The 60,948-nt window shown below is 46.5% G+C and overlaps 1 protein-coding gene across 1 annotated transcript; it reads left to right on the top strand.

Annotated features, from left to right (window-relative positions):
- Positions 1-210: 210 nt before the first annotated feature.
- GPBAR1 (G protein-coupled bile acid receptor 1) lies at positions 211-24,193 on the top strand. The gene is made up of 2 exons (XM_030209587.1): positions 211-455; positions 22,503-24,193. Exon 2 carries the CDS (start codon positions 22,676-22,678, stop codon positions 23,663-23,665), a length of 990 nt encoding a protein of 329 aa, XP_030065447.1. The 5' UTR covers positions 211-455; positions 22,503-22,675; the 3' UTR covers positions 23,666-24,193.
- The last annotated feature ends 36,755 nt before the right edge of the window (positions 24,194-60,948 follow it).

Here is a 60,948-nt window from a genome sequence, read left to right as displayed (position 1 = left end):
ACTGAACCACTGATCTGCTGTGGGTGGGAGCTGCCAGGATGTGGTGACAGCAGCCTGGGAACTTGGATAAGAGAATCAGCCTGTGCTGGGGAGGGAGAGACAAGAAGAGCCCGACCGCCCCTCCTGCCCGCCGAAGCCAGGACACATCAGAGCTGCACTGATAGAAAATTGGAAACGAAAGTGCTTAATTAGATCAGCAGGAAATGGAGCAATAGCAAAGCAGGTTCCGGATTAAGAGGCAGCGAGGGTGGGGCTCGAGGTTCCACCCCCCCCCCCCCCCAGCCGGAGCAGACGCATCTGCCCAGATCCAGCTGTTGCACCGCTGCCCGGATCCCCAATGCCAGTAAAAGTGCAGGAACGGGGCGGCCCCACCGTGCAAAAGGGGATTTAAAAGCATCTGCAGAAGTCTGACAAGGGAGCAGGGATGCTGCTGCCATGGACTCAGCAACTCCACAGTAAGCCTTTCCTCCTTCCTTTCACTACTACTGGGCTCCTCTTTTACAATAGTGGGGGGTGGGGGTAAAATGATGCACCTTCACATTTCTCGTTCCCTGCTGCTCTTACACATACAAACTGAATTTCATTTGACACTGGCAATATCAGTTAGGGAAGGTCTTGCTTTTTAAACTCAACTGTTTGCTTAGTTCTAATCTGAAGAAGGGTTACTTTTGAAAGCTAATCAATAAAAAAGGTATCAAGTTATTTTCTTTTCTATGTTCTGTTTTATTGCTATGTATTACCTTTAAAGTACCACATTACTTAAACTCAACTAACTATTAAATGTCAGAAATGTATTTTTTTAAATATATTTGAAGCAGAAGGTGTTCTAATCCAGTAGTGAGAACATAAGGACAGAGCCTGGTGGTCTTCTATGGTCTATGTTCCAGAAACACCAAAGAAAGACCATGATCGTCTATAATATCACTTTCATTCTTCTTTTAATCATGAATTTGATAATGAGTGTGGTAGAGACTATAATAAAAAAACAAAATTACAGAGCATATTCAAAAGCATGGATTAATGAGACAAAGCCAACATGGATTTAGTGAAGGGAAATCTTGCCTCACCAATCTACTACATTTCTTTGAAGGGGTGAACAAACGTGGATAAAGGGGAGACAGACGGTTGATATTGTGTATCTGGATTTTCAGAAGGCATTTGACAAAGTACCTCATGAAAGACTCCAGAAGCAATTGGAGAGTCATGGGATAGGAGGTAGAGTTATATTGTGGATTAAAAACTGGTTAAAAGATAGAAAACAGAGAGTAGGGTTAAATAGTCAGTATTTTCAATGGAGAAGGGTAGATAGTGGGGTTCCGCAGGGGTCTGTGCTGGGACTGCTGCTTTTTAACATATTTATAAATGACCTAGAGATGGGAGTAACTAGTGAGGTAATAAAATTTGCTGATGACACAAACTTAGTCAAAGTCGTTAATTCGCAGGAGGATTGTGAAAAATTACAAGAGGACCTTACGAGACCAGGAGACTGGGCGTCTAAATGGCTGATGACGTTTAATGTGAGCAAGTGCAAAGTAATGCATGTGGGAAAGAGGAACCCAAACTATAGCTACGTGATGCAAAGTTTCACATTAGGAGTCACTGACAAGGAAAGGAATCAAGGTGTCATCATTGATACGTTGAAACCCTCTGCTCAGTGTGCAGTGGCAGCTAAGAAAGCAAATAGAATGTTGGGTATTATTAGGAAAGGAATGGAAAACAAAAATGAGGATGTTATAATGCTTTTGTATCGCTCCATGGTGTGACCGCACCTCGAATATTGTGTTCAATTCTGGTCACTGCATCTTGAAACAGGTAGAGTGGAATTAGAAAAGGTACAGAGAAGGGTGACGGAAATGGTGAGGGGAATGGGATAAGTTCCCTATGGGGAAGGGCTGAAGCGGCTGGGGCTCTTCAGCATGGAGAGGGGGCGGCTGGGGGGGAGATATGATAGAGGTCTATTGTTTGCTCTTTCCGAAGGTGCTGGGGGGCCGTGATGAGGCTGCAACGTGGTAGGTTTAAAATGGGCTGGAGAGAATATTTCTTCACTTAATGTGTGATCGGGCTCTGGAGTTCGTTGCCGGGGAGTGTGGTGAGGGCGGTTGGCTTGGTAGGGTTTACAGGGGGTTTGGATGGCTTCCTGGGGGAAGAGTCCTTGGGCCAATATTGAGATGGACTTGGGGAAAGTTCACTGCTTATTTCTGGGATAAACAGCGTAAAATGTACAGTTTTGGGATCTTGCCAGGTACTTGTGGCCGGGATTGGCCACTCTTTGAGGCGGGATGCTGGGCTTGTGGACCTTCGATCTGTCCCAGTATGGCAACACTTATGTACACACATAAACGCCACAATCTGGATAATAATAATTGTGCATTAGCCTGATTTTGGTGTTTGAGTGCATACACAGAATCAAATTGTGTGTCTTTTGCACTTCATGTGGTGACCTTTTTCATGCTGCTTTTAACTCCTAACCCTTACTCACTTGTTCAGTACCCTTATTTTATCATCCCTACCTTAGTAATTCCCTTATCTCTTATTTGTCCTGTTTGTCTGTCCTAATTAGATTGTAAACTCTGTCGAGCAGGGACTGTCTCTTCATGTTCAAGTGTACAGCGCTGCGTACGTCTAGTAGTGCTATAGATGTGCTAAGTAGTAGTAGTAGTAGAGTGTGACTATTGGGCAGACTGGATGGTCCGTTCAGGTCTTTATCTGCCGTCACTTACTATGTTACTATGTAATTGGACAGTAAGATCTTGGAAATTTATTTTGTTTTGTATTTTCACAAATTAATCAAGAATGCTCTTGATAAAGAAAAGATACAAAGAAAAAAGAGTAAGAATATTAACACCATATTACTCAATTATATAGGAAATAAGTAATCTTTCCGATCTCTAGTCCACAACTGAGAGAGAGAACAAGGTACAGTTTCAGGAAATAAGTTTCACTTAAATAAGTAAAGGAAATAGAAGAGAAACTTAGACCATTCATATAATACTCCGGAGTAGATGAAGATATTATTACTGGTTGTGCGGCTGGAGACACCACAGCCCTTGAATCTAAAAAAAGAGGCTAAATGTGTTGGATCATAGAATACTTTCGGTACACATTTACAGGGAAAATTCAACCAAAACAGACCACCCATTTGTAAAACCCTAGGGCGAAGCTTAAGAAAAAGTTGACACCGCTTTTTTTTTTTTTATATTATTATTACATTTGTACTCCACGCTTTCCCACTCATGGCAGGCTCAATGCGGCTTACATGGGGCAATGGAGGGTTAAGTGACTTGCCCAGAGTCACAAGGAGCTGCCTGTGCCTGAAGTGGGAATCGAACTCAGTTCCTCAGGACCAAAGTCCACCACCCTAACCACTAGGCCACTCCTCCACTGTTGCTACTATTTGAGATTCTACATGGAATGTTAATGTTGCTATTCTACTAGCAACATTCCATGTAGAAGTTGGCCCTTGCAGATCACCAATGTGGCTGCGCAGGCTTCTGCTTCTGTGAGTATGTGCAGGACGTCAGACTCACAGAAACAGAAGCCTGCGCAGCCTTCTACATGGAATGTTGCTAGTGGAATAGCAACATTCCATGTATAATCTCCAATAGTAGCAACATTCCATGTAGAATCTCAATAGTAGCAACATTCCATGTAGAATCTCCAATAGTATCTAATTTATTTTTGTTACATTTGTATCCCACGCTTTCCCACTCATGGCAGGCTCAATGCGGCTTACATGGGGCAATGGAGGGTTAAGTGATTTGCCCAGAGTCACAAGGAGCTGCCTGTGCCTGAAGTGGGAATCAAACTCAGTTCCTCAGTTCCCCAGGACCAAAGTCCACCACCCTAACCACTAGGCCACTCCTCCACTATCAACATCTGGGAACATTCTGATCTTCTAGTTCATAAAAAGTTCTTCCCTATGTCGGAAAAATTGCTTTAATACCCAGTCTCTGTCCGGTTGTAACACAAATGCTACTATTAAAGTTGCTGGTTTAATACCCAGCTCATCTTCTTCAATCGTGTGAGATTTAAAACGTCAAAGGAAGCTTCAGCTCCTTCCACAATGGGCTGATTTGTATCTTTCTTTTTATATGGTGACAAATAATATATCTTGGAAACTGGCGGATGTGTTTGTTCAGGAATCTTCAGTATCTCCAGTAAAGGTAGTAAGAGGAGCTATTGATGGTATTTTAGGAAAGTTTATCAAGCGCAAAGTGTTAGCTCTCTGTTTATTTTCCGAGTTTTCAATTTTTTATTGCAACAATTTATTTTCCTTTATTAGACTCACATGAACTTGTTGAAGATGATCTATTTTACCCATAAAATAAGCAATGCACGACCCATCAAACTTCCGGAAATCATTGAAAACCAACTTGTTCAAACAGGCATACCCCAATGATCCAACTGAAACGCCTGAACCCTGCAACGCAACGAAATTAATACTCGAACTGGGCATAACTCAACTCTTCCACCTTGATTCCCTAATGTGTTTGTCACTTATGAACTTTTACCATAATATTACTCTGTTTTTGTTATACCGGAATTGGCGATCGCCATCACGGTACTATGTAAGCCGCATTGAGCCTGCAAATAGGTGGGAAAATGTGGGATACAAATGCAACAAATAAATAAAATATTAGATTCAATATTTTTTCAACAGTTATAACTTTTGTTTCCAACATAGCTATTTTTTTCTAGAGGAGCCTCAGAGCATTGACTCACAGAAATCAGTTTTTGTGAAAAAGAGGTTTTCAGACCCCAAAGAGTTTCCCATATGGTGTCAAGGGTGATCGTTTGAGGTTTCTCAGGAAATAGGACTTACTGAGAGATGCAAATTCCGTCTCCATTCCTTCCAAGGGCTGGACCTCTCCTGCCGCTTTGGAGTCCAACAAAACACTGACTCCTGCCCGCACCTCCGCCTCCTGGGTGAAAAAAGCCGGCGCTCCTGTACCGCGACCTGCCCCCGCAACAGGAAGCATTCCCTGAGCGTCATCACACGGGGCCTTCGATGCACGTCATGGGTCTAACGCCGGCATAGGTGGTGGATTCCGAAGGTCATGGCTAAGCGAGGTGACAATCTCAGGCTGGAGGAGTGGGTCACCTCCCACCGCTCCCTCCAGCAGCGAGGAATCTTGCCCCAAGGTACGTCCAGTGGCAGTGAAGCGGTCCATCAGTCCAACCTTCAGTAGTGCAGGTTTTGCGGGGCCAACACGCTGCTTACCCCTCCCCTTAGGCATAAAAATCGGAAAGACGGTTTCAAAGACAATGGAGGTAGGAAAGAGAGGGTCGCTTCCTGCGTTCTCTTCAAGATGCCATCTTGTCTCAAGATCTTGGAAATTAAATTTGTCTGGTTTCTGTGAGGAACAGAGTGGGAGAGCCAAGGCATCAGGGGAAGAGAAAGCAGGGCTGCACTGTGGGGAGGGGAAGGAGAGGGGAGAGTGGGAAAAAAGATGGGGATGCATGGGTGAGCTTTCTGGGAACTGGGGTAGAAGAGGGAGTGAAGACAGAGAATGAAGGGAAGGGAGCGAGGATCCCAGGATGTGAGGAGGAGGAAGGGGTGAGGGAGAAACGGACCCTTATAGGATAGAGAGGATTTAGGGGAAATGACCTTGATGAGGTAGATGGAAGGAGAGGCTCATGGATACAGGGAGAAGAGGAGGTGAGAACTGGGGATTGGTGGTGGGGGGGGGGGGGAGAACATTGGGAATGTATGAGGGCAGGAAGAGGGAAGGGACCAATCTTCAAATATTCATAAAGAAACAGTGGAATCCAATATAATATTAAGGCAACTATAATATTCCATTTCGTACTCAGTGTAAGGTAAATGCTCACTTTTCAGCTGTTTATAATCTCTCCAACATTAATCAATTCAATATTTTAGTTTACTCAAAGCAATAAAGAAATGGGAGGAAACGCCTCAGAGCTCAGTTCGGGGTGGGAACCCCCCCCCCCCCACACACACACACACATATCCTCACAGACCTAAATAGAGAGCGGTAATTTTGAAGAGCTGAACAGCCGAAGTCAAAATTTAGGTGGTCCTGAACACCCTGAAGCAGCATTGTTCATGCAAAAACTGTGGCCAACATCGGTGGGACCTTTCCACGATGCAATAAGGCTCTTGGTCTGGAAAATTCTTTATTGAATTTCAGATAAGTTTTTTTGATAAAAATTTGTTTATACAGTGCTAATTTATAGTCTGTTGACTAATATTTATATATGCGCGATTAAAAGATTTAATCATTTTAGTAGGTTGGAGGTTTTTATGCCTATGAGGAGGCCCATTTGAGGACGTGAGGGTCCCAGATTGGGTTCTGAGGCTTTTCCTCCCGTCTCTTTATTGTTTTGAGTAAACTAAAATAGTGAGTTGATTGTTGGAGAGATTACAAGCAGCTGACGATTAAGCATTTATCTTACTCTGGGTGGGAAGTGGAATATTAGTTGCCTTGAAGAGGGAAGGGACCCCAGGATGGGAGAAGGAGGAAGAAAGGGGAGGGGAAGAGGACCTGATTGGGGTGAAGCGTGAAAAGACCCATATAGATTGGAGGGTGATGGAAAGGGTATAGGGATAAATGACCTCTATAGGGTAGAGGGAAGGAGAGAGTGGACCAGGGATAAAAACTGTGATTGACAGAAGGGGAAGAGAAAATTGGGGATTGGGGGGGGGGGGGGGGAAGAAAGAGGGAGGATAGGAGATAGGATGGAAGGAGATGCAGAGAGATGACTGGGTATTATGTGGAGGGAGAGGAAGAGGGTTATTGATAGGAAAGAGAGAGAATCTCAGATGGAGGCAGGGGTAAGGGAGAGAAATCCAGCCAGATGATGGAGGGATAAGAATAGGAGAGGGGGGGAGGGGGAGGAATGGAGAATAAAAAGCATGGAAGAACAGGAAAATGCAGAAAAAGAGAAGAAAGAGAAAGCGTTATAATATTCACTCTGAGGGAAAGAGAAAATGAAGGAAAGGAGAGACCTGAAGCATAAAAGGGAAAGAGATACCAGAAAGAATGAGGACACAGAGAAGTTACGCTGAAATCTTCTGCTCAGTGTGTGGCGGAGACGGCCAAAAAAGCAAACAGGATGCTAGGAATTATTAGGAAAGGGATGGTGAATAAGATCGAATATACTATAATGCTTTTGTATCGCTGCATGGTGTGTCTGCACCCTGAGTACTGTGTTCAGTTCTGCTCACCGAATCTCAAAAAAGATATAGCGGAATTAGAAAAGATTCAAAGAAGAATGACCAAAATGATGGATAGAACTCCTCTCGTATGAGGAAAGGCTAAAGAGGGTAGGGCTTTTCAGCTTGGAAAAGAAACGGATGAGGAGAGATATGAATGAGGTCTACAAAATCCTGACTGGTGTAGAACGAGTAAAAGTAAATCGATTTTTTACTCGTTCCAAAAGTACAAAGACTAGGGGACACTCGAGGAAGTTACATGGAAATACTTTAAAAAAATAGAAGGAACTATGTTTTCACTCAAAGAATACTTAAGCTCTGGAACTCTTTGCCGGAGGATGTGGTAACAGCGATTAGCGTATCTGGGTTTAAAAAAGATTTGGACAAGTTCCTGGAGGAAAAATCCATAGTCTGTATTGAGATGGACATGGGGAAGCCACTGCTTGTCCCGGGATTGGTAGCATGGAATGTTGCTACTCTTAGGTACTTGTGACCTGGCTTGGCCACTGTTGGAAACAGGACACTAGGCTAGATGGACCATTGGTCTGACCCAGTATGGCTACTTTTTTGTTCTTATGCTGAATTTGCACAAGAACTTTAAACCATAACACGATACATAACACACAACCATTGCAAATGTTTTAGAACAGGGGAGATATTGCTGATATGTGCTCTTTAATGAACTCTGTGAAAGGCTTCACTTAACGCAAGACTGTCTCTACTTCAGGAAGCCAGTGAAAGCTTGGCTCTTCCACCAGGCCTTTAACGGAAGAAGTGAATGACACTGGCTACACATACTATAGCAGGACATGTTTATCCACTCCTACCACTAGCTAAGATAATTCTTCTTCACTCAACGTGAGATTAAACTCTGGAATTCGTTGCCAGAGAATGTGGTAAAGGCGGTTAGCTTAGCGGAGTTTAAAAAAGGAAAAGAAAACGTCCATAGACCGTTATTAAATGGACTTGGGGGAAATCCACTATTTCTGGGATAAGCAGTATAAAATGTTTTGTACTTTTTGGGGATCTTGCCAGGTATTTGTGTCCTGGATTGGCCACTGTTGGAAACAGGATGCTGGGCTCTATGGACCTTTGGTCTTTCCCAGTATGACAATACTTATGTACTTATGTAATGTCCAAGCACCTTTCTGACCTCATTTGCAACTCTCTTTATCTAGTCCCTTATTTTCTTACTCCCATTACTCTATCTTATCTATCTATATGTTCCATCTTTGCTCACACCCTATGTTGTCTATTAAAATGTTTTATTGTGCATTGTGTTGGCATTGCAATGTAGCATACTATGCCATACTTTGTATTTTTGTTTGAATATTTTTACAGCTGTAATGGTCTATTGCTTATGTTTGACTTATTCTTGCTGTACACCGCCTTGAGTGAATTCCTTCAAAAAGGCGATAAATACACCCCTAATAAAATAAATAAGGCATGGAATGAACACGGAGGAACATTATTTAGAAAACAGATGGTAGAAAACAAAAATAAATTAAAAAAAACCCTTCAATGACTGCAGGGAGCGGATGTGGGAGTGACACTTGGACGGCTGCTCTGGCTGTAAATAACTCAGGCCGCTGCCAGGCAGACTTTGTGGGCCTGTGGCTGTGTATGGCAATCCGGTTTAGGATAGGCTGGAAAGGGCTTCAGTGGCAACTTCAGTAGCTGGAACCGAGGAGAGTGCTGGGCAGACTTTTATGGTCTGAGTCCTGCAAATGACAAGACAGATTTGGATAGGCTGGAACGAGCTTTGACGGCTTCTCCAGTAGGTGGAACATAAGGACAGAGCCAGACAGACTTCTACGGTCTATGTCCCGGAAACGCCAAAGAAAGACTCATGATAAAGTATATAATATCACATTCATTGTTGATGTAATCATGACTTGAGAATGAGTGAGACTTTTGGGCAGACTGGATGGACCTTTCAGGTCCTTATCTGCCGTCACCTACTATATAATCCAATCCAAATCCAATCCCCAGACTTTGATGGACGAAGCAAGCAACTAATTAGATAGTTACACACATGAGGACTAAATCAGCTGCACTTACGGAAGAAGGACTTTGCGTAGACACGTCTTTTATGAATCCAGGGACAATTTTCAGCATGAAGGGAGTAGCCTCATAGCTAGTGTAGTGGCCTGAGATTCAGGGAAATGGGCGTCAATTCCCAGTGCAGCTTCCCAGGGCTGTGCCTAGGGTCTCTGATGCCCCCCTGCAGACTATCAGTTGGCGTCCCCCCCCCCATGAAAATGATCGCTCACCACTTGCCACACTGCCAGGAATTGTCAGCAATATTCTTAGAAACAAATTGCTATACATTGCAAAATAAGATAGCAGATGTAAATTCTCAAAGTGGACATATTCCAAACACTAAAATGAAAATAAAATGATTTTTTCTACCTTTGTTGTCTGGTGACTGTTTTTCTGATTGTACTGGCCCAGTATCCGATTCTGCTGCTATCTGTCCTCTTAACTCCGTTTCCAGGGCTTCCTTTCCATTTATTTCTTTCCTTTCCTCCTTTCTTCTTCATTTCTGGTCCTCAGCTTCTGCCTATTTTCTTCATCCGTGTGCAGTTTTTCTCCTTTCTTCCTTTTCCCTCATTTCATCTCTTTCATCTCTATTCCCTCCCCTCTATGTCCAGCAATTTCTCCTCTTTCCCTGAGCCCTGTCCTCCCATCCATGCCCATCCATGCTCCTCTGTCCCCTGCCCCCTCCATCCATTCCTATCTAGCAATTCCTCTCTCTCCCTGAGCCCTGCCCTCCCATCCATGCTCCTCTGTCCCCTCCATTCATCCCTATCCAGCAATTCCCCTCTCTCCCTTCCATGAACCCTGCCCTCGCATTCATGCTCCTTTCTCCCCTGCCCTCCTGCTCCCATGTCCCAACTACCCACCCTCTTCTCCCCCCCAACATCCCTTTCCTTTTTTTTTCTTTTAAATTTATCTCCGTCCAACAGCGCAGGCACAGCGTCAGTGAAGGAGGCGGCACTCCCGACGTGTCTAGCCTTCCCTTTGCTCAGTGTCCCGCCTTCTTCTGATGTCATTTCCTTGATGTCAGAAGAAGGCGGAACACTGAGCGAAGGGAAGGCTAGACACGTCGGGAGCACCGCCTCCTTCACTGATGCTGTGCTGCCGGATGGAGGTAAATTTAAAAGGAGAAAAAAAAGGAAAGGGATCTTGCGGGAGAGAAGAGGGCAGGCAGTTGGGCAATGGGAGTGGGAGGGTGAGGTAAGCATGCTGCGACGGTGTCCCCCAGAGGATGGTGCCCCCCTGCCGTGCATACCCCGCTTACCATGTTGGCACGGCCCTGCAGCTTCCTGTGACTCTGGGCAAGTCACTTAACCTTCCATTGTCCCAGGTACAAAACAGGAAGCACCTCTATATAATATGTAAACTGCTTTGATTGGAACCACAGAATGGCAGTATATCAAACTCCAAAATGTTTCTATGTAAACTGCTGCTTATCTTATCTCACCTCTGATTACTATGTCATAATACACACTGTTATATGAATATTTTTACAGCTGTCATTTTCTATTGTCTACGACTAGGTTATTCTTGCCCCCTTGGGTGAATTTCTTCAAAAAGGTGGCAAAAATTCCAAAGAAACGTTTTTTAAACCTTTCGCTCACGGACCCCCCTCTGTATTATGTCGCATCTGAGCATCTGTCATCCCTCTAATCTACCTTCTTTAACTTGAAGAATTCATTTGGTTCTCACTAAGGCTCCCTTTTGATAAGCTGCAGTGAGCAGTAATGCGTGCTTACGACAGCAAAACATGGCTTACCGTGGGGTGCGCTGAGGCATCGCACGTTCTACCTTGCGCTAAAAAAATAACATAGATTTTTTTTTAGCGCTGGGAGTGGGTCTGGGGGTGGAGAGTGGGCGTGTTCTGCGCTAATCAGGTACCGCAGCTACATTGCCGTGCACTAACCAATTAGCAACAGGTGGCAGTAGGGGACTCCCACGCTAATGAGCACATGGTAATGGAAAAATTAGCGCATGGCCATTAATACAGAAAATATAAAAATTGGCCATTTAATCCCAGTGTGAGTTGGGAATGATCTGCGTAAGGATGCTTTAACACCATTTTTTTTACTGCAGTTTGGTAAAAGGGCACCTAAATATCACATGGGGTGAGTAGTCAGGAAAGAACCCCCCCCCCCCCCACACACACACATGAGTATAACTTATATGGTCTGTGCCCTGAAAAGGACAGGTACAAATCAAAGTAGGGTATACACAAAAAGTAGCACATATGAGTTTATCTTGTTGGGCAGACTAGATGGACCATGCAGGTCTTTTTCTGCCGTCATTTACTATGTTACTTATGTTACTATTACACAGACAGAGTAAAGTAACAGGAAAAAGGCAGCAAGGAGGCTGTGCTGATATATAAATGAGGGAAACGTCCTCTGGACAGCTGTTACATCCCTCCCTCACTCCTCTGTTACATCTTTCACATCTCTTGGCTGCCTGGATGGCTGTTGCACCCTTCCTTCTTCTGTAATGGGCCCATGATCAGAATCAAACGCAGGCGCTAGAGGCTGTTAGCGCCATACTAGCGCCTGCGTTTGCTACCGCCCCATGATCAAAGCCCCCCCCCCCCCGAGCATGTGAAACAATGCGCTCGCAGGCTCTGAACGCAACTAGCATACAAATGCATGCTAAACCTATTCGTCCCCAATGATCAGCAATCAGCGCGCCAAAGATTGGGTTTGCAGACCATTGGGGAGGAATGGTGAGCCCTGTCCAGCATGCATTTGTATGGTAGCAGGCCCCCATTCCCCCCAATGCAGCAGCAGCCCCCTGCAGGAACCCCGACCTGACCTCTCCCCCCCCCTCGCAGTGACAGGGGGGCTGGATGTCTGGCAGACCTTCGGTCCCCCGACCCCCCCCCCGACACAGGTTCAGGGGGGCTGGAGATCTGGTGGGTTTCCAGCCTCCCTAACTTCCCCCCCCCCCCAGCATTCCTCAGGTGTCCCTGGTGGCCCAGTGGGATGCGGGTCAATTCCCCCCCACCCCCACACCTGGTGATCTAGCAGCCCTTCCCCACCCCCCTACCTTCAGTTGGAGGAGGGAAGTGGCCTCCCTCCTCTTCCATTGGCGCCACCTCAAAAATGGCGATGCCCAGCCCTGCCAAGTGCGGGGCTTTACACCATATAAGGGAGAAACCCCCACACTTTTACCCTATGATCAGAGAGAATTGCGTGCTTAAATTTGCATGCAATTATCTCTGATCATAGGGGCAGTAAAGCCCCGTGCTGTTCGAGTGCTATTTTTAGAGCACTGGGGGCTTTTGATCATCTGCCCATAACTGCTCTTTTCTCTATCCTCATACATCTTTCACATTTCTTGGCAGCCTGGATGGTTGTTGCACCTCTCACTACTCTGAGCAGTGTTTTCTTCTCTATTCTCATACTTATTTCACAACTGTTGGCGACCTGGACAGTTGTTGCATCCCTCAGTCCTCTCGTCTCATACCTCTAGACAGCCTGTATGGTTGTTACACCCCCTGTCTCTGCTAAAACCTGTCGTTTCTTTCTCTATAATATCACCCAAATTCACCCTTTCCTTTCTGAGCACACTACCAGAACCCTCATCCACGCTCTCATCACCTCTCGCTTAGACTATTGCAACTTGCTTCTCACAGCCTGGTCTCCCACTTAGCCATCTCTCCCCTCTTCAATCTGTTCAAAATTCTGCTATACGACTAATATTCCACCAGTGTCGTTATGCTCATATTAGCCCTCTCCTCAAGTCACTTCACTGGTTTCCTATCCGTTTCCGCATTCAGTTCAAACTCCTCTTACTGACCTATAAGTGCATTCACTCTGCAGCTCCTCAGTACCTCTCCACTCTCATCTCTCCCTACATTCTTCCCCGGGAACTCCGTTCACTGGGTAAATCTCTCTTATCTGCACCCTTCTCCTCCACCGCTAACTCCAGACTCCGTTCCTTTTATCTTGCTGCACCATATGCCTGGAATAGACTTCCTGAGCCAGTACGTCAAGCTCCATTTCCGGCCGTCTTCAAATCTAAGCTAAAAGCCCACCTTTTTGATGCTGCTTTTAACTCCTAACCCTTATTCACTTGTTCAGAACCCTTATTTTATCATCCTCACTTTAATATTCCCTTATCTCTTGTTTGTCCTGTTTGTCTGTCCTAATTAGATTGTAAGCTCTGTTGAGCAGGGACTGTCTCTTCATGTTCAAGTGTACAGTGCTGCGTACGTCTAGTAGCGCTATAGAAATGATAAGTAGTAGTAGTATAACTCTTGTCCTCTGGTATTTTGTGGAAGAGCCCTGCTACCTTCACTAATCCTTCTGCTGGTTTCTCTCTACGTAGTGATACACGGTCCTCCGCTTTTGCGGTGCTCCGTCAGAAATTTAGCTTTGCCATGCTCCTCAGAAGGCCGAGACTTATGCCCCAGGCAATAGGAAATAGGTAGAGGCTGAGATCCGCATTGTTCTCAGAAGAGAGAAAGAGGGCAGGTTCTTTCTGTCTGTAATCATCTGGTTATAATGATATAATTTTTAATCCTCCTTTATAGCCATGTGCTGTAAACGATCAGGACGCTTTCTCCTGCACGATGTTTATAGCTCTCACTGCTAGCATGACCACACTGATATTTTTACTGTCAGTCCCGCAGCTTCCATTTGGATCTCCGTTGCCATAATTCTGTGGAGGTGGTTACATCTGTGTAACTAAAGCACCATTAACCCCTGTCTTTATTGATTCCCAGCTATAGCAATTCCTATTTTTACCTTCAATAAAGAGCATGATTTTCTTCAGCTTTGCTTTTATGGAGCTAAATGCCTTTAACAAATGCCAGAGGTTAAAAAAGGAAAACTTGGCTTCTCATACATAACTACTTATAAGTCTACCAGTTTCGGACACCCTGAAAATCCTCAGAGTCACCATTGATCGACATCTAACACTTGAGAACCATGCAAATAACATAACCAAAAAGATGTTTCATTCAATGTGGAAACTAAAAAGAGTTAGACCATTTTTTCCAAGGATTGTCTTCCGCAATCTGGTACAATCAGTCATCTGGACTACTGTAACTCACTCTACGCTGGTTGTAAAGAGCAAATACTCAAAAAAAACTCCAGACAGCTCAGAATACGGCAGCCAGGCTAATACTCGGCACACCAAAATACGAAAGCGTGAAACCCTTACGAGAAAATCTACACTGGCTCCCACTAAAAGAACGCATGACGTTCAAACTTTGCACTTTAGTCCATAAAATCATCCATGGTAACGCCCCAGCCTACATGTCAGATCTAATAGAACTACCACCCAGAAATGCAAAACAATCTTCCTGTACACCCCTTATTCTTCATCCTCCCAGGTGTAAGGGTTTGAAATACAAATCAATGCATGCATCTACCTTTTCCTTTACGAGCACGCAGCTCTGGAATGCGCTGCCACGTAACTTGAAAACGGTCTATGAACTGACCAATTTTCGCAAACTATTGTTTGATTTCTATTGATAACCTTAAGAGTGGACTAACACGGCTACCACACTCCTCTACGCAAACTATTAAAAACCTATCTCTTCGAAAAGATATATCACAAAGATCAACATGTATAACTGTATAACCTTTTGAACTTCTAGTACTGTCTTATAATGTCTTTTGCTTTAACACCATCATGTAATTCACCACCATGTAACACAACCCCTCTGTAAACCTAATGTATATTCACTTCTATTTCCAGTACCCATGATGTATTGTAAGCCACATTGAGCCTGCAAAGAGGTGGGATAATGTGGGATACAAATGCAATAAATAAATAAATAAATACTGGGACAGACCGAAGGTCCATCAAACCCAGCATCCTGTTTCCAACAGTGGCCAATCCAGGTCACACATACCTGGCAAGATCCCAGAAAAAGCTCAATACATTTTATGCTGCTTATCCCAGAAATAAGCAGTGGATTTTCCCCAAGTCCATTTTAATAATGCTCTACGGACTTTTCCTTTAGGAAGCCATCCAAACCTTTTTTAAAACCCCGCCAAGCTAACTGCTTTTACTACATTCTCTGGCAACGAATTCCAGAGTTTAATTACACACTGAGTGAAGAAATATTTTCTCCGATTCGTTTTACGTTTACTACTTTGTAGCTTCATTGCGTGCCCCCTAGTCCTAGTATTTTTGGAAAGAGTAAACAAGCGATTCACGTCTACCCGTTCCACTCCACTCAGTATTTTATAGACCTCTATCATATCTCCCCTCAGCCGTCTTTCTCCAAGCTGAAGAGCCCAAGCCGTTTCAGCCTTTCCACATAGGGAAGCCGTCCCATCCCCTTTATCATTTTTGTCGCTGCTCTCTGTACCTTTCCTAATTCCACTATATCTTTCTTGAGATGTGGTTAATCAGTTTATCAGTTTTTAAGGCAGTTCTAGCAGCTCTGTGATTCTTGGAGAAAGCTGGAGTCTTGGTAGGTTGTGATACCTGCAGTGGAACCCTCAAAAGGTGGTATACCACAGGACTCGGCAGTTCGTGGCATGAAGACCTCCATCTTGGCAGCGACACACAGATTCCTGTTGAATGTCAGCAAAGTGACTATTGTCAAATGTCAAGGGCTGGTAATCTCATCCATTGTGAGATTGGTGCTACTAGCTTGCAAGTTATGACGGTGTGTTTGATGCCAGCGTTGGAGAGGCAGCTGTGGGTCATGAAAGCATCATGCCAGGTGGGTGATAGGGACTGCATGTTATCAGAGATCAGCCCCCAAATATGTTACCATTTGAAGTGCTTGATTGATCTGCAATTGGCTCTTAAGATGAATGCTTTTACCCTTCCTTGTCATACCGCGCCAGTGTCTTTTCGATCCATCCATACAAATCAACTTATGCATCCAGCTTCTCCTACATAAGCACACAACTGTGGAATGCACTACCGAAAGCTGTGAAAACAACGTACGACCATCTCAACTTCCGGAAATTACTAAAGGCCAACCTGTTCAAAAAGGCATACCCTACTGACCCAACTTAAGTGTCTGAACCCTGCAACACAATGTAACTGAAGCTCGTAATGAACACTAGAACTCTTCTTCTCTACGATTCCCAATGTGTCTTACTTATGAACTTTATTCGACTATAATATCACTTTGTATTTGCTTCTCTACCAGAGTTGGCAAACGCCTTTACGCTACTAGTTGGGCAGACTTATACGGTCTGTGCCAGAGCTGGTGGTGGGAGGTGGGGCTGGTGGTTGGGAGGCGGGGATAGTGCTGGGCTGACTTATACGGTCTGTGCCAGAGCCGGTGGTGGGAGGCGGGACTGGTGGTTGGGAGGCAGGAAATACTGCTGGGCAGACTTATACGGTCTGTGCCAGAGCCGGTGGTGGGAGGCGGGGCTGGTGGTTGGGAGGCGGAGATAGTGCGGGGCAGACTTATACGGTCTGTGCCAGAGCTGGTGGTGGGAGGTGGGGCTGGTGGTTGGGAGGCGGGGATAGTGCTGGGCAGACTTGTACGGTCTGTGCCAGAGCCGGTGGTGGGAGGCGGGGCTGGTGGTTGGGAGGCGGGGATAGTGCTGGGCAGACTTATACGGTCTGTGCCCTGAACAGCATAGGTACAAATCAAAGTAGGGTATACACAAAAAGTAGCACACATGAGTTGTCTTGTTGGGCAGACTGGATGGACCGTGCAGGTCTTTTTCTGCTGTCATCTACTATGTTAGTGTTTTGTTGGGATCCCCCTGGGGAAGAGGGGAATGAGGAGAGATTGCAGGTTTTTTAGCACTCAGAGGGGGTGTGTGATCTCAAATGTTCACGGCTCTCTTGGCAATTGAAATCTGGCAGAAAATTAAATAAGGAAAGGGAAATGGGACTTGATATACTGCCTTTCAGTGGTATTTTGCAACTACATTCAAAGCAGTTTATATATATTCAGGTACTTATTTTGTACCAGGGGCAATGGAGGGTTAAGTGATTTGCCCAGAGTCACAAGGAGCTGCAGTAGGAATTGAACTCAGTTCCCCAGGATCAAAGTCCACTGTACTAACCACTAGGCTGCTCCTCCACTCATTCCACCAATAAGAGCCAACCTCATCAGTGATGTCACAATGGCTTGATTGCCCAATACAGTTCCCCAGGATCAAAGTCCACTGCACTAACCACTAGGCTACTCCTCCACTCATTCCACCAATAAGAGCCAACCTCATCAGTGATGTCACAATGGCTTGATTGCCCGATACTTGGCTCACTTCTGATATTGTGATGTCATAAGAGAAAGGGGGAAAGGGAAATGGGACTTGATATACTGCCTTTCTGAGGTTTTTGCAAGGTTTACATATATTCAGGTACTTATTTTGTACCAGGGGCAATGGAGGGTTAAGTGACTTGCCCAGAGTCACAAGGAGCTGCAGTGGGAATTGAACTCAGCTCCCCAGGATCAAAGTCTACTGCACTAACCACTAGGCTACTCCTCCACTAGCAACATTTCATGTGGAAGCCTGCCCTTGTGGCCGCGCAGGCTTCTGTTTCTGTGAATCTGACGTCCTGCACGTACGTGCAGGACGTCAGACTCACAGAAAGAGAAGCCTGCGCGGCCGCGTTGCTGATCTGCAGGGGCAGGCTTCTACATGGAATGTTGCTAGTGGAATGGCAACATTCCATGTAGAATCTCAAATAGTAGCAACAGAATCTCCAATAGTTTCAACATTCCATCTAGCATCTCAAATAGGGAAAGGGAAATGGGACTTGATATACTGCCTTTCTGAGGTTTTTGCAACTACATTCAAAGCAGGTTACAAATATTCAGGTGCTTATTTTGTACCAGGGGCAATGGAGGGTTAAGTGACTTGCCCAGAGTCAGAAGGAGCTTCAGTGGGAATTGAACTCAGCTCCCCAGGATCAAAGTCCACTGCACTAACCACTAGGCTACTCCTCCACTAGCAACATGCCATGTAGAAGCCTGCCCTTGCAGATCACCAGTGCGGCCGGCCGCACAGGCTTCTGTTTCTGTGAGTCTGAAGTCCTGCAGTTTGCTGATCTGCAAGGGCAAGCTTCTATATGGAATGTTGCTAGTGGAATAGCAACACTCCATGTAGAATCTCAAATAGGGAAAGGGAAATGGGACTTGATATACTGCCTTTCTGAGGTTTTTGCAACTACATTCAAAGCAGTTTATATATATTCAGGTACTTATTTTGTACCAGGGGCAATGGAGGGTTAAGTGACTTGCCCAGAGTCACAAGGAGCTGCAGTGGGAATCAAACTCAGTTCCCCAGGATCAAAGTCCACTGCACTAACCACTAGGCTACTCTTCCACTCCACTACGTCAGTAATCCAAAAACTAGGGTTTTCTCAAACATCCAACCAGAAGTTCCTGCTGCTGCTGCTGGGAGCTTGTATTTTGTGCAGTACGCCAAGGAGTTCATTTTCAAAAGAGAAAAACGTCCAAAAAGTGGCATAAGTCTGCATTTGGAGGTTTTTCTTACAAAAACGTCCAAACTGGTATTTTTGAAACCAATTTTTAGACGTTGTCCAATGAAGTCCATCAGAAGTGTGTTCTAATCACAAGGGTGTGTGTTAAGAACGGGATCTGGGCATTCCTAACACTTGAGCATTTTTCAGCCAAAATGGAACAAAACAAAACCATCCAGGACTAAAACTAAGATGTTTTGAGCTAGACCTGTTTTTATATATATTTATTATTACATTTGTACCCCGCGCTTTCCCACTCAAAGCAGGTTCAATGCGGCTTACATAATAATAAGGATTACAGAGTATTGATAGAGACAATGTAAGATATTTGTAGCAGAATAATAAAAAGAGGTAGGTGGGTAGAAATGGGTAAGGGTGAAGGGAATAAGAGAGACATGAATAAGGGCTAAGTGAGCATTGGGGGGGGTGGATGGGTAGAGGAGATGGGACAGGGAATAAGCGTAGGGAGATTTGGTGGGAGATGTAGTCTGGGTCATTGTCGTTGTCACCTGGATATGTGTTGGGTAGATGGGTCATAGGATTAAATTGGCAGATTTGGTGGGAGATGTAGTTTGGGTCATTGTCATTGTCACCTGGATATGTGTTGGGTAGATGGGTCATAGGATTAAATTGGCAGATTTGGTGGGAGATGTAGTCTGGGTCATTGTCATTGTCACCTGGATATGTGTTGGGTAGATGGGTCATAGGATTAAATTGGCAGATTTGGTGGGAGATGTAGTCTGGGTCATTGTCATTGTCACCTGGATATGTGTTGGGTAGATGGGTCATAGGATTAAATTGGGTTATATGTGTAGGCTTGCTTGAACAGATGGGTTTTTAGTGATTTCCGGATGGGGTAGATAGTCGCTGATTGATCGGATGGGTCTGGGGAGTGCATTCCAGAGTTGGCTGCCTATGAAAGAGAAGTTGTATCCATAGTAGGTTTTGTACTTGAGTCCTTTGCAATTGGGGTAATGTAGGTTGAGGTAAGTTTGCAAAGTTTTAGACATGTTTCTGGAGGGAAGGTTTATCAGATTGAGCATATAGCCCGGAGATTCACCGTGGATAATCCTGTGGATTAATGTGTGGACCTTGAAGTTGATTCGTTCTCTGATAGGGAGCCAGTGAAGTTTTTCACGAAGAGGTGTTGCGCATTCAAATCGTTATTTGCCAAAATGAGTCTTGCTGCTGTATTTATTTTGTTTAACAAATAAGGCACAAAAAGGTGCTCTAAATGACCACTGGAGGGAATCAGGGATGACCTCATAAGTACATAAGTACATAAGTAATGCCACACTGGGAAAGACCAAGGGTCCATCGAGCCCAGCATCCTGTCCACGACAGCGACCAATCCAGGCCAAGGGCACCTGGCGAGCTTCCCAAACGTACAAACATTCTATACATGTTATTCCTGGAATTGTGGATTTTTCCCAAGTCCATTTAGTAGTGGTTTATGGACTTGTCTTTTAGGAAACTGTCTAACCGCTTTTTAAACTCTGCTAAGCTAACCGCCTTCACCACGTTCTCCGACAACGAATTCCAGAGTTTAATTATGCGTTTTTCTCCGATTTGTTTTAAATTTTTTCATCGCATGCCCCCTGGACTGCCCCAAATTGACTGCCCCCATCGTATCGTCTACTCATTTGTCCTTTAGATTGTAAGCTCTTTGAGCAGGGCCTGTCCTTTTATGTTAAATTGTACAGCGCTGCGTAACCCTAGCAGCGCTATAGAAATGTTAAGTAGTAGTAGTAGTAGTAGTAGTGGAAAGTGTGAACAGATGCTTCACATCCACCTGTTCCACTCCACTCATTATTTTATATACCTCTATCATGTCTCCCCTCAGCCGTCTCTTCTCCAAGCTGAAAAGCCCTAGCCTCCTTAGTCTTTCTTCATAGGGAAGTCGTCCCATCCCCGCTATCATTTTAGTCGCCCTTTGCTGCACCTTTTCCAATTCTACTATATCTTTCTTGAGATACGGCGACCAGAATTGAACACAATACTCAAGGTGCGGTCGTACCATGGAGCGATACAACGCCATTATAACATCCTCACACCTGTTTTCCATACCTTTCCTGATAATACCCAACATTCTATTCGCTTTCCTAGCCACAGCAGCACACTGAGCAGAAGGTTTCAGTGTATTATCGACGACAACACCCAGATCCCTTTCTTGGTCCATAACTCCCCTTACTCCCCCAGTGGTCTGCCCCCCCCCCCAATAAATGTGAGTAAAAATAGTACTCACCAGCTTCTATGACAGCCTCGGATGTTATAGCCAGGTCCATTAGAGTAGCATGCAGGTCCCTGAAGTAGTCTAGTGGTGGGTGCAGTGCAATGCAGACAGGTAGACCCAGGCCCATACCATCCCCTACCTGTTACACTTGTGGCGGAAACTATGAGCCCTCCAAAACTCACCAGAAATCCATTGTACCCACATATAGGTATCCCCTTCACCATAGGAGCCAACTTTTCACAATTATTGGGGGTGCTAAGCCCAATGGAAATAACCCCTCCCTGGAGACATACAAGAAAATTTCTTAATATTGGGGGTGCTCAAGCACCCATAGCACTCACAGAGTTGGCTCCTTTGCCCTTCACTCCTAAGGGCTATTGTAGTAGTGTACAGTTGGGGGTAGTGATTTTTGGAGGACTCAGCAGACAGGATAAGGGAGCAACGGTGAGATGTGTTCCTGGGAGCATTTATATGATGTCCTCAGCAGTGCCCCCTAGGGTGCCCCATTGCTTTCCTGGGATGTCTGTGTGGCCAGTCTACTAAGAATGCTGGCTCCTCCTACATCCCAATGAATTGATTTTGTGTGTTTTTCACTTGAATTTTTTTCTTTTTTTTTTCCCCCCCGAAAATGGACCTAAAAGATAAACACACAGAGCACAAAAAGCATCTAGGAAATAGCCATTTTGGGGAAAAAAAGATAGATGTTTTTCTATTTCAAAAATGGCTGTGTTTCCCACTTGAATTTTGGATGTTTTTAGCACAACGTCCAAAGTTCGACTTAGATACCATCTTGACAATGCCCCTGCAAGACTTACCTCTTCAAACAAGCCTACCCAAATGAACCATCCTAACTCTCGAACCTCACTCCACAACACTAGTATTAACCAAACACCAATCCTTTCCCCACATTCCTTACTATTGTCTACTCTATGTAATAATGTCATCTCTGATACTTTGTTTCATACATTGTATTAACTCTGTGTTACTTTGTACCATACCAGTAAGCCGCACTGAACCTGCTATCGAGCGGGAAAGAGCGGGGTATAAATGCTACAAATAAATAAATAAATAAAGTCATCACCTACTTCCTAACAGGGATTCAACATGGAAGCTTTCAACAGCACAAGGAGCTTTTGTAGAGTTACCAGATGGCTCCATGTCATTAGAGAAAAACTAATCCACTCCTGGTGTTACTCTGAGGCTCACATTGGAATGCAAGTCCCAGAGGTAAAATGGGATCAAACCTAAACTGTTCTAAGTGGCAGAAAGACAGTCATCTAGTTAACTTAGCAGTGTAATTACTGGTGACCAAGAAACATGTAACATCCCCTGTGCTCAGACAATCTGAGTTCAAGCACAAGGAAGCATGGGAGCCAACTTTTCAAAATTATTGGGGGTGCGCTAAGCCCAGTGGAAATAACTCCTTCCTGGACGTATACAAGACATTTTGTCAATATTGGGGGTGCTCAAGCACCCACAGCACCCACAGAGTTGGCTCCTATGCAAGGAAGTTAAGTGATGTGCGAAAAGTCAGAGCATAAACAGTGGAGGTGAGGCTGGAACTTGTGTCTCCAGGTTTTACAGTCCTGTGGTTTGAGTTGTTATTAATTAATTCATTTTCTCCCATTCCTTCTGTTGTAGTTGTCCTGGACCTGTATCCGTGGCTAACCAGCGAGTGGCTGAATTTTCCTGGGATGCTTAGTGGAATTCTGACATCAGACCTTTTGGTGTGCAGTGCCGTCTTCTGAAGATAACTCTTGCCCCAACAGTCTTGGTGATCTCAAAGTGACTTCCTCGGCTTGCAAGGACTCAGGATGGAGAACTGTTCAGACCAAGATGGGGAACGTTTCCAGAGAAACCTCATCTTTTACCTCTCAACACCCCTCTCTGCCTTCATCATCCTGGCCAACCTTTTCATTATCGTTGGGATCATCTTCAACAGGAAGCTCCACGACACTGCCAACTACTTCTTCCTCAGTTTGCTCTTTGCCGATTTTCTCACTGGCGTAGCCTTGCCCTTCATCCCTCGTATGAAGTTCTGCAAGGATCTGGACTACCACAGCTGCCTCTTTGTGTACATCTCCCCCAACTTTTTCTTTCTGTCCTTCTTGTCCAACCTCTTGATGGTGCACTATGAGAAATATCTCTGCATCATCTATCCATTGCGTTACCGAAGCTTTTGGGTTCATCGATTTGTGCCTCTGCCCTTGCTGTTGGTGTGGACGGTTCCATTGGTGTTCTCCTGCTTGCCTGTCTTTGGCTGGAACCAGTGGGGGGAGAATTCTACTTGCTCTTATGCACACGTGTTCCCCAATGCCTTCTTGTACTTGGAAATATATGGCTTTCTGATCCCATCCATCTTGGCCATTACCTTCCTTACGATAAAAGTTCTGTCTGTCGCAAGAAGGCAGCTGCAGGACATTAAGAAGCTCCACAGGTCTGTTCAAAGAGAAGGTGCCTTAACGCTAGAGAAGCAAATGGACCTGAGATACGCCAAGTGCATCGCCAGCGTCTCGCTGATATTCCTGGTGTGCTGGGTCCCCTATATCGCCTGCCTGCACGTCTCTGTGCTGGCAATGGAGCAGTATGAAATAAGCCGGCTCACATTCATCATCTTGACTTGCGTGGGCAGCGGCAGTGCTGCCGTCATCCCAGTCATCCTGGGGTTAAGCAATAAGCAGTACACGGCACTGTGGCAGGCTGTCTTCAAGAAGCACTGTGTGTCACGGGGCAAGTCGCAGGAGAAAGGGGCAACCAGACCACAAGACAAGCCCAGCCAGGCTGACACCTTGGACTCTGGCTGAAGCAGCTTCTAGCGGACACACTGTCTTAATACATTTTAACTGATTTAATCACCAGAGTCTGAGTCATGGGGATGGGCTTACCTTAGTAAGTCATGGGGAGGGCTCCACTGTCCTCAGACACGCTGCTCTGGTCCTGGGTTTTACCACACAACACACGTGGACTGGTCCTTCTCTGTCTCAGGCTTGGAGCGTAGGCTGCAGTTCATGCGATGGTGAACTCCGACCTCCGAGCAGAGCATTGTCATGGTGTCATTGTGCTGTTTGGGAAGGGGTGTTTAAATGTTCCCTTGTTAAAGAATGTAGGTCAGTGACCACGAGACCGTGTACCATTAAGGGTAAAGCCCTAGTGACTTGGAACCAGCTTATGGTTCTTTAATCAAATTGTGATGCCAGAGATTGATTCTGTTCCTATCTGTTAGCATAAATGCTGGATTAATTAGTTGGGGGAAGGGAGCGAGATACTGTTATTCAATTTGACTATGTTTTCTGGTTAACAATTGCTGTTAGAGATTTTTTTTCTTTTTTGTAATGGATGAATTATATATTTTTAACAGAAGAGTGGGTCTTCTTCCCATTTATTGATTACTGGTTTGGTGGCTGCATTCACCAACCAGTGACCGCTGAATGATATGCTCTGCTCTCTATTTCACTCCCCTGTGTATTGCAGTTACAGTATCGCTGGATTTGGTTTGGATTGTTCAGGCCGATCCTTTAATTGCTCCCCAAGGAACTCCACGTGGCCAAAAGGTATAAAATAGGATGTGAAACATTTAGCATGCTTTAATGACCGTTGGTGCATACTGGGGCCCTTAATGAGCCAGTAACGTGCTTTTTATACTGGTTGTAGCCGGTTAAGTGAGCACGGACTCCAGCAAGACATGCAAAAAGGGGTTGTGCAGACTCTTTTCCTGTCATGGTAGCAGCTAATGATAATTGTATGCAAAGTTATTTTAATGAGCTAATTACTATTCAAATGTGCATTCAGAGTGATGCTAGCCATTTTCCTAGTGATGCACAGAAAGGACCGCCTATCTTTAAGATGAAATTTTTACGGGTGGTCAGGAGCTGTTGGTACCATTACCCCCTGAAATAGCAGCTGTCTGGATGGCTGAGGAGAACTGCGGCATCTCTAGGGCAAGCCCCCACCCCCCTGCTCGCCAAGCATGCAGGCACAGTCCTTCGCTCTCTCCTTCGCCTCGCTCTCCCTTGCTTCCCTCCCTGCCTGCTTGCAGAGTCAACACCAGCTCCCTGGCTGTACTGCTGCTGAGGGTCACACATCAGATTAGGTAGGACTGGCTGCAGGAAAGTGAGTGTTGCAGAGGAGACAGCTGGTGGCGATAAAAAAAAGGTTTGAAAAATAAAAAGCTACATACTGCTTTCATACATGCAGCTTGTATGTGTCTATGAAAGACATCTGTAGCATAAGCAGAGCAGCCACGCTTGGTGATTGGCTGTTTTGCGCATGCTGGGGTGACTGATTGGCTTCCCCCTTGCTGAGCTGCTCATTTCCATCCCTTTTCTTTTGAGCAACTTTCATTATTTCCAACTCGGTAATTTTTACCAAGGTGGAAATAGCGATCAGTTTTTTTACCGGGACTTTGGTGCATCTACCAGTAAGTTTTAGTAAAAGGGCCCCTTTGGTCATGTCTCCACTAGGTGGCGCCAATTAACATTCTGCTTCTTAGAGAAGTCTGATATAATTTTAGACCAACTTCCTGGTAAAGGTCATTCGTAGAAACATAGTTAACTTTGACAAAGGGAAGAACTAAGGAGAGATGCTCATCAGAATGAAAATGAGACATTTAAAGAAAAACACAGTTGTAAATCACAAAGAAAAATCGGTGCACAGAGCAGGAATAAATATTCAAATTCAGATATAATTCCGAGGGAGAGCGTAGCATTTAGCTCAGGGCCTGCTGGTTGGCCATGATGTTCACTATACTATACTAGCGGAAACCTCAAATCAGTGCTCTGTTCGGAGTGGGGGGGGGGGGGGGGGGGGGGGTCTAGAACAAGTCTACAGTGGCGTAGCCAGAAAGCAATTTTTGGGTGGGCCAGCAGGTTGGATGGGTGGGCACCCATGCTCTGTCCCTACCCCACTCCATGCTAGACCTCTACCTTACTCTCCACATGGTCCACATCTCTCCCCTTTCCCTCCACCCCCACCCGCCCACATATGCAGCTCCTCTCCCCTTCCCCCCTGCAAATCCAGCAGCTCTCCGTCTCCCTTTCCATGCAACTTCCCCCCTGCAAGTCCAGTGCCTCCTCACCTCACAGTCTCCGTGTCCTACCCCCGCTGCAGCGCTTGCAATTTGCTATCGTCGGCGCTGCCTGACACAGCTGAGAGACGCGGCACGACGTCCTGCTCCGGGGCCTTCTCTCTGCCGCGCTAATTCAACTTCCTGTTTATGCAGGGTGGAACGCACGCGGCAGAGGGAAGGTCCCGGAGTAGGGCGTCACGCTGCGTCTGTCAGCTGTGGCAGGCAGCGCGCCGACGATAGCAAATTGCAAGTGCTGCTGTGGGGGTGGAAAACGGAGACTGTGAGGTGAGGAGGCAGCGCCGATAGCGTTAAAGGGAAGCGCTACGGTGGGGGTGGGAGAGGGTGTGAGGAGACACGTCGGTGACGGAGGTGTTGGGAGTCTTCTCTGGATGGGCCTGAGCCCAAACTGGGCGGGCCTGGGCCCATCCAGGCCCACCCGTAGCTACGCCCCTGGAACAAGACCCCACGGTCCAAGGGTGTCTCTCTGGCCAAGCGCTACATCTTGCTCTTGTAGACTGACATTTTGGCCAGACGTTGAGCATCAGGGCCTCGGACGTGAGGAGAGAACCAAGCTAGAACCGCAACAGTACATTTTTAAGGAGGAGAGAACGAGGACATGTGGATTTGGTCCATCTCTAGAGCAGACAGGTGGATGAGGGGGTCCAGGTAGTCTTGTAAATACAGCACAGGCTCTTATCTCCCAGCTCAGAACAAATCCCTGGAAAAGTTGGTGGACCAGCCCCATGGCAGGAAGGGATTGTATGTGTGTCGGGGCCATCCTGAAAGCTCTGTCACGGTGTCATCTTTAGCAAATTCTTCCTCTGTTAGTTCAATAAAAATCAGGGCTGTTCATTTTCTATTTTCAATTCGTTGTATTTTCCAGGTAATTTACCAGCGTTCGGAGGAGGGGACAGTGCGGGGCAGACTTATACGGTCTGTGCCCTGAAGAGGACAGGTACAAATAAAAAGTAGCACATAAGAGTTTATCTTGTTGGGCAGGCTGGATGGACCGTACAGGTCTTTTTTCTGCCGTCATCTACTATGTTACTATGTAACAAACGGGGCAACACTGCTGCAGGAAATGCGACGTCTTATTTTTCTGAGTTTACTTAGGTGGATAGAATCTGAAGGTGCTTGGAGGTGGGGGGGCAGGGCCGCCGATATGATTGGCAAGATTCCCTGGGCCTGGCCTCTGAGGGCCTGGTGCTAGTGCTCTCCGATTCGCTATTCGAATCGATTCGTTTTTGTAAAAATCAAGGCCCTCCATGTGCCTTTCCCCACATCAGCTCTTCGTTAGCAGGGAGAATAAGCAGCCAGCAACTGTTGCACAGTGCACAGCCTTCCCTGTGAGGCAATTTCCTGTTTCCGTATAGGTGGGAACACGGGAGGGAAGGCTGTGGGGCTGGCGGGAGCAGGGTGTATCAGTTATTGGCTGCCGACCTAGAACTGCTGTTTATAAAGGTATGGGGGGCCCATGTTTGCCCTGGGTCCGGCTTCGTCTCTTGGCGGCATTGGATGGTGGTGATTGGGGGGGGGGGTGTCAGACCAGGTACGCATTCTGCAGGAGCTAAACACAGTTCTGTGTATTGAAGGTTTCAAAATGAGGGTGAAAAATGAGTAAAGTTCGGCAGCAAGGGGTGGAAGTGAAACCCAGTCCAAATGACCGGCCCAAACAGAAGGAAAGAGCGTGGAACAAGTTTATTGGCATAAAGGACCCTACACGGTCCGTGTTTTGGCAACAAGCCTTCCTCAGGTCCTTCCCTACACCCCTTCCCGTGCACTCTGCTCCATGGATAAATCCTTCTTATCTGTTCCCTTCTCCACTACTGCCAACTCCAGACTTCGCGCCTTCTGTCTCGCTGCACCCTACGCCTGGAATAAACTTCCTGAGCCCCTACGTCTTGCCCCATCCTTGGCCACCTTTAAATCTAGACTGAAAGCCCACCTCTTTAACATTGCTTTTGACTCGTAACCACTCGCCTCCACCTACCCTCCTCTCTTCCTTCCCGTTCACATTAATTGATTTGATTTGCTTACTTTATTTATTTTTTGTCTATTAGATTGTAAGCTCTTTGAGCAGGGACTGTCTTTCTTCTATGTTTGTGCAGCGCTGCGTACGCCTTGTAGCGCTATAGAAATGCTAAATAGTAGTAGTAGTAGTAGTAGCAACATTCCATGTAGAATCTCAAATAGTAGTAGACTTTGCGCCTTCTGTCTCGCTGCACCCTACGCCTGGAATAATCTTCCTGAGCCCCTACGTCTTGCCCCATCCTTGGCCACCTTTAAATCTAGATTGAAAGCCCACCTCTTTAACATTGCTTTTGACTCGTAACCACTCGCCTCCACGTACCCTCCTCTCTTCCTTCCCGTTCACATTAATTGATTTGATTTGCTTACTTTATTTTTTGTCTATTAGATTCTAAGCTCTTTGAGCAGGGACTGTCTTTCTTCTATGTGCAGCGCTGTGTACGCCTTGTAGCGCTTTAAAAATGCTAAATAGTAGTAGTAGTAGTAGTAAATAGTAGATTCTACGATCAGAATGTGAAATGCCAAAAAGTCTGCGCAAAAAGTGTTTGACCCCTGTTGTAGGCGCATGAGCACCAGAACGCAACCCGTTTCGGGTCTTTTGAATAAAGCAGCAGTTCCCAAACTGTGCGCTGCGACACCCTGGTACTCCGCAGCAAACTCTCAGGGGTGCCGCTGCGCATTGCTCCCTACTTTCCCCTCCAGCAGGTCCGGCATCTGCCACTTCCTGCTTCTTCCCCGCCGCCGCTGCAGTGCTTGTAGCTTAAATTTGTGAGCCGTCCGCGATTCACACAGGCACTGCAGGGACTTCCCTCTGCCACGCCCGGCCCTTGCAACAGGAAGTTACATCAGAGAGGGCCAGATGCGGCAGACTGGGAGGGCCCCAGAGTGCCTGTGTGTATTGTGGCCAGCCCGAAAATGTAAGCTGCAAACACTGCAGCAGCGGCGGGGAATGGAGAATGAAGCAGCAGCGATCCTGGATCTGCAGGAAGGAAGGTAGTGAGCGATGCTGGATTTAGGGAAGGCAGGGAAGTGCTGGTGTGAAAGGAGGGGGCTGCAGGGAAAGGGAGATCTGTGTGTGGGGGTGTGTGGAGACCCACGTGACCTGGGGAGGGGGGGGGGGGTGCAGCAAACCGGAAAAGTTTAGGATCCCCTGGATTAAAGGACTCTTGATCGTTTCATTCCTGATGGCCCTTTTGGGTTGTTTTTTTTTCTGTGTTGTGTTTGAATTTTTGGACCCCCTTTTTTTTTGCTACTTTTCAGAAACGACCTGCTATCCAGATAAATTGCTTGTTTTGGGTTATTCACTGACATTCAGGGGCACTTAATTGGTTGGTGCCGCTGAATCAGGGGCGTAGCCAGACTTCGGCGGGAGGGGGGTCCAGAGCCTGAGGTGAGGGGGCACATTTTACCCCCCCCTCCACGTCGCCATTGCTGACTTTGCCCCCCCCCCCCCGACCTCCCCTCCTGCCGCCAACCCGCCGTCATCTACCTTTGCTGGCGGGGGACCCCAACTCCCGCCAGCTGAGGTCCTCTCCTTCTCGCAAAAGGCTTCGTTCTGTTTCTCATGTCCTGCACGTTGTGTGTGCAGGACGTCAGAAACAGAAGGATGCCTTTTGCGAGAAGAAGATGACCTCGGCTGGCGGGAGTTGGGGTCTCCCGCCAGCAAAGGCACTGGACGGCGATGGCAGGTTGGTGGCGGGAGGGGGTTCGGGCGGGTCGTCGGCAGGGGGGTCCAGGGCCAAATCTATGGGGGCCCAGGCCCCACATAGCTACGCCACTGCGCTGAATATTACCAGACTGCTAAACTCAAAGCCAGCTATTATGTGGTTAACTGCCTAAGTTTAGAGGTTAAATCAGACCGCAAAAAAAGTCAGTCCTTTTACCAAACTGTGGTAAAAATGGCACTGTGGAGGGGCCTTTTTTAGCACAGTGGGTAAAAAGCCCCTAAAAAGGACATGGCCGTGCGGTAAGATTATTCTTACTGTGAGGACGTGTGTGTGTGTGTGTGTGTGTGGGGGGGGGGGGGGGGAAGCACCGGCCCCCATTGAGATGGCGATAAGGGCTCCTGCGGTAACCTGACAGTAACTGGGCAGTGTCGGGTTAGCGTTGTGCTAGAAATTATGGAATTATTTTCTGTAGTGCCGGAAATGGCACGCTCAAAGCAGAAGTACCATCGGTGGCCGCGTGGGGCCAGCCGCAGTTCTGTGTTGCCACATGGCAACCCTTTAGTAAAAGGGCCCCTTAGGCATTTACATGCTGAATATCGCACTTAGGGGCCCTTCGACTAAGCCACGGTAAAACATGGCCTGCCGTAGATTGGGTGCGCGCCGGGCCAGTTTTTACCGCATCTATAAAAAGTGGGTTTTTTTTTAATGGGACGGGAAAAGAGTCTGCAGTAAAAATGAAACCAGCACACACCCCAAACCGGCCTGAGCCCGTACCACCACCCACTGATCTAGCGGTAAAAGCTCACGTGTGCTACACGTGTGCTGACCGGTTGGTGTGCGTCGAGTGCCGATTACTGCTGGAACCAGAGCACGTAGGAGGAAATAAATAAATAATTCATCCACATGTTATGGGCACTGCGCCAAATCTGAAATTGCAACCAGGAGGATGCGTTGGCCTGGCGCTAGTCTCATTTGGGCGCATGCTACACATGCGTAGAGCCTACCGCGGCTTAATCACCAAAGAGATAGCCAGTCGCATAAATCCAGATAGTGACTGCCGGTGCCTAATCCTGGTTCGGCATGGAATATCCAGGAATAACACCGCCGACAGCTGAAAAAAAAACCCGCTCACTTCCACCAGCGGAATATCTACCCCAACGTGTGCAAACTTCTGTACCCCATGTGCCTCCTGGAAAAGCCGACGGGTTGAATTATCTGGATAAATGCCTCAGCGGGGCCTGTCCACAGCTACTCTGCAGCACTATCCAAGTCCAGAGCTGAGGGTTGGGTAGACTCATGGGCGTAGCTACTATGGGGCCATGGGGGCCTGGGCCCCCGTAGATTTGGCCCTGGACCCCCCTGCCGACGACCCTCTCAACCCCCCCTCCCGCCGTCAACGTCAATGTTAAAACTGTGCAAACTTTATCAGTTCCAAGCTGCTTTCCTTCTTTTTATTCCATAATGGGATCTTTCCCTGCTACCAGGGCATTACTGATATCTCAGGAGAGCACATTTGCATCGGGCCCCTGTGCAATATTTATCCATCTGGGCTGAATTCCTGTGTTATATGGAATAATGTGATGCCTGAGAGATGATCTGAAGAAGATGTGCTCTGTATCCATCTGTGCTGTATTCGGGGCTGATGCGACACACCATGCGAGTAAGCGCGGTGGGGGGAGGGGGCACTGAAATGCAGACCACCTGCAGCCTCTTGGGCTCTACTGTCACCACCCCGGTCAGGAGGCGGAGAACCCCACAGCTCACTGTTGCCAGGTATGGGAGCAGAGAGACATCACCAGTCTCCTCCTCCACCCTGCCTTTGCTTTTTCCTCCTCCCGCAATGGGATTAATCTTTTCTGCTACTGACGCTCTGTATATCTCCCTGGTGATCATGGCATTTGCACTGTGCACGCTTATCTGTGCAAGGAGCCAATAAGCTCCAAATGAGGGCACATTTATAGGTTACAGGGAGCGGAAGGTACCCTGGTGCCAGCCCTGGCTGTATACATCTATATGGATCAGTGTGACAGATTTTTCACCCATCCATGAACTACCCATGGTTTGCATGTGCCAGAATGACAGCTGTATGGGGCTCTGATGAACGTCTGCTTTTCACTTGTCCATGCTGTGCTCATGGTTTGCATGTACCAGAATGATGCTTACTTCAACTAATCATTTCTACAGCGCTACTAGACATATGCAGGTACTTTCTCTCTACATTTTTGTACCTGGGGCAGTGGAAGGTTAAGTGACTTGCCAAGGTCACAAAGAGCTGCAGTGGGAATCAAACCCAGGTTGCCAGGATCAAAGCCCGCTGCACTAACCATTTGGCCACTCCTCCACATGCATGCATAAGGGATTAGATCTTCATCTGTCCGTGCTGTAATCGTGTTTTACATATATTATAGCGACACCTGCCTGAATATCTAAGAAAGTATCCATGCTGAATTCTCGCTCTACACTTATCAGTGTGATGCCTGTTTGGGGTTCTGAAAATGATCCGCTGTCCAGCTGTCCATGGTGCTTTCACGCTATACACGTATCAGTGTGACACCTACTGATGATCAGGGTAAGGATACGGACGGAGAGCTTTCACACTTTCATCTCCTCAGGTCTGAAATATAAGTTACAATAAAAACATGAGAATGTAGGGACCCTTTTACAAAGCAGCAGTAGGTCCAATGTGGGTTTACCACACACTAATCTGAAGCTACCGTCGACCCAACGTGGGCGGTGGTTCCAACCCCTGTAAGTGCTATTTCCCGCGCTACGGAGAATCAGCCTGTATCTTTTACCATGGCGCTAACCCAGTTGTAATTGGGTGAGTGCCATGCGCTACCCGGTTACCGCATGGCCATGGCTATTTTCAGCCTTTTTTACCCATTATGGTAAAATGGGTCACAGTCCATGGAAAAAACGCCCCCCCCAAACTAGCGCAGGGCCCTTTTTACCGTGGCTTAGTAAAAAGGACTCCTTAAGGAGTTAACCTGTGTGAACCTGTGGCATAGCTACGTGGGGCCCGGGGGGATTTTTTAAAATTTATTTTTGTTACATTTGTACCCCGCGCTTTCCCACTCATGGCAGGCTCTCTGGGCCCCCGTAGATTTGTCCCTGGATCCCTCTGCCAATGACCCTCTCGACCCCCCCTCCCGCCACCAACCCTCCCCCGCTGTCACTGTGGGCTACCTTTGCTGGCGGGGGGACCCCAATCCCCGCCAGCCAAGGTCCTCTTCTTCCGGCGCAAGGCTTCGTTCTGCTTCTGATGTTCTGCACATTGTACGTGCAGGACGTCAGACTCACAGAAACAGAACGAAGCCTTGCGCCGGAAGAAGAGGACCTTGGCTGGCGGGGATTGGGGTCCCCCCGCCAGCAAAGGTAGGCGACGTCGGCGGCGGAGGAGGGTTGGTGGTGGGATGGGGGGGTCGAGAGGGTCGTCAGCAGGGGTCATCAAAGTTGTTGGTGGTGGTGGTGGCGGGGGGGGGGGTTGGCAATGGCGGGGGGGTCATCATCATCAGGGGGGTCGGTAATGATAGGGGGGTCGGCGGCGCGAGGGGGGGGGCTAAAATGTGCCCCCTTCACCTTGGGATGTGGACCCCCCCTCCCGCCGAAGTCTGGCTACGCCCCTGGTGTGAACTGGCACTGAATTTTCTGCCAACAGATTGTTTGTATGTTTCTTCCTTCACGAGAACTCAAAGCAGACGACAGCCTGATACAAATAGGTCAGATGTTGCTCGTACCACTTTACCAGAGCAGGTGGTTGGGAGGCGGGGATAGTGCTGGGCAGACATGGTCTGTGCCAGAGCCGGTGGTTGGGAGGCAGGGCTAGTGGTTGGGAGGCGGGGATAGTGCTGGGCAGACTTATACGGTCTGTGCCAGAGCTGGTGGTTGGGAGGCGGGGCTGGTGGTTGGGAGGAAGGGATAGTGCTGGGCAGACTTATACAGTCTGTGCCAGAGCCGGTGGTTGGGAGGTGGGGCTGGTGGTTGGGAGGCAGGGATAGTGCTGGGCAGACTTATACAGTCTGTGCCAGAGCCGGTGGTCGGGAGGCGGGGCTGGTGGTTGGGAGGCGGGGATAGTGCTGGGCAGACTTATACGGTCTGTGCCAGAGCCGGTGGTGGGAGGCGGGGCTGGTGGTTGGGAGGCAGGGATAGTGCTGGGCAGACTTATATGGTCTACTACTACTACTATTTAGCATTTCTATAGCGCTACAAGGCATACGCAGCACTGCACAAACCAGAGCCGGTGGTGGGAGGCGGGGCTGGTGGTTGGGAGGCGGGGATAGTACTGGGCAGACTTATACGGTCTGTGCCAGAGCCGGTGGTGGGAGGCAGGGCTGGTGGTTGGGGGCGGGGATAGTGCTGGGCAGACTTATACGGTCTGTGCCAGAGCCGGTGGTGGGTGGCAGGGATAGTGCTGTGCAGACTTATATGGTCTGTGCCAGAGCCTGTGGTGGGAGGCAGGGATAGTGCTGGGCAGACTTATACGGTTTGTGCCAGAGCCGGTGGTGGGAGGCGGGGCTGGTGGTTGGGGGTGGGGATAGTGCTGGACAGACTTGTACGGTCTGTGCCCTGAAGAGGACAGTACAAATAAAAAAGTAGCACATATGAATTTATCTTCTTGGGCAGACTGGATGGACCGTGCAGGTCTTTTTCTGCCGTCATCTACTATGTTATGTTACTGCAAGCAGGAATAATAAAAATAATCATAATAAAAGCTTTATTTATAATCCGCTATATCTATAAAAGTCTAAGTGGGGAACAAAACACATACAAAGTAAAAAGACAAAACAACAAAATTATTTCATTGCTCAACAAACTATACAAAGATTATTATATTAAAATACAACACACAGCAAATTAAATATACGTGATATTAAAATAATATCATACATGAAGGGCACCAAAAGCCTGAAAGAATAAGTGAATTTTGTAAGCTTTTTTAAAAACTGATCTATATTTTGTATTAAATGAAGTTCGATGGGCAATGCTGCGTTCCGTCATTTCAGACCTTTAATGTAAAAAAATGGATGATCTACATTCTTCTAAATAAACCTGATGAAATGAAGGCACATCGAGTAGCTGTTTCTGACATGATCTCAGAGAACGAGCAGGTTGATAACATCTCAGAACATAGGACCCAACTTTTCACAATTATTTGGGGGTGTTAAGCCCGGTGGAAATAACCCCTCCCTGGACACAAACAAGGAATTTTCTCAATAACTGGGGGTGATCAAGCACCCACAGAGTCAGCTCCTATGTCTCAGAATGGCACTAAGAGTTGGTGAAATATTAGCATTCAAAATTTTTAAAACCTAACAATAACATTTTAAATTCAATATGAAATTTTACAGGAAGTCAGTGCAGTGATTTCAAGATTGGAATAACATGATCATAGCGAGACCCTCCTTTGATCACTCAAGCTATAGCATTTTGAACAACTTGCAAAGCATTCAGCATATTACCGGTCAGTGACTATCCTAGGTCGGCTGCCACCCGGGGCGGATTGCCGATGCGTACCCCCCCCCCCTCCCAGGTGCATTTTTGTCTCCTTGGAGCAGCCGCGCGGCTCTCGGCTCCACTGGCTCCCTGCTCCCTCTGCCCCGGAACAGGAAGTAACCTGTTCCAGGGCAGAGGAAGCAGGGAACCAGCGGAGTTGACAGGCATGCGGCTGACCTCTGCAACCCCCCCCCCAACAGCGTGCACTCGGGGTGGACCGCCCCCACTGCCCCACCCTTGGTATGCCGCTGTTACCGGTAATCCCCATTAACAAACTAATACAAAAATCTAGCAATGGGCAAACTGCAGACTGGACAATTTTACGAAAGGAATAATTCCTATGACTGTCGTGACTACCGAGCGCTTGTGCATCTCAGTGAGATCTGGCTAATCAGATCTGCAGTGTGCGATGGATCCACATCGGCCCCTCAGTGCCCACCTGTCTCAGGGTTTTAGGAAGTCGTTGAGGGCCCGGAGAGGGTAAGACTGATCTTCCCCTTCAAACCCTAAATAGCTGCTCTATTTCCTGCGCCCCTCTCCCCCCACTCCCCAATTCCCATTCCCATATTTCCTTGCCCACCTCCTTTAGGGCTCCTTTTACTAAGCTGCGTAAGCATCTACATGCGCCCAATGTGCGCCAAAATGGAGTTACTGCCCGACTACCGCATGGCTCTTAGGGTAATTTCATTTTTGACGTGTGTCTGATAAATATTTTTTTATTTTCGGGCCCGCGTAATGGACGCGCTCAGGTCATTACCGCCCAGATTCTTTACCGTTAGGTCTATGGCTGGCGGTCAGGTCTCAGACCCAAAATGGACGCGCGGCAATTTTGATTCTGCCGCATGTCCATTTTCGGCAAAAAAAAGAAAAGAAAAAAAAAAGAGGCCTTTTTTACAGGGGTGCTGAAAAATGGATCGGCACATGCCCTAAACCCGTGCCTACACTACCGCAAACCCTTTTTCAGCATGCCTTTGCAAAAGGACCCCTTACTTAATTCCCACTGTACCCTCCCTCTGCTCTCCCACTCAGTCCCACAGTCCTTGTTCTCCCCTTCACATGTGGGACTCTCTTCTGCCCCCTTCAGGCAACAGGAAAGCAGCACCGTATGACATTCTAACTGGCTTATGCAGGCCACGGGTCAGGGATTAGTGATTTGAACCGCACAGGAAGGACAGAAGCGCAGGCAGGTTTGAAGTGGTAGGTACTGGTGCTGCCACTTTAGACTTCTTTGTCCTCGTAAAATGCTGATGGGAGACTTTCAACACAGCTGTATCCATTAGTGCTTTGCTCCTGGCTTGTAAAACACGGTCTGCAAACAGAGTAGGGAATGAAATGGGTCTTAAAACAAGCATTTGGGAAGATTAATGTGTTTGCCAATGGGTTTTGCTCACGCAGGTAAACAGCTGCAAGTGAAGATGCGAAGGGCTCCTTCTGTTTTACAGCAGGGGGATGTGTCCCAGCGGGCAGGGTCCCTCCAGGGTACTGGATGCAAAGCTTTGAAACTGGAACCTGGGAAGAAAGGCGAGAAGGGTTAGGAGCAGGGCTTTTTTTGAGGAGGCACTTGGGGGAACTGAGTACCGGCACCTTTTCCATTGTCTCCTAAAATTGACCTATGGACCCCAAATTTCAATGAAAGAGCTCAGGCTCTACACACCAATTCTGCCTTGTTGTAGATTCTGTGACTGGTTGCGGGCGGCCTGGCCATTGTGGGATGGGTCTGTCAGTGATCACCCCACCCCCGAAGGGTGGCCTAACATTTGTGCACTGGCACCTTTTTTGCTAAAAAAAAAAACCAAACACACTGGTTAGGAGTATGGTATCTTCAAGAGATACTACTATTTAACATTTCTAGAGCGCTACTAGGGTTACGCAGAGCTGTACAATTTAACACAGAGGACAGTCCCTGCTCAAAGGAGCTTACAATCTAAAGGACAAAAGTGCAGTCAATCAAATTGGGGCAGTCTAGATTTCCTGAGAAGAGATGTAGTGATTAGGTGCCGAAGGCGACATTGAAGAGGTGGGCTTTGAGCAATGATTTGAAGATGGGCAGGGAGGGGGCTTGGCGTATGGGCTCAGGGAGCATCACCTGCTCCATCCTGAAAACACTGTAAATCATCTTCTAAGCATAAGTACATAAGTACATAAGTAGTGCCATACTGGGAAAGACCAAAGGTCCATCTAGCCCAGCATCCTGTCACCGACAGTGGCCAATCCAGGTCAAGGGCACCTGGCACGCTCCCCAAACGTAAAAACATTCCAGACAAGTTATACCTAAAAATGAGGAATTTTTCCAGTCCATTTAATAGCGGTCTATGGACTTGTCCTTTAGGAATCTATCTAACCCCTTTTTAAACTCCGTCAAGCTAACCGCCCGTACCACGTTCTCCGGCAATGAATTCCAGAGTCTAATTACACGTTGGGTGAAGAAAAATTTTCTCCGATTCGTTTTAAATTTACCACACTGTAGCTTCAACTCATGCCCTCTAGTCCTAGTATTTTTGGATAGCGTGAACAGTCGCTTCACATCCACCCGATCCATTCCACTCATTATTTTATACACTTCTATCATATCTCCCCTCAGCCGTTGATGGCTGCACCATTGAGCCACTTTCTAAATGTACTTCATTATTTGGTGGTAGATTTATTATATTATAAATCTTTTTGTAGCCTGGTTTTTCCTCCTGGGTTTCGATACCACACCTTCCCTGTTTATGGTGTTCCTTTTGTTATAGGTCACTACCACAGTCTCTGGTGAGATGCAGAAGATGCTAGAGTCCAGGATTTTTTAAATAAAGAACAGAGAGCGATAAATGATTCCAAATTACCCTCTCAACTGCAAAATACAAAAACCAAACTTTAAATCGTCTGTATGCGAATACCAGAAATCTATATGCATGGAGACAGGAGGGCAATGACACCCCCATCCTGTTAGACTGTCACTGAAATGCTTTGATGTCTCACTTATATATACTGTCATCTACCAACATTTGCTTATTTCCGATCTGACGAAGAAGGGCAACTTTCGAAAGCTAATAAAAATGTATTACCGTAAGTTATGTCCAATAAAAAAGGTATCATCTTATTTTCTTTTCAATGTTTTATTTTGTTTTATTTCTATTGATATCATCATGGAAGCGTTCAGCCACCCATGGTTTTGTAGTAGGAATAAGAAAGATCAGCAGTATGAGTGAATTTAAGAGAGAATGAAAAACGTTCTTTTCCAGTCAGGCACACCAAAGAAATGAGGAATGATTGAAGTAAAGCTGGATGAACGATACTGTTGAAAGAGCATAGTTGAGCATCTGAATATTGAAGCATTGAAACTGACCATATTTTGTCTGTCTGTACTTGAACCCTATTTGTTGAATGTACAGTAAAGCTAATTATGTTACGTACATTTATAATCCGCCAAGGACCATGGGATTGAGCAGAATATAGTAATGTGGAGGGGCATTTTCGAACGGAGATGCCCATCTCTAAGGGCGCCCATCTCTGAGGACGTCCCTGCGAAGGGACGGGGCAGGCATCCCATATTATCGAAACAAGATGGGCGTCCATCTTTCATTTCGATAATACGGTCGCAGACACCCAAATCTCAACCTTTAGGTCGACCTAAGAGAGGGTCGACCTAAATGTTGAGATGGTCGACCTTACAGATGGATGACCTCAGTTTTCGCTGATAATGGAAACTGAGGATGCCCATCTCAAAAACGACCAAATGCAAGCCCTTTGGTCATGGGAGGAGCCAGCATTCGTAGTGCACTGGTCCCCCTCACATGCCAGGACACCAACCGGGCACCCTAGGGGGCACTGAGTGGACTTCACAAATTGCTCCCAAGTGCATAGCTTCCTTACCTTTGGTGCTGAACCCCCAACCCTCCAAAACCCACTCCCCACAACTGTACACCACTACCATAGCCCTAAGGTGTGAAGGGGGGGCACCTACATGTGGGTACAGTGGGTTTTGGGTGGGTTTTGGAGGGCCCACATTTACCACCACAAGTGTAACAGGTAGGGGTGATGGACCTGGGTCCGCCTGGCTGAAGTGCACTGCACACATTAAAAACTGCTCCAGGGACCTGTATACTGCTGTAATGGAGCTGGGTATGATATTTGAGCCTGGCATAGAGGCTGGAAAAAAATGTTTTAAATTTTTTTTTTTTAGGGTGGGAGGGGGTTGGTGACCACTGGGGGAGTAAGTGGAGGTCATCCCCGATTCCCTCCGGTGGTCATCTGGTCAGTTCGGGCACCTTTTCGAGGCTTGATCGTGAAAAAAATTGGACCAAGTAAAGTCGGCCAAATGCTCGTCAGGGACGCCTTTCTTTTTTCCATTATCGGCCGAGGACGCCATCTCTTAACCACACCCCCGTCCCGCCTTCTGTACATTCCCAACACGCCCCTGTGAACTTTGGTCGTCCCCGCGATGGAAAGTAGTTGAGGACGCCCAAAATCGGCTTTTGATTATGCCGATTTGGGCGACCCTGAGAGAAGGACGCCCATCTCCTGATTTGTGTCAGAAGATGGGCTTCCTTCTCTTTCGATTATGCCACTGATAGTAACATAGTAAATGACGGCAGATAAAGACCTGAATGGTCCATCCAGTCTGTCCAACAAGATAAACTCATTTTACATGGTATGTGATACTTTATACCCGAGTTTGATTTGTCCTTGCCATTCTCAGGGCACAGACCATAGAAGTCTGCCCAGTACTGTTCTTGTACTAAGTTCTGAAGCTAACGTTGAAGTCCCTTAAAATTTATACTTCAGCCCATCTATTCAGTCATGATCAGGGCGTAGATCGTAGATGTCTGCCCAGCTCCCATTTTGTTTCCCAATTACCAGCGTCGCCACCTAATCTCCGCTAAGATTCTGTGGATCCATTCCTTCAAAACAGGATTCCTTTGTGTTTATCCCATGCATGTTTGAATTCCATTACCATCTTCATCTCCACCACCTCCTGTGGGAGAGCATTCCACGTATCTACCACCCTCTCTGTGAAAAATACTTCCTGACATTACTTCTGAGTCTGTCCCCTTTCAACCTCATTTCATGTCCTCTAGTTCTACCACCTTCTCGTCTCCAGAAAAAGTTCATTTGCGGATTAATACCTTTCAAATATTTGAACGTCTGTATCATGTCACCCTTGTTTCTTCTTTCCTCCAAGGTATACATGTTCAGGACAGCAAGTCTCTCCTTGTACGGTTTGCAATGCTGTTCTGACCTGGTTTTACCGCCTGCTTTTCTGACACAGAATACTCAGTAATTACTGTGCATTCTTTTGGATTCGTATTAGGTAAATGAGACTTTTATTAGAGGTTTTAAAATACACAATAATTAAGATATATACAATGATTATAACTGAAAAGAAACAATACCTATAAACAATCAATACATCACTGGTCCCTACATCCAAGCAACGTTAGGAGTTTCTAGACCAGGAAAAGAAGCAATAATACACTATAATATATATACATCCATCACTGATCATTACATCATCCAGGCTCTTATAATCAGCTGGGGGGGGGGGGGGGGGGCCCTGTTCACAGCGAAAGCCAGGAGTTTCCTTGACCAGTAAATATGGTTCTCTGCGCAGTTCGTACATTACTCACAAGCGACCTCCCAATTTCACTGACAGAAACTCCCTTTTTTTAATAGGCTTAGAACTCATGTTCAGAGCTAAGGAAAATGACAGAATGCTTGACAATTTCTCTGTTTAGGTAAACAAGCCATACCGTGGGAATGTGGTCACATGTTTCTCAGTCCAGGTGGCCAGTCTGAACTCGAAACAGGCTCCACCTCTCCTTTCACATACCAAATTAATTATAGCTGTGTCTTATCTTCTTCTATATTCCAAATCATTTCCATACAAACAGAATTACTTCTAATCAAAAGTACAGACCCCGAGTGCACTTGTTGGTCAAGGCAGAGTTGAAAAACAATCTTTAAAATTAATTTCCACTACAAACGCAAATCCCTTACCATTTTTGTAGCTTTTCTTTGCACCGCTTCCAGGCTTTTTACATCTTTAGCAAGATACGGCGTCCAAAACTGAACACAATACTCCAAGTGGGGCCTCACCAACAACTTGTAAAGGGGCATCAACACCTCCTTTCTTCTGCTGGTTATGCTCCTCTCTATGCAGCCTAGCATCTTTTTGGCCACGGCCGTCGCCTTGTTGCATTGTTTCTTCACCCTCAGATCCTCTGACACCAACACCCCAAGGTCTCTCTCCTGAGTTGAGCTTACTAATATCTCCTCTCCTATTCGGTATCTCTCTTTTGGGTTTCTACACCCCAAATGCATCACTCTGCACTTCTTGGCATTAAGTTTTAATTAGTATCATACAAAGAAACCATCCAGTTTTGAAAAGAAAAATTATTAAAGTAAAATTAAAAACTGCATAATTCATAACGTGAATATTTTTTCTTTTTTTATCTGCTAATAGTGCTCAGTAGGAGGGGTCACTCTCACAAGACTCTCTTGCAGTATATTACTGCTAACACCCCTTAAGACATCATAGCACTCCTACCTCCTTACCCTATTCACAGTATATTCTGAGCTTTCCGTTGTTGTAATGATTTTAAACAATGATTCTACTTAGCTCATCCAGGAGTGTGGGAGTTCACTGGTGAATTAACCGTCTTGTGGGGATCCCCATCCGCATTGTGAGTTAAAATGTAACCGTAGTTTGCACTACTTCCTAAAGTCGGGATTGAAATCCAGCATCCAAGACATTAGCATTTGCCGGTTCCCTACATGCTGTGGCGAGCGAGACCTGACAGCTTCTACCTTCCGTCGATCAGACGCCGGAGCAGGTAGAAGCTGTCAGGTCTCGCCACAAACAAAATGGTGTTCCCCTGAAGATGCTAACGAAGCAAAACATAGCTGTGTACTATTTAAATTAAATGTTGGTGCCAAGATGCCGCGGCCATTTTTTTCAAATTTTTGTAGGAGCATGACTATTCTGTAGCTGTGAGTATATATATACAGTGGTGGAAATAAGTATTTGATCCCTTGCTGATTTTGTAAGTTTGCCCACTGACAAAGACATGAGCAGCCCATAATTGAAGGGTAGGTTATTGGTAACAGTGAGAGATAGCACATCACAAATTAAATCCGGAAAATCACATTGTGGAAAGTATATGAATTTATTTGCATTCTGCAGAGGGAAATAAGTATTTGATCCCCCACCAACCAGTAAGAGATCTGGCCCCTACAGACCAGGTAGATGCTCCAAATCAACTCGTTACCTGCATGACAGACTGCTGTCGGCAATGGTCACCTGTATGAAAGACACCTGTCCACAGACTCAGTGAATCAGTCAGACTCTAACCTCTACAAAATGGCCAAGAGCAAGGAGCTGTCTAAGGATGTCAGGGACAAGATCATACACCTGCACAAGGCTGGAATGGGCTACAAAACCATCAGTAAGACGCTGGGCGAGAAGGAGACAACTGTTGGTGCCATAGTAAGAAAATGGAAGAAGTACAAAATGACTGTCAATCGACAAAGATCTGGGGCTCCACGCAAAATCTCACCTCGTGGGGTATCCTTGATCATGAGGAAGGTTAGAAATCAGCCTACAACTACAAGGGGGGAACTTGTCAATGATCTCAAGGCAGCTGGGACCACTGTCACCACGAAAACCATTGGTAACACATTACGACATAACGGATTGCAATCCTGCAGTGCCCGCAAGGTCCCCCTGCTCCGGAAGGCACATGTGACGGCCCGTCTGAAGTTTGCCAGTGAACACCTGGATGATGCCGAGAGTGATTGGGAGAAGGTGCTGTGGTCAGATGAGACAAAAATTGAGCTTTTTGGCATGAACTCAACTCGCCGTGTTTGGAGGAAGAGAAATGCTGCCTATGACCCAAAGAACACCGTCCCCACTGTCAAGCATGGAGGTGGAAATGTTATGTTTTGGGGGTGTTTCTCTGCTAAGGGCACAGGACTACTTCACCGCATCAATGGGAGAATGGATGGGGCCATGTACCGTACAATTCTGAGTGACAACCTCCTTCCCTCCGCCAGGGCCTTAAAAATGGGTCGTGGCTGGGTCTTCCAGCACAACAATGACCCAAAACATACAGCCAAGGCAACAAAGGAGTGGCTCAGGAAGAAGCACATTAGGGTCATGGAGTGGCCTAGCCAGTCACCAGACCTTAATCCCATTGAAAACTTGTGGAGGGAGCTGAAGCTGCGAGTTGCCAAGCGACAGCCCAGAACTCTTAATGATTTAGAGATGATCTGCAAAGAGGAGTGGACCAAAATTCCTCCTGACATGTGTGCAAACCTCATCATCAACTACAGAAGACGTCTGACCGCTGTGCTTGCCAACAAGGGTTTTGCCACCAAGTATTAGGTCTTGTTTGCCAGAGGGATTAAATACTTATTTCCCTCTGCAGAATGCAAATAAATTCATATACTTTCCACAATGTGATTTTCCGGATTTAATTTGTGATGTGCTATCTCTCACTGTTACCAATAACCTACCCTTCAATTATGGGCTGCTCATGTCTTTGTCAGTGGGCAAACTTACAAAATCAGCAAGGGATCAAATACTTATTTCCACCACTGTATATGCCCCTGTATAAGACGTTGGTGAGGCCCCACCTGGAGTATTGTGTTCAGTTTTGGAGGCCATACCTTGCGAAGGATGTTAAAAAAATGGAAGCGGTGCAAAGAAAAGCTACGAGGATGGTATGGGAGTTGCGTTCCAAGACGTATGAAGAGAGACTTGCTGACCTGAACATGTATACTCTGGAGGAAAGGAGGAACAGGGGTGATATGATACAGACGTTCAAATATTTGAAAGGTATTAATCCGCAAACGAATCTTTTCCGGAGATGGGAAGGCGGTAGAACGAGAGGACATGAAATGAGATTGAAGGGGGGCAGACTAAGGAAAGATGTCAGGAAGTATTTCTTCACGGAGAGGGTGGTGAACGCTTGGAATGCCCTCCCGCGGGAGGTGGTGGAGATGAAAACGGTAACGGAATTCAAACATGCGTGGGATAAACATAAAGGAATCCTGTGCAGAAGGAATGGATCCACAGAAGCTTAGCTGAAATTGGATGGCGGGGGGAAGAGGGGTTGGTGGTTGAGAGGCTAGGATAGGGGAGGGCAGACCTATACGGGGTCTGTGCCGGAGCCGGTGATGGGAGGCGGGACTGGTGGTTGGGAGGCGGGAAATACTGCTGGGCAGACTTGTACGGTCTGTGCCCTGAAAAAGGCAGGTACAAATCAAGGTAAGGTATACACATATGAGTTTATCGTGGGCAGACTAGATGGACCGTGCAGGTCTTTTTCTGCCGTCATCTACTATGTTACTATGTTATATACACATAAGGGGCGAAACATCTTTATATTATATATGGAAGTAGTAGAAGTAATTACATTATGTTAACAGCTTATCTTATGTTTTTTAGAGAACCTCTTCCCTGAGGAAGTTATCGAAACCTGGCCTTGTTGGCGGAGGTTCTCCTGCTGTTAAAATTGCAGCTTTTCAGTTTTTAAGAAAAATGCTGAAAGAATTCCAAAAATAAGCAGAAAGAATTTAAAAGAAAAAAGTAAAACGGGTTGATCCATGACGATTTGCGCCTCGACCATTTTCTCCTAATGAACATTGAGTTCGCATGGTGTGAGCTGCATTAATATCTGAAGATCCCCAAAGTATGACAACATGGCATGAGAGTGGCTGTAATACTGCTTGAGAATCTTTGCTGCAGAGGAATATTATTATGAAGTGAATATATGGAAAGAACTTTGTAGAAAATAAGGGTGTTTGGGATGAGTTATAAATCATATTGTTTGTTGAGTCCCCACATATGAAATATTGGTCTGGCAAATTGAATATTTCTAGGATAAGCAGCATAAAATGTATTGTACTGTTCTGGGATCTTGCCAGGTACTTGTGACCTGGATTGGCCATTGTTGGAAACGGGATGCTGGGCTTGTCTGTCCCAGTATGGCAATGGCTATGTTCTTATGGCCTTTAAATTATTTACTCACAACTGTTACATGAAATTACATATTCAGCAGTGACTGCCGCTAGGAGGGGCATAATCGAACGGCACCGGCCAAATAGATGGCCAGACATCTATTTGGCTGGCGCCGCAAAGAGCAGTCCCGAACCGTATTATCGAAAAAGATGGCTGGCCATCTTTCGTGATAATACGGTTGGGGCCGGCCAAATGTCAGAGATGGCCGGCATCGGTTTTCGCCGATAATGGAAACTAATGCCGGCGATCTCAACCCCGGCCAAATCCAAGGCATTTGGTCGTGGGAGGAGCCAGCATGTGTAGTGCACTGATCCCTCTGACATGCCAGGACACCAACCGGGCACCCTAGGGGGCACTGCAGTGGACTTCAAAAATTGCTCCCTTACCTTGTGTGCTGAGCCCCCCAAAGCCACCCCAAAACCCACTACCCACAACTCTTCACCACTACCATAGCCCTTAAGGGTGAAGGGGGGCACCTACATGTGGGTACAGTGGGTTTTGGGGAGAGTTTGGAGGGCTCACATTTACCACCACAAGTGTAACAGGTAGGGGGGGATGGGCCTGGGTCCACCTATCTGAAGTGCACTTCACCCACAAAAACCTGCTCCAGGGACCTGCATACTACTGTCAGGGAGCTGGGTATGACATTTCAGGCTGGCAAAAAAATATTTTTTTTTTCGGTTGGGAGGGGGTTGGTGACCACTGGGGGAGTATGGGGAGGTCATCCCCGATTCTCTCCGGTGGTCATTTGGTCAATTAGGGCACCTTTTTGAAGCTTGATCCTGAAAAAAAGGGACCAAGTGAAGCCGGCGAAATGCTCATCGTGGCCAGCTTTCTTTTTTCCATTATCGGGCGAAGCCGGCCATCTTGTACCACGCCCCCATCCCGCCTTTGCTACCCTACTGACACGCCCTCTTGAAGTTTGACCAGCTCCGCAATGGAAAACAGTTGGTGCCGGCCAAAATTGGCTTTCGATTATACCGATTTGGCCGGGTTCAGGAGATTGCCGGCCATCTCCAGATTTGTGTCGGAAGATGGCCAGCAATCTCCTTCGAAATTGAGCTGGTAGCTCTAAGGACGCTCAGCCTCTATCTGAATAGCTCGTGCTTTACATTACGGCAGGCTCTGTGCAGGATAGTGGCTGAACATCACCGACTATCTGGAAAGTTAGAAGAAACAGTCGCATCCTGATCCAGTGCTATCAGAATAGAGGCGAGGAGGTCTGCAAAAATATTTAGCATCACTATCTGGACATACCTCTGAATATTAGCGGATAAAGCACTTCACTCAGTGGCTGCCGCTATTCAGATAAAAGCTTTCCAAGAATGTATGCATCAAATGTTGAGAGTTAGGCTTCTAAATTGGCCTCCTTGAAATTTTATTAGGGAGGAGTGCCTACATTTCACTAAATTCCTAAACTGAGGAGTCTAAAAAGTGGGTGGAAAGGGGACAGATTTAGGGTGGGGAAAATACGTGGGAGCTTAGCATTGATTTCCTGCACTAGGCTCATAAGTTAGGCTTCTAAATCTCGGCAACTCAGTGGTGGGTCTGCATTTAAGAGCAGAATTTTTAAGCAGACAACGAAGGATTGTACGCAGTCACGTAGTAAGGACGGGAGCGGACAGCCCTGGGTGCTGTCTTAGCAGGGGCACCACCCAGCAGCAGCACAGCAGAGCGATATGGCTTAAGGTCTTAACTGCACTCTCCCCCCCCCTCCCCGGTACCTTTTAAATCCTTCTGTTCTTCACCGGCAGCAAGCAGGGTCTCTTACCCGCTGCTTGTGCCGACTCAAGCCTTCCCTCTGATGTAACTTCTGGCATCTCTCCTCTCCCCCCCCCCCCAGTGATGGGGAGTCTCTCTCTTAACTGCACTCCCCCCAGGACCTTTTAAAATCCTTCTGTTCTTTGCCGGCAGCAAGCAGGGACTCCTACCTGTTTTTCATGCTAGCCCTGAGCCCTCCCTCTGATGTAATTTCCTGTTCACGGGACCCCCCGGAAGTTACATCAGAGAGAAGGCTTGAGTCTGCATGAGTAGCAGGTAGGAGACCCTGCTCATTGCTGGTGAAGGATTTAAAAGGTACCTGGGGGGGGGGAGGAGTGCTGTTAAGAGACCCTCCCCATTGCTAGGGGGGGATTCTGGGCACCCTTCTCCCCCAGGCACCATCTTCCCTTACTATACCACTGCTTGCAAAGGCCCACCCATTCTTGCCTCAAGCCCATCTAGTCTAGTTGCCCCTGAAGCCCCCAAACACCTCAGTGGCAGCGTCTCTCTCCCCCTTCTCCCTCCTCCTGCCCACCTCTCTCTGAAATCCTCCCCCACCCCCGGTGTACCTCAGAGCCATGGCTGGTGGCAATTCCTATAGGCAACCTTCGCCAGCCTTGCAGGATTCCCTCTACTGCATCCCACCCTTGATTATGTCATTTCTTGTTTCTTCACTGGTGGGGACGCAGTAGAGAGAAGCCCACATGGCCCACGCAGGTTGCCTCTAGGATTTGCTGCCAGCAAATGGCTCTGAGGTAGACTGGAGGGGGGGGGGCAGGATTTCAGAGAGAAATGGCCAGGTGCCAGACCATGGGTGGAGTGGGGGGGGGGGGAAGTAGATGCTGGTTTGGGGTGGAGATGAGGGAGAAAGATGAAGACATGTGAGTAGGGGCAGAGGAGATGGAAGGAACGAGAGAGGGAGAGATGGATGCAGGGGTGGAGGGGAAGGTTAAAAAAACTGCATGTACGGGGGTAGGGGTGGGGGTAAGAAGGGCCCACCCAGTTAACTCTCAGCCCACCCAAAATGGCAGGTCTGGCTATGCCCCTGGCTTGCACCTTATGAGGAGAGGTTAAGAAGGCTAGGATTCTTTAGCCTGGAGAAAAGGCGGCTGAGGAGTGATTTGATAGAGGTCTACAAAATAATGAGTGGGGTAGAGCGGACATATGTGAAGCGTTTGTTTACACTTTCTAACAATAATAGAACCAGGGGACACAAGATGAAATTAGAATGTGGTAGGTTTAAAACAAATCGGAGAAATCTTTTCTTTACTCAGCGCGTAGTTAGACTCTGGAACTCATTGCCGGAGAAGGTAGTGACGGCAGCTGGCCTTGCTGAGTTTAAAGGGGGTCTGGACAGATTCCTGAAAGAAAAGTCCATTGATCTTTATTAAATTGTGGGTTTTTGCCAGATTCTTGGGGCCTGGATTGGCCGCTGTCGGAGACAGAGTGCTGGGCTTGATGGACCTTTGGTCTTTTCCCAGCATGGCAGTGCTTATGTACTTATGCTTATTTGACTGAAAGTGGGAGACACACTTAGCTCATGACATGATTATCTATGATATGATATGATATGATATGATACAAGGCGTCTCTATTCCGCCAACTCCCTAAATGGTTCAAAATGGATCACAAAAGCAATAGAAGAAGAAACAGTGGGTTACATCTTTACTCGAATATTGGGCCCGGTTTATTCTCCACGGATGTTTAAACACGTTCTTTAGTATCTCAGTTCCTTCCCACGTCCCGATGAAATTCTACAAGTCTGTTTATTTGTGACCCCTCTATCTCCCTTTTTCTCTGTATTGCGTCAGAACTGTTTTACGGGATTGCAGCCCAGTCTTTCATTCCTCACTGATGCCACTGCTATAAATCAGTCAGGGCACAACCCCGAATCTCTGGTTTACTTTGGACCAGTTAACGTCAAAGACGGAGCAAATGGCTATTGGTAGTACAAAATTCCAAGGCAGCTATTACACAAACAACCCCCTTTGCAGATACTTCCTGTCCACGCTCCTGGAATCCAAAGCCAGTTTTCATAAACTGTGATTACATGCTGGTTGATTTACATTCCAACTTTTATCTTTTCCTCTCAGACAAATGATATCGCATGCTTTTTGGGATTAAACAAGTCTGCATGGCAGCTGGCAGGAAGGGACAACCACATCGACTGTCTGAATTCCCTTAATTTTCCAGGCTTCCGAGGATTAATGCTCTTTAGGTCTCATGTCTCTCTTGATATATCCTATGTAACTCTTTTGCAGGTTATGGTACAAACACTGTCTTTTCAAAAAGTACAAAGACCAGAGGACACTCAATGAAATTGCATGGAAATACTTTTAAACAAATAGGAGGAAATATTTTTTCACGCAAAGAATAGTTAAGCTCTGGAACTCATTGCTGGAGGATGTGGTAATGGCGGTTAGCGTATCTGGGTTTAAAAAAGGTTTGGACAAGTTCCTGGAGGAAAAGTCCATAGTCTGTTATTGAGACGGACATGGGGGAAGCCACTGCTGTCCCTGGGATCAGTAGCATGGAATGTTGCTACTATTTGGCATTCTAGAATCTTGTTACTCTTTGGGATTCCAGAATCTTGCTATTCTTTGAGATTCTGAATGGAATGTTGCTACTTTTTGGGATTCTACATGGAATGTTGCTACTATCTAGGTTTCTGCCAGGTACTTGTGACCTGGATTGGCCACTACTGGGCTAGATGGACCATTGGTCTGACCCAGTGTGGCTATTCTTACGTTCTTAAGGACTAATGACTCTTTCTGAAAGTTCACTGATTTTCCAGTCCAAAGATCGTAGCCCCACTTAAAAGCTGCACTTCTTCTCATTGACTCCTTTGATAAATGCTGTGCATCCCCTTCCCCCCCCCCCCCCCCATCATTTCCAGCTCCGGTTGGCGCCATTTGCATGGCTCCTCCCAAGATGTTGATGTGTATTGTCTTATTTCCTGACTGTCTTTCCAGTTTTTTGCAGACAAATTGAACCATTTCTCAAGAACTTTGCAAATGAACCCCCCTGTTTATTAAGCCACCCTAGTGACTGTCACATGGCAATGTCGATGTGTCAGCATTAGTGCATGGCTTAGTAAACAGAGAGATAAGTGGCTACCTGAGGCTATCGGAGATAAAAAGGGCAACTCATAGTTAAATGCGGCATATGTTATAAAATTGGTCCCAAAGTGGATAGACAATTCTTTCACATCAACACAACATTTAAAACATAATCAAAACAGCAATCACTAAACCAAACCCTGCCCCCCCCAAACAAACCCCATCTTTAATATTATTTTTCCTTGCTGAACATTGAATCCCCGGTGCTTGAGTTTCACCTCAGGATTCAATACGACATAAAAAACTGGGAGAAAATGAAAGTAGGAAGCAGGGGAAACGGCAGCTAACCAGAGCCTGACCTTTTCTTCCTCTGAGGTTTGCTGTGTGACTGATCATTTCCCCAGGGGGGGCAGGGCCAGCATGAACTGCTCCATTTCTACAGTGCAGACAGGAGTCAGGACATGCTCCAAAGCTAAAAATAGGATTAACCACCATGACTCTGCCTTGCTGGGGTAAGCACCAGACCCGGTTAGTCTGCTTCCTTAGTCCCTGCTAGCGAATGGGGCGTAGCCAGACTTCGGCGGGAGGGGGGGTCCAGAGCCCGAGGTGAGGGGGCACATTTTAGCCCTCCCTGGTGCCGCGACCCCCCCCCACCATTTTTGACTCCCCCCCCCGCCACCCCCACCAAAAACTTTGACCCCCACTTGCCGACGACCCTCTCGACCCCCCTCCCGCCGCCAACCCTCCCCCGCCGCCACCGTCGCCTACCTTTGCTGGCAGGGGACCCCAACCCCCGCCAGCCGAGGTCCTCTTCTTCAGGCGCAAGGTTTCGTTCTGTTTCTGTGAGTCTGACGTCCTGCACGCTCACAGAAACAGAACGAAACCTTGCAGATCAGCCAGCAACGCGGCCGCTGGCTGTTCTGCAAGGCTTCGTTCTGTTTCTGTGAGTCTGACATCCTGCACGTTGTACGTGCAGGACGTCAGACTCACAGAAACAGAACGAAGCCTTGCGCCAGAAGAAGAGGACCTCGGCACGGGTGGTTAGAGAGGATATTCAGAGGCTCTATCCAGTTAAGTGATGCTGAATATTCCAAGAGAGCCCCACACAACTGATTTAAATGGCCAGGAGCCTCTCAGAAACAGAGAAAAATGTAGGCAGATAAAGACCATAGTCTGCCCATCCATTCCATCTGCTATCCCTATCACTCCCTTACTTCTACTACTACTAGATGTGTGTAGCGCTGTACACTATACATGTAAGAGACAGTCCCTGCTCGACAGAGCTTACAATCTAATCAAGACAGACAAACGGGACAAATAAGGGATAAGGACAAAGAGTAGCAAGATTCCGGAATCCCAATGGGTAGAAAGATTCTGGAATCACAAAGAGTAGAAAGATTCCAGAATCTCAAAGACTACTACTACTTATCATTTCTACAGTGCTACTAGACATATGCAGCGCTGTACACTTGAACATGAAGAGACAGTCCCTGCTCGACAGAGCTTACAATCTAATCAAGACAGATAAACAGGACAAATAAGGGATAAGGTCAAAGAGTAGCAAGATTCCGGAATCCCAATGGGTAGAAAGATCCCGGACTCACAAAGACTAATACTACCACTACTTATAATTTCTATAGTGCTACTAGACTACGCAGCGCTGTACACTTGAACATGAAGAGACAGTCCCTGTTCGACAGAGCTTACAATGTAATCAAGACAGACAAACAGGACAAATAAGGGATAAGGACAAAGAGTAGCAAGATTCTGGAATCCCAAAGAGTAGCAAGAGTCCGGTTTTCGCATCATCAGGAGAACTTAATAGAAGGACTGGTGATCAATCTTAACAATCTGAGGAGTGCGCCGCCCCGTTGTGTTGAGAACGAGAGATTACAAGATTGATCATGAAAGAATATATGAGTATGGACCATTGAATGAGGAAGAATGAACAAGATAACAAATTTTAGACACCAGCACGAATCACTACAGAGAGAGAGAGAGAGCGGTGGTACTATTGAAGAGCATCAAAAGGTCTCCAGCTTCATATCCTCTAGCCCCAAGCTAAGCAGAAAATGTTTTTTTTTTCACATATCATTGAGGTTTCACTGAGATGTGTTTGACTGTTAACAGTATTGTACACTACCAAGGTGGTGGCAGGCAGGGCAGAGGTGCGATGATACTGATGGTTCATGTTGCTTTTCAGTAGTCCAGCTGTAGCAACATGATTTTTTTACTGAGCACCCACTAAATTATTAGATACATGCTATTACCTTTTATTCACGTGTTACTCACAGCATTTTCAAAAATTAAAAAAAAAAGTGATTATAAGTGATGTACAACGGTTTCAATTGTGTATGTATATGAAAATATAATAATGAAACCAGAACGTTTGTGTTACCCCAGAGCTGTCACAGTATTACATTTTAACTGCCAGACCCTCAACCATTCTTCTAACGTTCGGAGATCCCCTTCTCGCCGTTTCTACTCCACTCTATTGGCTATTTTCGTGTCATCCGCAAAAAGGCACACCTTTCCTTCCAACCCTTCAGCAATATCTCCCACAAATATATTAAACAGAATAGGCCCCAACACCGACCCCTGAGGAACTCCACTGCTCACATTCCTTTCCTCCGAGCATTTACCACCACCCTCTGCCACCTGTCGGTCAACCAGTTTCTTATCCAGTTCACCACTTTTGGTCCTAAGTTCAACCCTTTCAGCTTATTCACGAGTCTTCTGTGGGGGACTATGAAAGGCTTTGCTGAAGTCCAAGTAGATTACATCTAGCGCACGTCCCTCATCCAGTTCTTTGGTCACCCAGTCAAAAAAGTCTATAAGATTTGTTTGGCAGGATTTTCCTTTGGTAAAGCCATGTTGTCTCGGATCCTGTAACCTATTGGCTTCTAGAAAGTTAACTATCCTTTCTTTCAGCAGCGACTCCATTATTTTTCTACCACCGACGTGAGACTTACCGGTCTGTAGTTTCCCACTTCTTCCCTGTCTCCACTTTTGTGGACCACATCCGCTCGTCTCCAATCTCGCGGAGCCTCTCCCGTCTCTAAAGATCTATTAAATAAATCTTTAAGAAGTCCCGCCAGGACCTCTCTGAGCTCCTTCAGTATCTCATCCGGCCCCATAGCTTTGTTCACCTTCAGATTCTCCAGCTATTTATAAACTCTTTCTTCCGTAAACAGTGCATTATCCACTCCATTCCCAGATGTTCCCTCGGCAGCCAACCACAGTCCTTCTCCAGGATTTTCCTCCGTGAACACCGAAGAGAAATAATTGTTTAGCACGTTCGCTTTATCTCCATCACTCTCCACATAGCCATTCTCATTATCTTTCAGTCTCGCAATTCCATTCCTATCTCTTCTCCTTTCTCCAATATAGCTGAAAAAAGTCTTGTCACCTCTCTTTACATCTTTAGCCATTTTTTCTTCCGCTCGCGCTTTCACTAGCCGTATTTCCCTCTTCGCTTCTTTCAGTTTAATCTGTGATCCTCTCGTTGCGATCTTTTGTATTTCTCGAACAAAGCCTCTTTTTGTCTTACTTTTTCAGCTACTCGTTTGGAGAACCATATAGGCTTCATGCTCCTCTTGTTTTTGTTTACTTTCCTCACAAAAAGGTCAGTCGCCATATTTATAGCAGCCTTTAGCTTGGACCACTGTTTTTCCACTTCTCCTACGCCTTCCCACGCCAACAGCTCCTTCTTCAGGTATTCCCCCATTTTATCAAAATCAGTACGTCTGAAATCCAGTACTTTGAGTTTTGTTCGTCTGCACTCTGCCTTTGCCCTTATATCAAACCATACGGTGTGATGATCACTATTACATAGATGGGCACCCACCCGGATATCAGAAACACTACCTCCATTAGTGAGCACTAGATCCAGCATCGATCCTTCCCTCGTGGGTTCCATCACCATTTGTCTGAGCAAGGCACTTTGACAGGCATCCACAATCTCCTTACTTCTTTCCGATTCCGCAGACGGGACGTTCCAATCCATATCAGACAAATTGAAATCTCCCAACAGTAGCACCTCCCCTTTCATACCAATCTTTTGAATATCTTCTATCAGATCCTTGTCTAACTTCTCCATTTGCGCAGGAGGTCTGTAGATAACTCCCGTGTGGATACAGGTTCCGTCTTCTCTTTCCAGGACGATCCATAAAGCTTCTTCTTTTCCCCAGGATCCCCGCATTTCAGCCGCTCTGATATCGTCTCTCACGTACAGCGCCACTCCTCCACCTCTTCAGCCCTCTCTATCCTTCCTAAAAAGATTATAGCCCAGTAGGATCACATCCCATTCATGAGAATCGTTGAACCACGTCTCCGTAATAGCAACAATATCCAAGTTTTCTTCAAACATCAGGGCTTGTAAGTCTTGAACCTTTTTACTTAGACTACGAGCATTTGTGCACATAGCTTTCCATGTGCTTAGTGAGTTTAGGTGGTTTTTTTATATTTACATGACCTTTCCCTCTGCCTTCATGTTTATTCTGGGGGTGACTTTCTGAATTCCCGTGTTTCCTTTTGTCACCTCTACCCTCTAGTTTAAATGTCTAGAAACATACTGTCTGAATTTCTCCCCAAGGATCCTTTTTCCCATCACAGAAAGATGTAGCCCATCATTACAGTACAGCCTGTTATTTTTCCACGTATTACCCCACTCTTCTATGTATCTAAAACCTTCTTCTTTACACCAAGACTCAAGTCACTTATTGAATTCCTCTGTTTTGCGTAGTCTTTCCTCTCTCCATCTCTCCCCTCCCCTCCCCAACGTAGGAATTACTTCAGAAAACGCCACAGTCCGAACCAAAGATTTCAGTCCCTCCCCAAACTTCTGGAACACTCTCTGTGCTGTAAACTTCCTATTGTTGGCCAGGTCATTTGTCCCCAGGTGAATTACAGCAGCATTAGAAGCCTCGCTATCTTTCCGGATCACTTTCAGTATTTGGTCTATACATCTTGTAGCTGAAGATCCTGGAAGACATTTCTTTTGCCAATTAGAAATCTTTCTTTTGCCAAGTTTCTGAGCTCCTTCCTTCCCCCACCCCATCTATCTCAGTTCACCTGGTTTTTTTTTTCCCTGCAGCCATTTTAAAAGCACAAGTGTGTTTTCTGTGGAGAGCTGTGTTGCTGGTCTCTGGCTGGGAGAAACTCAGATAAGATTTGTGTTGGCTATATTTGTGGCTTTTCCTACCCTAGAACTGTGGTTTTTTTTGCACATCTCTACCTACTATCCTTGTCCTCCCCTTGTCCCAATCAGCATTGTAGAAAAGAGGCTTAATACAGGCCTAAGACAGGTTTTACAGCAAACACATTCCACAAGTTTAGGTTTATACCCACCCACCCCAAGACTGACACTTCCTAAATCCCTATTCTAACTATACTACTTATCACAACTTAACTCCATCCAAATTACAACTGTCTCAAATTGCTGAGGAGTAAAGTTAATCTTGTACACTGTCAAGCCTCATCATAAAATACCTATTCATACCCATTCAACAAATCAACAGCACTTAGCTGACACTTTGGAACTTATAATCCCACCCACCCCAGGGTTTGCCACTCATTTATAGACAAACCAAACCTCATTAACTTTACTCAATCGTACACAGGCAGTCTTGCAGGCTGTTACTCCAACATAGTACACCTGTTCATACCCATTTCAACCAATCAGGATGACTTTTATTCTCTGCAATAATTGTGATGCTTTAGTTTCAAGGCCAATCATCTGGAGACTTAAAGCTTGTCCTATCTGTCCTCAGCTATCTACTTTAAAACAAGAGCTCTGTAAAGTAATGCAAGAATTAGATGCAATTAAAGCAACATAGTAACATAGTAGATGACGGCAGAAAAAGACCTGCATGGTCCATCCAGTCTGCCCAAGACAAACTCCTATGTGTATACCTTACCTTGAATTTGTACCTGTCCTTTTCAGGGCACAGACCATATAAGTCTGCCCAGCAGTATTTCCCGCCTCCCAACCACCAGTCCCGCCTCCCATCACCGGCTCTGGTACAGACCGTATAAGTCTGCCCTCCCCTATCCTCGCCTCCCAACCACCACCCCCTCTTCCCCCACCTGCTCCGCCACCCAATTTCAGCTAAGCTTCTGAGGATCCATTCCTTCTGCACAGGATTCCTCTATGCATATCCCACGCATGTTTGAACTCCGTTACCGTTTTCATCTCCACCACCTCCCGCGGGAGGGCATTCCAAGCATCCACCACCCTCTCCATGAAAAAATACTTCCTGACATCTTTCCTGAGTCTGCCCCCCTTCAATCTCATTTCATGTCCTCTCGTTCTACCGCCTTCCCATCTCCGGAAAAGATTCGTTTGCGGATTAATACCTTTCAAATATTTGAACGTCTGTATCATATCACCCCTGTTCCTCCTTTCCTCCAGGGTGTACATGTTCAGGTCAGCAAGCCTCTCTTCATACGTCTTGGAACGTAAATCCCATACCATCCTCGTAGCTTTTCTTTGCACCGCTTCCATTTTTTTAACATCCTTCGCAAGATACGGCCTCCAAAACTGAACACAATACTCCAGGTGGGGCCTCACCAACGTCTTAAACAGGGGCATTAAAACCTCCTTTCTTCTGCTGGTCACTCCTCTCTCTATACAGCCTAGCAATCTTCTAGCTACTGCCACCGCCTTGTCGCACTGTTTCGTCGCCTTCAGGTCCTCAGATACTATCACCCCAAGATCCCTCTCCCCGTCCGTGCCTATCAGACTCTCCCCGCCTAACACATACGTCTCCCTTGGATTTCTACTCCCTAAGTGCTTCACTTTGCATTTCTTCGCATTGAATTTTAATTGCCAAACGTTAGACCATTCTTCTAGCTTCTTCAGATCTTTTTTCATGTTTTCCACACCCTCCGGGGTGTCCACTCTGTTGGAAATCTTGGTGTCATCCACAAAAAGGCAAACTTTACCTTGTAACCCTTTGGCAATGTCACTCACAAATATATTGAACAGAATCGGCCCCAGCACCGATCCCTGAGGCACTCCACTACTCACCTTTCCTTCCTCCGAGCGAACTCCATTCACCACCACCCTCTGGCGTCTGTCCGTCAACCAGTTCCTAATCCAGTTCACCACTTCGGGTCCTATCTTCAGGCCATCTAGTTTATTTAAGAGCCTCCTGTGGGGAACCGTGTCGAAAGCCTTGCTGAAATCTAAGTAGATGACGTCCATAGCACGTCCTTGATTTAATTCTCCTGTCACCCAGTCAAAGAATTCAATGAGATTCGTTTGGCACGATTTCCCTTTGGTGAAACCATGTTGTCTCGGATCTTGCAACTTATTGGCTTCCAGGAAATTCACTATCCTTTCCTTCAGCATGGCTTCCATTACTTTTCCAATAACCGAAGTGAGGCTTACTGGCCTGTAGTTTCCAGCTTCTTCCCTATCCCCACTTTTGTGAAGAGGGACCACCTCCGCCGTTCTCCAATCCCTCGGAACCTCTCCCGTCTCCAAGGATTTATTAAACAAGTCTTTAAGAGGACCCGCCAGAACCTCTCTGAGCTCCCTCAGTATTCTGGGGTGGATCCCGTCCGGCCCCATGGCTTTGTCCACCTTTAGCTTTCCAAGCTGTTGATACACACTCTCTTCCGTGAACGGCGCTCTATCCACCTCATTTTCAGGTGTACTTTTGCCAGTCCCTCTCGGTCCTTCCCCAGGGTTTTCTTCAGTGAAAACAGAACAAAAGTATCTATTTAGCAAATTGGCTTTTTCGTCATCTTTTTCTACATAGCGTTTTGTTGTATCTTTTAGTCTCACAATTCCCTTTATAGTCTTTCTCCTTTCACTAATATACCTGAAGAAGTTTTTGTCTCCCCTCCTTACATTTCTAGCCATTTGTTCTTCCGCTTGCGCCTTCGCCAGACGTACCTCTTTCTTGGCTTCTTTCAGTTTCATCACTTATAGGACTGTGCAGAATCATAACTTCTCACCACTGCCTCAAAGAATAAAACCACATAAGAACAGATGGTTCACAGTAGGCTCAGGCAGACTTCATCATGTGACACAGAAGCATCCGCCCGCACAAATGTTGCCACTACAAAATTATTTTGCTCCACTACAGCGGATGCTTCTGTGTCACATGATGAAGTCTGCCTGAGCCTACTGTGAACCATCTGTTCTTATGTGGTTTTATTCTTTGAGGCAGTGGTGAGAAGTTATGATTCTGCACAGTCCTGTAAATGATGAAACTGAAAGAAGCCAAGAGAGAGTTACGTCTGGCGAAGGCGCAAGCGGAAGAACAAATGGCTAGAAATGTAAGGAGGGGAGACAAAAACTTCTTCAGGTATATTAGTGAAAGGAGAAAGACTATAAAGGGAATTGTGAGACTAAAAGATACAACAAAACGCTATGTAGAAAAAGCCAATTTGCTAAATAGATACTTTTGTTCTGTTTTCACTGAAGAAAACCCTGGGGAAAGACCGAGAGGGACTAGCAAAAGTACACCTGAGAATGAGGTGGATAGAGCGCCGTTCACGGAAGAGAGTGTGTATCAACAACTTGGAAAGCTAAAGGTGGACAAAGCCATGGGGCCGGACGGGATCCACCCCGGAATACTGAGGGAGCTCAGAGAGGTTCTGGCGGGTCCTCTTAAATCCTTGGAGACGGGAGAGGTTCCGAGGGATTGGAGAACGGCGGAGGTGGTCCCTCTTCACAAAAGTGGGGATAGGGAAGAAGCTGGAAACTACAGGCCGGTAAGCCTCACTTCGGTTATTGGAAAAGTAATGGAAGCCATGCTGAAGGAAAGGATAGTGAATTTCCTGGAAGCCAATAAGTTGCAAGATCCGAGACAACATGGTTTCACCAAAGGGAAATCGTGCCAAACGAATCTCATTGAATTCTTTGACTGGGTGACAGGAGAATTAAATCAATGACGTGCTATGGACGTCATCTACTTAGATTTCAGCAAGGCTTTCGACACGGTTCCCCACAGGAGGCTCTTAAATAAACTAGACGGCCTGAAGATAGGACCCGAAGTGGTGAACTGGATTAGGAACTGGTTGACAGACAGACGCCAGAGGGTGGTGGTGAATGGAGTTCGCTCGGAGGAGGGAAAGGTGAGTAGTGGAGTGCCTCAGGGATCGGTGCTGGGGCCGATTCTGTTCAATATATTTGTGAGTGACATTGCCGAAGGGTTACAAGGTAAAGTTTGCCTTTTTGCGCATGACACCAAGATTTCCAACAGAGTGGACACCCCGGAGGGTGTGGAAAACATGAAAAAAGATCTGAAGAAGCTAGAAGAATGGTCTAACGTTTGGCAATTAAAATTCAATGCGAAGAAATGCAAAGTGAAGCACTTAGGGAGTAGAAATCCAAGGGAGACGTATGTGTTAGGCGGGGAGAGTCTGATAGGCACGGAGAGGGATCTTGGGGTGATAGTATCTGAGGACCTGAAGGTGACGAAACAGTGCGACAAGGCGGTGGCAGTAGCTAGAAGATTGCTAGGCTGTATAGAGAGAGGAGTGACCAGCAGAAGAAAGGAGATTTTAATGCCCCTGTATAAGACGTTGGTGAGGCCCCACCTGGAGTATTGTGTTCAGTTTTGGAGGCCGTATCTTGCGAAGGATGTTAAAAAAATGGAAGCGGTGCAAAGAAAAGCTACAAGGATGGTATGGGATTTACGTTCCAAGACGTATGAAGAGAGGCTTGCTGACCTGAACATGTACACCCTGGAGGAAAGGAGGAACAGGGGTGATATGATACAGACGTTCAAATATTTGAAAGGTATTAATCCGCAAACGAATCTTTTCCGGAGATGGGAAGGCGGTAGAACGAGAGGACATGAAATGAGATTGAAGAGGGGCAGACTCAGGAAAGATGTCAGGAAGTATTTTTTCACGGAGAGGGTGGTGGACGCTTGGAATGCCCTCCCGCGGGAGGTGGTGGAGATGAAAACGGTAACGGAGTTCAAACATGCGTGGGATATGCATAGAGGAATCCTGTGCAGAAGGAATGGATCCTCAGAAGCTTAGCTGAAATTGGGTGGCGGAGCAGTTGGGGGGAAGAGGGGGTGGTGGTTGGGAGGTGAGGATAGGGGAGGGCAGACTTATACGGTCTGTACCAGAGCCGGTGATGGGAGGCGGGACTGGTGGTTGGGAGGCGGGAAATACTGCTGGGCAGACTTATATGGTCTGTGCCCTGAAAAGGACAGGTACAAATTCAAGGTAAGGTATACACATAGGAGTTTGTCTTGGGCAGACTGGATGGACCATGCAGGTCTTTTTCTGCCGTCATCTACTATGTATGTTACGTTGGAACCCCTGAACTATGCTCCTAAGTTAATGCCTCTGATAATGGAGTCTTCGAGCAGTAATAATTTTCTGCTTTTCACAATTCTGTCATTAGTTGGGGGATGTTTCTGGGGTTGTGCTATTTTCATTGCCTCTGGTTCTACCACACTACTTCTTCTTTCGCTTTCATAATGATGCAACGCTGCAAAAGAATTTGACAGGGGCAAAGCTTGGAAGGGGGAGTGTTTCTGTGTCACAGATCTTAGACTACCAGAGCCTACTGTGACCCATCTATTCCTCTGATGTTTCATTCTCTGAGGCAGTGGTGGTGGTGGTAAATTAGCTGGGAAATGAGTCATCCTGGACGCTTCGTTAATTGTAGTTAATTCCTTCTTGAGTTTGTTGATCTCTTCTTTCAAGGCTGATATTTGGAGACAGATAGGACAAGCTCTAAGGTTCCAGATAGTTTGCCTTAGGATAATAGCAGAACATATATTGCACTGAATGAAGGTCATAATAGTAACATAGTAAATGACGGCAGATAAAGACCTCAACGGTCCATCCAGTCTGCCCAACAAGATAAACTCATTATACATGGTATGTGATACTTTATATGTATACCTGAGTTTGATTTGTCCTTGCCTTTCTCAGGGCACAGATTGTAGAAGTCTGCCCAGCACTGTTCTTGTACTAAAAGTTCTGAAGATTCTGGAATCCTAAAGAGTTACAACATTCTGGAATCCCAGTT

This window comes from Microcaecilia unicolor, chromosome 7 (genome assembly GCF_901765095.1).
Source record: "Microcaecilia unicolor chromosome 7, aMicUni1.1, whole genome shotgun sequence".
NCBI lineage: Eukaryota > Metazoa > Chordata > Amphibia > Gymnophiona > Siphonopidae > Microcaecilia > Microcaecilia unicolor.
Note: the sequence above shows the minus strand (reverse complement) of the source record. Positions and strands in the feature narration are given on the sequence as shown.

What these genes read in the sequence shown, in the direction of transcription:
- GPBAR1 (XM_030209587.1), top strand. Translation starts at nt 22,676, where the DNA reads ATGGAGAACTGTTCAGACCAAGATGGGGAACGTTTCCAGAGAAACCTC.